Source organism: Triticum urartu, chromosome 6A (assembly GCF_056163025.1).
Source record: "Triticum urartu cultivar PI428250 chromosome 6A, HENAU_Tu73, whole genome shotgun sequence".
Taxonomy (NCBI): Eukaryota; Viridiplantae; Streptophyta; class Magnoliopsida; order Poales; family Poaceae; genus Triticum; species Triticum urartu.
The window spans coordinates 332257312-332329400 of NC_141878.1; the positions used below are offsets into that span (position 1 = coordinate 332257312).

General features: G+C 45.2%; 2 protein-coding genes across 7 annotated transcripts; both read left to right on the forward strand.

Annotated features, from left to right (window-relative positions):
* Positions 1-25261: 25261 nt before the first annotated feature.
* LOC125513460 (uncharacterized) lies at positions 25262-32349 on the forward strand. 6 transcript variants are annotated; one of them, XM_048678575.2, is made up of 5 exons: positions 25262-25515; positions 26544-26618; positions 29976-30565; positions 30800-31602; positions 31862-32349. In XM_048678575.2, the coding sequence occupies exons 3-5, from the start codon at positions 30005-30007 to the stop codon at positions 31968-31970; spliced, it is 1473 nt and encodes a 490-aa protein (XP_048534532.2). In that variant the 5' UTR covers positions 25262-25515; positions 26544-26618; positions 29976-30004; the 3' UTR covers positions 31971-32349. The 6 variants fall into 6 exon arrangements, with proteins under 6 accessions (XP_048534532.2, XP_048534535.2, XP_048534536.2 ...); XM_048678578.2 differs by having other exon boundaries at positions 29983-30565; XM_048678579.2 differs by having other exon boundaries at positions 25267-25515; positions 26524-26618; positions 29983-30565.
* Positions 26625-29969, forward strand: LOC147965160 (uncharacterized). Its single transcript, XM_087527950.1, has one exon. The coding sequence runs from the start codon at positions 27863-27865 to the stop codon at positions 29399-29401; it is 1539 nt and encodes a 512-aa protein (XP_087384076.1). The 5' UTR covers positions 26625-27862; the 3' UTR covers positions 29402-29969.
* Positions 32350-72089: the final 39740 nt, after the last annotated feature.

Genomic DNA, 72089 nt, shown 5'->3' on the forward strand with positions numbered 1-72089 from the left:
GGAGGAACTAGATGAGCGCTTCTTCCTATTTGGAGTCGACCGTCGTTGAGATGTGAGTCGGAGCAGCGTTTGGATCGGTCGGGTGAATGTGAACTGTCTTCGTTTCACCGGACGATTGAAAAGCTGATTCTGAAGCAGGCTTCTTAGCTCGTAGCAACTCACTTGGATCTGCAGTCTTCTGATACTCTTGCAGCTCGACCACCGCCATCTGAGCGTCAGCAATCTTTGAGCCTTTCTGAAAACACTCTTCTGCTTTCTTCCGATTGCCTGTAACAGTGATCACACCTTTGGGACCAGGCATCTTCAATTTGAGATACACATAACATGGTCGAGCCATGAAGCATGCATAGGCTGGCCTGCCCAAAATAGCGTGATAAGCACTTTGGAAATCCACAACTTCGAATGTCAACTTTTCCTTGCGGTAATTCTTGGAATCACCGAAAACCACATCAAGAGCAATTTGGCCGAGTGACTCGACTTTCTTCCCAGGAATGACTCCATGGAAACTCATGTTACTGGTGCTGAGCCTGGACATCGGAATGCCCATCCCTTTCAATGTTTCTGCATACAGTATGTTCAAACCGCTGCCTCCATCCATCAGGACTTTGGTCAGTTGAGTGCCTTCGACAACTGGGTCGACCACCAGAGCTTGCCTCCCAGGGGTGGCAATGTGCGTAGGGTGATCGGACTGGTCAAATGTGATGGCAGTCTGGGACCACTTCAGATAATTGGGTGTTGCCGAAGCAACCATATTTACCTCACGGTTAATAACCTTCAGTCGACTTTTGCTCTCAACATCAGCAAAAATCATCAGGGTGGAATTGACCTGGGGGTACCCATCGTCACTATCTTCCTTGTCCTCAACTTTGTCCAACTCCTTTTCCTTATCTTTGGACTGCTTGCCCTGAAACTGCTGGATCAGAAGCCGACACTGTCGAGTGGTATGCTCTGGGTAAATGAGTTTACCCTCTTCATCTTTCTTGGTGTGGATGTGACACGGTAGATCCAAAACATCATTTCCATCTTGGTCTTTAACTTTCTTGGGGTTCCAAGGTCCTTTAGGTTTTCCCTTAAATTTTCCCTGGGTTACGGCCAGGGCCTCCCCAGGAGCGGCTGGCTCGGCTTTCCGCTTCTGTTTCCGACTGGAATTTCCTCCGGTTTCCTGGGCGACTGCTTTATGTTTGCCACTCCGGAGTCGATCCTCATCTTCACCATTAGCATATTTGGTGGCAATCTCCATCATCTGATTCAGAGACATCTCTCCGGTTCGACCGAACTTCAGATTCAATTCTCTGTACTTAACGCCATCTTTAAAGGCACAAACTGCTTAATGATCCGGTACATTTTCAACTGTGTGATGCAATGTGATCCACCTCTGGATGTAATCCCTCAGTGTTTCATTAGGTTTCTGCACGCAAGACCGCAATTCCGTAAGGCCTGCAGGTGGCTTGCATGTTCCTTCAAATGTGGTGACAAACACTCGGGAGAGATCCTCCCAAGTGTAAATGCTGCTGGGTGCTAACTGATTCAGCCACGCTCTGGCCGAGCCTTCTAACATGAGAGGCAGGTGCTTCATGGCTACCTCATCGTTCCCACCGCCAATCTGGACAGCCACTCGGTAATCTTCGAGCCAAGTATCGGGCTTGGACTCACCGGTGAACTTACTAACTCCAGTTGCCAACCTGAAGTTGGGAGGAATTACAGCGGCTCTGATGGCTCGACTGAAACACTCCGGCCCTGAAACATGTACTCTGCTACTGGTAGGCGCATCTCTGTCGTGGCCTTCTTGGTGAGCTCTATTCCTGTCGACCAAACCTTGAACGAGAATGGATCTCGCATCAAAGCCTGGTTCCCTGGGGTCGACTGGAATTCTCCGCCCAACAATATGAGGGCGTCTGTCAACCTGCTGTCGCGGCACATATGATCCACTCCTCGGGGGAGGGGTTGGCACTCGACGTCGATCATCAAGATCGAATCGGTGATCATACTGCTCATTCCTTTTGTACTAATCACGCCGGTCTCCGCGTCCCTCACGCCTCGGAGGCGATCTTGGGCCGTGAGCCGACTGGACTGTATCCGCTGCAACGGATCGACTGTGGATCCTATTCCGCGACTGAGAAATAGTGGAATTCTGGTCTCCCGCTGCCCGGAGCAACGCTCTGATTTGCAACAAGCCTCTGCCAGCCTCTGACTGGGAGGGCTGAATCGACTCTGCTATACGGGCTGCAGCCGCCAAATTCTGAATCGGAGTATGATATACCTGTGGGGGCGGAAAGAGTTGACGTCGACTGGATTCTGGAGCCCGTTGACGCGCTCGCTCGTCGAGTATTCGCTGGAGATTCCCCAGTCGAGTGTGCTCGGCCAAGTTAACCAAGCGTGCGTCCTCCAAGGCTCGGGCCTTGGGGGTTTCTCCAATGATAGGAGTGTGGAGTGCATCCATGTTCCGGCGGCGAAGCTCCTCCCGCTGCGATGACGTGAGAGGCTCGGGGAGATACTCCTCGTGAGGACGTGACGGGTCGCCCCCATCCGTGCCTCCGTCAGCGCGGGGGAAACCGGGAGGACTACGTGGCCCATCGATCACCAGAACCTCTACAGCTGGGTCACTGCTGTCGCATTCGGATGCGGTCTCTGCGGAGCCAGTCGAACAGGTCGTAGAGGGATTCGTCGGGCTCGATTGTCGCGACTTGTGGGGTGGCCGACTGGTAGGCCACCGCATGCATCACCCACCTCTGAAGCCTCGACCGACCAGAGCGCTTGCGCCGGCGAGAAACAGGGCGGGGAGACGCCACGGGAGCCGACCGATACTGGGTCGACGGCTGCCGCAGGAGGACACCACGGACGCATGCACGAAAGTGCGTCGCCCCGCGGACGGGGAGCGCGTCGACGTCGAGTGGAGCCTCCTGAAGCCAAGCAGAGTCGTCGGCGATGAATGTGAGCGCGCCGAGACGGATCTCGCGGCCCTCCACCAAAGCTCCGCCTGAAACCATGATCAAGGAGATCGGAAAAAATCGCAACTTCTCAAACTAGGCGCTAAGACTCCTAGCCCCACGGTGGGCGCCAACTGTCGTGGTTCTAACTCTGACAGTGATGTAGGGGGGTATGTATGGAGAGGCTAGATCTTAGCTATGGAGGAGTTGTAAGCACACGAGGATTACGAGTTCAGGCCCTTCTAGGAGGAAGTAACAGCCCTACATCTCGGTCCCCGGAGGCGGTCGACTGAATTATGTGTGTATGAATAACAGGGGTGCCAACCCTTGATACTGAGGAGGGGGTGGCTTATATAGAGTTCTCCAGGCCCCTCCAGCCCTCAGTAATGCAAGGTTTAAAGTACATTAAGACTGGGGGTTACTGGTAACGCCCCTAATAAAGTGCTATGATGACCATAAAAGCTACTTAATGACTGACCGTTTGCGTGCAGGGTGACTTTAGATCTCCTGGCAGTCGAGTGGATGGAATTTGGTCGAGTGATTGCTTCGTGGTCGAGTGTCTTGAATCTGTCGAGTGGGATACCGCCAGGTCGATTGAAAGGTGACTTGTTCTAGGGATGTCCTTGGGTACGGTACTTAGGACAGGTCCATGCCCCTATCCTAGGTACATAGCTTCATCACACGCGCCGTCCACCTCCTCCCTGCATGGCTGCCCCTCCTCCCCTGGACGTCCCTGGGCGATGCCACGTATGCCCCCTCGACCTCTCCCTCGTCCTCGCGTCTCCTCTGTCTCTCTCCCTGCTTTCCTTGCTCGTGTCCGAGGCCGCCGACGAGCACCACTGCAGCAACCACGCACGCCTCGCCTCTCCACTGCGGCTAGTTGCTCCGCTGACATCCGTGTCCTCTTCACGCAGACGAAAGCAAGCCAAGGAGGACCAGGTCATTACCTTTGAGCTCGTCACCACCGCATCTGCTCGCCGGACTTCACCGATCGATTCGCCGTCTTTGATGCGTCCTCGAGCCCGCTGAGCCGCTCTCTGTCCTCCCTGTGAGCTGCCGCATCTCCCCCTTCTCTTTCTGCCGTTGTTTGTGCACTCTAGCTAGCCCCACCACCATGCTCGGGAACCCCTCGCCGCCGGCCATGGCCCTGCCATGGGCACAGCTGCTACCACTCGTGTCTGAGCCCATCACCGAGCTCCGCATGATCCCAGCAGACGAACACCACCACCAGTTACTCCTCCCGTGCTCTGTGGTGTCGTTTTCATCGATGCCCGAGCTATGGCCGCCACCTAGCTCGATGCCACCGCCGCTGCGGTCCACCTCGCTCCCTCCCATGGCCACCACTAGATGCACGCGTGTGCCAGCAATCCATAGCCGCAAACCGCACACCAAACCATCGCCCGTAGCTGAAATCCGATCCGCGCAGCCGTCGATTTGGTCGCCGCCGGCCAGGCTCCGGCGACTGCCGACGTGGATGTCATTAGCGGCTAATTGCGCCACAAATTAACCATCAAGTGAAACTGACAGCCTGGCCCCACTACCTAACTAATCATCTAACTAAATAAGATCAAGTTTAATCTAAGTACAGTGGGCCCACGTTTCACTTTTGACTATGCCGACGTGGCCGTTGACTAGACCCCACCTGTCTGTGACTCTAGGCAGCACTAGATCACTGACTAGTGGGCCCCACTGCTCAGGTTTGACCAAGACCGGCCCTATTGACTTACCGACGTCATGCTGACGCAGTAACTATTTCTGATATTTAAATAAATCTAAATGATTTATTTATATTTAGAAATTTGCCTAAACTTCTAAAAATCATAGAAATTCAACTATAACTCCAAATGAAATAATTTATATATGAAAAATGATCAGAAAAATCCAAATAATTTGTTTATGCTAGTTCCATGCATGTTTGAACAACTTTACCTACTGATCAGGTCAAATCAAATAAAGGGCATTTTAAATGCTTCTTTTGAAGTTTGAATTTGAATCTTTGATTCAAATGAACTTCAACTAAAATGGTAGCAATTTGCATTAGCTCAAATCACAGCATATTGCCATGTCACATTCATGCATCATATTGTTGCATTGCATTGATTGTGTTTCTTCTCTTTTGACGGTATTTGTCCTCTCTTAGTAGACGTGGTTCCGATGATGAGATCGATGACACCGATGAAGAACTATACTATCTTCAAAAGTGTCAGGCAAGCAAACCCCCCCCCCTTGTTCATTCCTATACAATCCCACTCTCTCGCTCCTAGTCACTTTTACTACATTAGGAAACCAACGATTCATCTGTTACATGTTGTTGTAGTTGAACCTCTTTCCTCTGCATGACCTGTCATTGCCACAGTAAATAGATGAAACCCACTAGCATGAGTAGGAGTTGTTTGAGCCCTGATGTGCCTACTCATTCATGCTTGTTTGTCATGCCTGCTAGTGCTTAGAGTTGAGTCAAGTCTGATTCATCAGGGATGAATTGGAGGTGTGTGAACATGTCCTACTATTGAGAGCTAAGTGTGTGAACATGTTTTGGTAAAGGTATCGATGAGAGGCCATGTAGGAGTACATGGTGGGTTGTTTCATTGGAACCGTCCTTAGGAACTGAGATCTGTATGTGTGATTTAAGATCAGCTACTACCACGCATTGGGCCCTAAAATATGACCCCGCTCGACTTATTAACCCCCCTTGTCCTCTGCCCAGGAGTTGCAAGTAGTTTCTGGTGTTTGTAGTATGCTGGAGGCCATGTGCAGCGGTAACCCGAGGGATCAACGCGGTAGGCACGTGGCCCGGTGTATTGAGTCGCCCGTTTGGTGACCCGGGAACCCTGCACACATCGTTCGGGGCCGTAGTGGAAACCTCGGCCGGACTCCCTGCGGATGGAACCTGAATAGGAGATAAACCTGGACTAGGGGCTTGTGTGGTTAGTCAGGTCGTGGTCTACACCCACGTCGGCTGTCGCTTGAAGTCTACCGAGCACATGTCGTGTGCAGACGCTAAGTGGTGGAAACATGTGTGAAGAAGTACATCCCTACATGGTTAACATCATCTATTCGAATAGCCGCATCCGCGATAATGGACTACTTGGTTGCTTATATAGTTCATAGACAAGTGAAAGTGGATACTCTAAAATGCGCAAGATAAGCGTGAGTGCTATGGATGGCCTTCTCGTAGGGAGACGGGAGCAAATCCATAGTGGTGTATTGATTTGGTGAATATGTGGACTCGTGTGCACCACCCCAAAAGAGTCACTTGCATACGTAGTTCAGGATAGCCACTGAGTCAAGCTGGCTTGCTGCAGTTAAACTCCACCACCCCTTTGTTGATACCGATGCATATGTAGCTAGTTCTGATGTAAGTCTTGCTGGGTACATTTGTACTCACGTTTGCTTAATTTATGTTTTTGCAGAGAGACTTCAGTCTCACTAATAGTTCCACGTGGACTTCGATGTTTAGCTTGTTACCTCAGCTACGATCATGTGCCCTCGGCAGGGTCTTGTAGATAGTCAGGCTTCTCAGCCTGTTTCATTTGTAGTTGTCTGTACTCAGACAAGTTAAGCTTCTGCATGTGCTTATTGCTTGTATGACTTGAATGCTGGGTCATCAGACCCATGTTTGTAATTGTTATTATGTATGACTCTCCGAAGCCTTCAAAATAAATTCTTTGATTCGTAGAGTTTTGTTGTGATGCCATGTTGTATTTGCACATATCGAGCATATTGTGTGTATGATTTGAAATGCTTGGTATGTGTGGGATCCTACAACCTAGTTGTTTATTCTTGGTAGCCTCTCTTATGGGGAAATGTTTCCTAGTGCTTCCACTGAGCCATGGTAGCTTGTTGCTCCAGAACACTCAGGCTAGCCGGCATGTGCCCTTCTTTGTTCCTGTGTCTGTCCCTTCAGGGAAATGTCACGCGTTGTTTCTTTAAGTCCTTGTAGCTTGCTACGACTTGGGTTCATACATTGATGACCGACACGTTCATTGTTGGGTCATGTATGCCTGTCCCTATAAGTTAGTGCGACCTTGGGTTTATGACTAGTCATGTCGGGTCGGGTTCTCTGTCATATGGATGCTAGCGACACTATCATATACGTGAGCCAAAAGGCACAAACGGTCCTGGGCCTGGTAAGGTGGCGCCCATGGGGATACCATGCGTGAGGCCGCAAAGTGATATGAGGTGTTACATGCTAGATCGGTGTGACTTTGGATCGGGGTCCTCAAAGCTTTGGTATCAGAGCCAAACTGCCTATAGGATTACCAAGCCAAATTGGTCGAAGTTGTGTCTAGAAATTCTTTAGTTATGTAAAGGAATTGATTGTGGAAGGGAGCGTAAGGCTCTTTTTACTCCTTTACCTTATGCCCTTCTGATCTGAGTCATCTTGTCTTTCCTACGGGGTTAAGGAACTAGGCTTTCTATTCTTTCTATCAGGATCAGCTGTTACTAATCGATAGACTTATAGGATTGATGGATTCAAGTCTCAGTTTAGTTTTTACTACTTCCGCATGTTCATAGTTGGACTCAGAACCTTGATATTGTGATGTTGAGTGGTCATGCCACTATTTTTCAAGATGTCTCAAATCTTTTTGAGCATTTACAACCCTTATGTTGTCCGAGTCATCCCAGGTTTTGAAATAATCTGATGCATTTGCAACTCCCTTCTTTTCATTCTTGATGTTTCTTTGGGCCAGTTTAACCACACTAATCGGTGATTGGAGGTACTCCGTTGCCTTGACATATATGTTGGAGCTATTATTATGACCCTAGTTGTCTTAGAGGATCACCTAGTAATCTAGCCATGTTTTGGGTTCCCAGTGTGACGATTCTAGCCATAATTCTTGAAAGCATCCCATGAGGCCACTTAGTTAGCAGGCATTCTATTCCTGGGTTCTTGAACCCGAGATTCACCCTACTTACTTCATGTTGATAGTGTTTGCTAGTTCCTTTAGGATATTAGTAACCTTTGCGATAGTCCTCGAGGTCCGTGGTATTTTCCTCTTCCAAATACCATGAACTACTTATGGCAGAAGTTCCTCGTTGAACCGAAATATCACAACCAGAGTGCTCTTGATGAGTTCTCGATTCTATGTTGTGACTCTGCCATTTCTACCTTTCTGCATGGGTTATCCAGAAGAAATATGTTGAACTCGTTGGACATGCTAATCTATGCATCCACAACTCAGAAAATCGTATGTTCCTTTGAGTTGTCCCTCTTTAGTTGTTTTCTGACCTTTGTCTATCAATTGATAGTCAAGAGTATGCGTGCATTCGTTCATCGATGCCTATTATTCTTGGGGTTCGTCAAGCCATTCTATTTCGGAATGACTAGGAGAAACAAACTCCAGTACCTTGTCCATCTCTAGGATTGGGTCAAAGCACTTGTATTCCGTGCATCAAAATGCCAATCCAGCTTTTGTCCTGTTCTACCTTGGAGTGTTGACTCTTTATGTCAGAAATGTCATGGGAATTGCACCACCTCCTATGAACTCTTGATATAATGATACTTATCGCCATCATTATTCATCCCTCGGTCTCCGTGCTGGTTCTAACTGGAATGCTGACAAGTGAATTGTGATGTGTGAAATCAATACTCCTAGCAACTCCGTTGCTTGGTAGTTAATGGACAATAATCTTATTCTTAGTGTGTTGGTTATTGAATCATCATCCTAAGATTTATCATGCGACCTAGTCCATTTTCCTTGGTGCACTCCTGGATCAATGAGATGGGATTTTGTCAATCCATCACTCTCTCGATCACATCATCTTGCCTTGAAAAGGAAGATTATTCTCGAGCTTAGTAACATATCGGTGGTTCATGATTTTCCGAATATCTTCTCGGAAGTGTTGCCAGGTTGTCACCTAACCGCTATGTTGAGTTCGTGATCAAGTTGGTTTCTTGTAAACCACCCCTTCTCCAGGAATCCATGTTGGATACACCTAAGCTAGTTGGTTAAGCCAAACAACAACTTGGAGAGTTGGAAGATAAAAGTTGGCCTAGCTTAGTTCATTTCCAATGATATATTTGTGTGTGTTGAAGAAAGATGATATCTTCATCAATTGGTCCCTGTGATCATATGTTGGACCTATTGTCTTATCAAAACTTTGATTTGAGTGTGGGCTATCCTCAAGTCAAATCAGAACCAATGATGTTTGTAATGTTGTCTTACTCGTGGTTTTTCCTCGAGCATACCCCGTTATATCTTTTGTTCTGACCAATGCTATCGCCTTGCTCACATAATTGTGGAATTCCATCTTCATGGGAATCTTGATGACTTGTTGAGCCCAGCAGCAACATTTTTATCTCCTCCATGATTCGTGTTGAACATCCAGCTAGTGTTGGAAACTTCTAAAAGCATTATCATCATGTCCCGTTCATGAAGCATATGTTGGATGAAAGAAGTTACTTTCTCTGATTCATGTGCATTTGGTTCAAGTTGCCGCCATGAGTTCGAGAAAGATTGTTTTTGTTTCCTCTGGTACCATCCCAAGTCAATCATGCATGTTCGAAGTATTCCATGGTTTGATAGGCTCACTACCTCCACTCCATGTGTAATTCCTAACACCTCAAGCCATTGATTGATTTGTTCAAGGAGATGAAGTTCCTCCTTAAGAGCTAATCATGACTTAAGTAATAACTTTGCCATCCTCGATGATGGTTCCCAACCTGAACTCGGTAGTGTTTTATCATAAGACTACTACGTGGTCATGCTTGTCTGGGACAGCGTCACTGGTGAGTGTCGGTCCTAAACAAACGGTTTTAACCCCTTTCCGCGATGGCCTTCGGAACTGTCGCCAAGTGAGTGTGTGCGATAGGGGGTCCTTCCCACACGACCCAGAAACCGTTGGGGATACAGAACAGTGATCCAGAGGCCTTCCAAAATGTAATCGTGTGCGATGCAACACACACTAAATTCTTTCACATGTGTGGTATCGGTGATTAAGCATTTCTAATGACGTAGTGAAACCATACGGTCTGTCGTAACAAACCGTTTGGGAAACATGATGTAAGGCACATGGGCCAACATATGAACTGTGTGCGATTTGTACCCTATCACACACGAGTTTTCTGCGTAACCCGTCTGCCATGCTAGACTCCATCACACACGTTTTCCAACAATTACCGTCTGTGATAATGTTCTATCACAAATGGTTAAGGAGCCCCTTCGCACACATACAAGTCCTGCAGACCATTTGTGATTTGTTAGGTATCACCGACGGTTGCCGTAAGAGTGACGTGTGCTTTTCGTTTGGGATCCCACATGTTTCCTGAAAGAAATACGACTGGGATTGTATTTTGCATTGGGCATGGTTTACTCCCAGTTCTCGTGTGCGATAACGCGATATCACAAACGGTTCCGGAGAACCTATGCACACGTAGTAGCCCTGCAAATTGTTTGTGATCTGCTGTGTATCACCGACGGTTCCGCTACGATTGACGTATGCTTTCCGATGTGGATCGCACACACCCATTTAGTTGAACCGTGTGCGGAGTAATTGCCAGGTTAAAACAAAATAATCCCATTTTGAATCGGCACGCAAAAAGCAAATTCTCCACAATATTCAATTGAACAAATAAAAAAAATATCCCATTTTGAATCGGCATGCAAAAAGAAAATTCGCCACAATATTCAATTGAACAAATGGTGTCCACAGGAAGAACATTCATCAGATTTCACAACAATTGCAATTGAACATATGGTAGCTAAATTCCAATGATTTGTCCACACATATACACATTACATAATTAATCATAGTGTACGAAATACGAAGACCTCATCAGATGGAAAACAATGGATCCATGCGTTATATGTTTAGAGGCTAACTCTTACTCAATGTTTCAGGAGAACGCATGCTGAAATCTTCATTATCACCGGTGGGATTGATGTAGTGATCCAGGAAGAAGTCGTTGATAAATGTCTGAACCATCAGCAATTCACCAGCCAGGAGCGGTTCAGGGGTCCTCGGTTTTAAGATGAGCTGTAGTATTTTTAAGATCAGAATGTGCCATATGAGTGGAGTAGAAGATATTAATTAAGATAGACTTACGGGTACTAATTCGCGAGGAACGTCACAACTATCAGCAGATTTGCAGATGGAGATCATGTGTCTGCAAACAAAGTATCCACAAAGGTTGGTCCCTGCTTCTTGCTGAGGACACTGAAATTTTTTGTTCAAAATTATTCATGTATTTGTCCTATTAGGAACAACCTAACCCGTGTTAGATGTATTATTTTTTCTTTGGACAAAATAGAAAGAGGTTTATTTAGAAGCTTGAACATTTGACTAGTGTAAGGAAAGGTATTTGTAGACTGTTGGATAAATTTTCCGAAAATAACAAATTTCGGTGTGTTACCGGAGAAACGATCTCGTGCTGCACGGGTTGTTCTGTCTTGAACAGGTTCCCTAGTTTAGTTTTGCACAATGCGATTACACTACAGATGATGATGAATTTTGACAACATCAATTATTGAACCAGATATGAATGCAAATTAATTTCGACATCATAGAATTCAATACCTATCCAAGAATTGTTGAACATGCGTCAGATCCTGAGCATTTGTTGACTCTTTGAGAGAATCGATGTAGTAAACTATGTTCTTGTTTCAAACAATGAATACGAATATCCAGTGATTGCTACATATTAAGAAAGACATGAACTTACGAATGATGTCAAAGTCTGAAAGACAATCAGTGTATGTGTGCTTGTTTACTTGACTTACCGTTCATGATATGGCCAAATAAATGATTGTGCATGGGACGTGTTTTCGAAGATACAAAGGACCGTGTTAACGGCCCAGTCCCGTCGGTACTTACCATATAATGTTGTGCCATTTGCTAATGCGGGATCTATGAAATACACACTCTCCCTTATTCTTCTCCGAGCGTTTAATCCCCTGAGAGGAATAAAATGCAGTTAGCTGTTTATCATTTACAGCATTATATGGAGAAGTTGATCAGAGTTTGTTAAGTACTTACAAAATCAGGCATCTAACAAGAGTGGCATCGAGCATGTTGAAGTTGAAGAAGAGATGTAAGTCCTTGAACTCACATTGATGGAACCAGCATCGTGTCGGAAATGATCTCTATTGTAGTGGACTAGCAAAGCATGATAACATGCTGACATTTGATCCATGCAATATTCATGTAACTCGCGGCAACTGGAGCTGCACTCATCAAAGTATTCGCTAACAAGAAATGCCTGGCCATGGACGTAATTGCATGCTTCAAGTACGTCACTTTACTTTTAGCAAGCAACAATTCTACTTCTTCATCATCCATGGCATCAGAAATAATATTACTCCCCGATTTGAACAAGTTGTTGTTAATTTGGTTCTGTGTGATGAGTGCTTTAAGTAAGAGGCAATCATTCCCTTTCCTCTTCACTCTCCCGCTGCGCTTTCTTGTGGTCGTGGTTGTAGCCTTTTTGGCCACTTCCTTCTTGGTACTTGAAGCATTTCTGGCAGAACGTCTGGTTTCCTGCAAGGTAGACTGACGAGCAGACGGTGAAGCTTGGACGGACTTCTTAGCAGACGGTTTATCTATGCCAGACCACTGAGTTGGCGGTGCTGCTATGACAGACTGCTGGCTGTAGGAGTAGATGCATCAGACTGCTGACCGTGCGTTGAAGCTATGTCGGGTTTCTGCGCAGGTGGTGCCAACTTGTCAGTGTGCTGAGGAGGCCGTGTCAACGCGTTGGTTTGCTGAGCAGGAAGTGCTGACGCATTGGTATGTTGATCACGCACCTGCGGAGTGATGGACTGATGAGTAGTCAGTTCTAGACCTACAGACTGCTTAGCAGGCAGTTCCAAAGCTTCAGATTGCTTAGCAGTCTATTCCACCAGGTTGGTCTGCTCAGCATGTGCTGCAGCTGGGTCTCCCCTGCTGCTTCAGCGGCCGGCATCTGAACAGGTGGTGCGTCATCAGCAGTTGTAGGCCTTGCCACTGGCTGCTTTGGGGCAGAGGATGACATGGCTTGTATGCCACAAAGTCGGGTCGGCTGATCATATATTGATGCGTGAGCCCGCGAGAGCTGCTGTGGCAAGGAGAGCGTCACCGGTTGAGGGGCGACAGTGGTTGCTCTTGGCGGGGCTTCAAGAATCTCATCGGTGAACTCTATTTCCTTTCGTGGCCACTGGATGTGATGTAGCAGTGTTTCTCCCAAGGTCCTTTTCTCATTGAAGTCTCCTAGGACATTCTTCAGGGCAAATTCATTGAATACAGGCTTTACTTCAGTCACGTAGCACTTCACACAGCCCGACTTCAATGGCACATTGTCCAAGAAGAGGCCATCTTCCAAGAAGGGTGGGCAAACCCAGGCTATTGCACATTTTAATGTACCTTCATAATATGTAAGCACGCCCAGTCTGTCTTCCATTCCAGATAGATTAGATATAGCATCATCACGAGCAGTTGCAGTCTCAGTGTTGCTGGGGTCAGCTGATGCACAGCTACTCTTATGCAGTGTTGTCGCGCAATAAGCAGCATCATCCATGCCCGCCTCCCCTCCCACCTGCTGGCTATCTGTCAGTGTTAGAGTCTTCTGCATCATCATTAACTCCTCAACATCCTTTCGAAGAGCCAGATAAATCTCCTTCTTCAACTTTTCAAACAATGCATTCTGCTTCATTTCAATCCTTGCTTTTTTCATGCTGAGCCTCTCTTCTTTGCTGAGTGTGAAAGCCCTCTTGTGCGGGACATTAACACCTATACCCCTTGCACGGCCAGGGGGCTCTTCTGTGTCCAGAGCAATGGACAGAATGTCACATGGCCCTGAGTTCCTGTAGAACCTTCCAGGTATCTTGGAAGCCTCGACCATCACTTCATACAGTTTGGCGTCACGTGCGTTTTCAAAGTAATAAGTTCTGTGATCACGCCTCTTTGCGCGTGCCCGCAATTAGTCTCTGGCGCGTTCGCCCTTGATTTCACTAAAGGTCAGATTCCCACCCGCCGCTACTACTTCTTTGTCCTCCTGTTCCTATATCAGTTTCATGCCGTAGTATCCTGCCACACACATATGGTGGGGGTGTATGTTCTTCTTCTAAAGTTCCGATTGCTTGAAACTCTTCGCAGCAAACTCTGGAGTTGCCCTGACCCTTTTGAATTCTGCCCAGTCTGCCTTTGTAATTTGGGGGTATGCGGGGATTGGGTCCTTGCCTTCACTCAAGTACTTCTTGTATAGCACATGCTTCCAGTTTCTCCAAGCATCCCTAGCCTTCTTCAGCGCAACGTGTTCCACCTGCATTCTCCACTGCTCTGGAACATTGAAGTGATCCATGATCTCCCAGACTATCCTTCCCCATGTTTCTGTGTCAACGTTCCGAAACCCCGGCAGATTAATGTTGAGCCTTGCCCTGCCAACAAATCCACACACACTCCTGAACCTCATGCGTGCTTTATCTGGTTTAGTTGGAGCCCAGGACTTTAAATCAATCTCAGTTACTTCATATACACCTTTAGGCTGGTGTGTGGGATTGCTTGGAGCGTTCCTCCGTGTCCTGACCAGAAGGGTAATTGTTGCAGCTCTATCCCATTCAAGACTACTTGATCCCTCACAATCTGCTGAAGACCTAGGGTTGTCCGAATCAGATGAAGATACATCGCCTGAAGGAGTGTTGTCGCTGCTACTTGGCATCTACAGAGAACACGTGCGAAACTCAGGAAAGGAGGATAAGCATAAAACTAACAACTTGGTATCAAGCTTTCTAAACATGCCATGCAATAATTTAGAAAATGTACGGCTAATTTGTTAAGTTTGTGCGACTCGGGCACCTGCGATCTATAAATAGGCAATAACTTATTGGAACAAATACAACTTATAGTAAGGAAGGTAGATAATGAACATATATACGCTCTCCGTTATTTATAGCCAATTTTGGAACATACGGAATGAAATTAGAAGAGGGATTGCGAGGAAATATACCTCATCGCGATGGAGAGTAGTAAATAACAGGCTTCTTAATGCAAACCCGGCTGGACCATACGAGAGGCGAGGGTCACTGCGTCGATATGCTCGAGGGTGGCTGGCGAGCAAACGAAGATGGCGAGGCGCGGGCCGCCGCATGTTGGGAACGGAAGTGGAGGTAGGCTTGACGCCGAAGAGTGGGCACACGGCCGTGGTGAGCACGGCGGCGCCGGACAGGGTTCTGCTGTGGATCTGGGGGAGGGGGAGCTGGCAAAGGAGATTGGGTGGACTAATTGAGTGAAACGCGAGCGGACGGTGGGGGTGTTGGGGGCCTAGGTGAAAAGGATGAAAAATATCCCAGGTCGCCGCGCGCGCAAAAAGGCCAATGCAAACGGTTGCCTCTAAGCGCTCGTGTGCACAAACAGAATAATTTCGTTTGAAATGAAGACGTACTAATTTTGAAAAGAAGACGTGAGTTCATCGTTTCACCTCTAAATTTTTCCCATGCAAACTAATCACAATTTTACCACGGGTTTTATTTGCTGGCGCATTTCAGGTCTCGTGTGCTATATGTAAGACATTTTTTGGCATTTACCATGCATGTTGGCATATAAATCAATTCCTAGCCGGACTGCATTTCCTGTCGAAAGGGATGAGGGTTGTCGTTTGATCTGGGAGCATCCAGCGGTGCAGACGTATGATCCGTGGGGTTTGGGTTCTGGCCAATCAGAATGCATGACTCAGATCGAGCGCGCGGCAAGGGGGGGGCGTCGGCCACGGTTTGGTAGGCACACGGCTTTCGTGTGTGAACCATGTGCTATTTGAAAACATTTTTTGGGATGGGCTATTTGAAAACATGTACATGTTTTTTCGAAAGGGATGAGGATCGTCGTTCGATCAAGGAGAATCCAACGGTGCAGACGTACGATCGTGGGGTTTGGGTTCTGTCCAATCAGAACGCACGACTCAGATCGCGCGCGTGGCAGAGGGGTGGGGGTGCATCGGCCATGGTTTAGTGGACACACGACTTTCATGAGTGAACCTCCATGGTTTTACATTACATTATCTAACATCATATTTTTGGTTGAATGAAAACATGAGTTCATCGTTTCGCCTCCAATTTTTTTCCACGGTAAGAAATCATGATATAGTGGAGAGTGTCATATACTAGTATCATGAATATACAGTACATATGATACTAGTGTATGATACCACCTTTAATTAATTATAGCGCATAGTATAATACATAGAGTATAGTATCATATATAGATCATATTTATTTCCATGCATGACACAAATTAGCATCACATTTAACCTGATACGGTATCTACCTACTATATGTTACTCTAACCCTCTTTGTATATATAATTCTTTGCCACATCAGCATACTTGCTATTTTCGAGTGCATGACATCGTCGGCCACTATGTCCAGCCTTATATAGTGGGGAGTATCATATACTATATATATAGTATCATGCATATGATACTAGTGTATGATACTATGTACGTACCTTCATAGTGCATATATAGTATCATAGAGTAGTACTAGCTCCCTCTGTAAACTAATATGAGAGTGTTTGATTACTAAATAGTGACCTAAACACTCTTATATTAGTATACGGAGGGAGTATATATCATAGATGACCTTATTTATGAATTGAGCCCTATAAGGCTGGTTGTAATGGGGAGTATTATATATATACTAGTAGTGTCATGCATGCATATATATGATAGTGTAGCTAGGATACTACTTTCGTAATGCATAGTATCATAAGTTAACATCTTAGGTTGCCTTACTAATTGTCATGCATCACACAAAGTAGTAGTACACCATTTCATATGACACGGTATCATGATATGATACCACATCCTCTATTGTGTGCCACATAATCCAGAAAGTCTAGTTGGCATGCATGATACCGCTTACGATAATACCATTACAACCAGCCTAAACCGGAAAGGAGGGAGTATGAGACTAGCCACAATGGAGAGTAGTACACTAGTAACATACACATATCCCTAGACTATATATGTTACTACCTTCATAGTGGGTAGTAACATAAGTGCAGTGTCATGCAAAGCTTCATTTATTAGGTTACAAACTCATATTGCATTGGGACATGTGATGCTACAGTAACAAGCTAAGTTACTGAAACTATCTCTCTCCTCATTAATTTATTGCCACATAAGCAAGTTTGCTAAGTTGGAGTCAGTGTTACTGCTGAAGTTACTCCCGCTGTGGCTAGTCTGATACTAGCTAGTCGTCTATGATATACTAGCTACCTCACTAAGAGCATGCATGGTTAATAATACAGCCAAGGGTTTTGCTACAAGAAGTCGCCATGTCATATACATCCAACCTCTTAGCGGGCATGTACAATAATAATTTTTATATACGTACTAGTATATCAATAGTTGGCACACTTTACATCCTCACAAAGTGTCTTAGGTCTCGTGTTGCAGCGGATCTACTAACCAAGAGCCCGCTTCTCTTCTCTTTCCTCCAACTAATAAGCACACACACACACATATATATATATATATATATATATTTATATTCCTTATAGCCAGACTACCCACAGTGGGAGTAACATAGGTAGTAACATCACACATATCTAGATAAAATAGATGATGTGTCAAGCAATAAATGAAGAAATGGAGGAAAGTGGATATGTTTGATGTTACTACCCATGTTACTCCCACTGTGAGTATAGTCTTACTATAGTATGAGACTACCCACAATGGGAGTAACATAGGTAGTAACATCACACATATCTAGATAAATTAAGTAGATGATGTGGCAAGAAATAAATGAAGAAAGAGAGGAAAGTAGTAACATAGCTAGTTACTAGTAGTATGAGTAACATCACATGTACATATCAAGGCAAGATGTGTCTATAGCCTAATAAATGAAGTGTTGCATGTTACCACACATATATGTTACTCCCCACTATAGAGGTACTAACATAGACTAGTAACACATGGGCATTTTACTAGTCTATGTTATTACCCATTGTGGCTAGTCTGAGTAACATCACACATCTCAAGGCAAGATGAGTCTATAGCCTAATAAATGAAGTATTGCATGTTACTACACATATGTTACTCCCACTATAGAGGTAGTAACATAGGCTAGTAACATTCTATGTTACTACCCATTGTCGCTAGTCTTATATCACTCTATTGTGTACTTACTTACTCTAATGCATAGTATCATAGAGTAGCTAGTATCATATGTAGTACTTTATTTATATTGTCATGCATGACACATAGTAGCATAACATTTATTATGATACGGTTTCATGATATGATACTTAACCCTCTCTTTCTTCATTTAATTAATTCTATGACAACTCATCAAAATTGCCTAGTTGGCATGCATGATACTAGCTATGATACCCCCTTACTATCAGCCTAGCAAAGGTGTACAGATCATTTGTGCGTCGCTTTGTGAGTTTTCATCCGTTTGTTCGAGAAGCGGGGAGAAGTTTCAAACATTTCGGCCGCAAGGTGCGGCCACTGGCGTAGGCCTAGTTGGTATTTTAATTACAGAAAATTCAGATGGAGTTTGGACATCATCAAAATCAATGTGTGCCTATGGCGTGCTCTCACGACCCTGTGGAAAAAAATTGGTAAAGTTTGGCACAAGTTTTGCTGACCGCTCCTTCCAAACCGGAGCATCTCACATGAAGGATCATGGTTTTCCAAAAGGAGACGTGTCAATTCAAACTCCTGTGGTCGGTGACTTCATCGTTTGGCCTCATAAAAATTTCCACGGTACGCTATCACCATTATACCACGGGTTTGATTTTCTGGCGCAGTTTAGGTATCGTTAGCTATATTTAAGACATTTTTTGAGATTAGCGTGCATTTTGTGCATAAAAATAAAATTACAATCGGAACTGCATGTGATGTCGAAAGGGATGAGGATCGCCGTTCGATCTGGGAGCACCCAACGGTGCAGACGTACGATCCGTGGGGTTTGGGTTTTGGCCAATCAGAAAGCACGACTCAGATCGTGGGCGGGGTGGCAGAGTTTGGTCGGCACACGGCATTCATCAACGAACCGTGTGCTATTCGCAAACCAGATTGCACATTTTTGTTCACACATACTGTAGTGAGATCGATTGAGTGTGCTACCTCTATGATATAATAATAATAATAATAATAATAATAATAATAACAAATAGTTCATATTCATTGCCTAAGCTGACAACATATCAATGTCAACATATTAACGGTGCTTACATCAACAGAAAACCGGGCGTAACTCACAAATTCATTACACGCGACAGTTCTAAGTTGAACGAATTAAATTGCAGGGTAGGCATAAAGACTAGTCTTATGGCTTAATTCCCATGTACATGGGGGAACTGGGATCATTAAGTTGACCTCGAATGAACTTGGGGTTTTTGATGATTTTACGCTTCTCTGTTGCACTGGTGCGTGATCCCTTGGCTGGCAACTCATTAAATTCATCGTACTCGTCCTGATCGGCAACATCGTCGACACCCAGTACCCGAAGTCGTCAAATTTATCGTACCTCGATTACATCCGGTTCATGGAAGGGACGCCGCCTCCGGAGTCTTCAGACGACAACCAGACGGACGAGGAGCCGTCGGAGGACGAAGAAGAGGAGGACGATGATGATGAGGGGAATGGTCGAATGAGGAGGAGGACGACGACGACAGCAACAACGATGGCGACGGCAGCGGCGATGAAAAGCCAACGGTCAGCGGCAAGAAGCGTCCTCGCCAAGATGGTGTCGCGGGGCTATCCAACAAGAACAACAAGAAGAAGGACTAAATTAAGCAGACTGTATATATCTCTGTTTATCTTGTCAATCTCATCGCAGACGGTTAGTAATATGTATTCGATAGAGATCTTCTACATTATCGCCAACGGGTTGGTTTGTTGAACTGTGTGGCTTGACGAGCACACAATTCACAAAAAAAGACCGTATGGGCTGTCTATAATGATCACACACAATTCTGATTACCGACCTGTTTGCCGGGTATCACACACATCTTGTTCCGTCGAATCGTTTGTGTTCACCTCACTCATCGCAAACGGTTCATCGGAGTGAACTGTATGTCGTATATCGCACACACCTTGATTTGGCTGCCCATTTCTGTTGTTCTGTTTCACCGCAAACAGTTAGTATAGATCAACTGTATGCCCCTCATCGCACACGCAACTATAATCTGAATCGTGTTTGGTGTATTATTCATCGCAAACATTTTGCATCATTTCTGACGGTTTTCATACATCACTATTTGCGCTTATTGCATCGCACACAGTTTCTCGAAGGGTCTCTAATCATAGTGTCGCGTTAGCAGCATCCTGCAGTAGTGCGTCTTCCCATGTGTGTAGCAGAATTCACTCATGTTTTGGAGCTTACTACCATAGTCCATTTTCCGAGAATCTCGCAACATCATCTCGTCGATTTGTGTTGCAACCTTTCCTTTTCAGACATGTTGTCTGAAATATCTTGTTACCAACCAGATCTGAATCTCATGCAGATATAATGGTTGGAACATTCCAACATTTGCATTTTGTCCCCAGCTTGCAACCCCATTATGCCAATTCCCCATGGGCTGCCCTTCGTAGCAATTGTTTTTCAGGATCATCTTCAGAAGTGGTCCTACCATGGGTCCCATCCATTTCTGATGATAAGCAAAAAATCATCCATTGCGTTGTCTTCAACAAGGTAGTCCACATCATCCATTCTAGTCTGAGTATGTCATTTATTCAAACTCTTTGAAACAATCAATTGTGATTTTTCCTTAGGCTGGTATAGAGAGTTTCAATGATCTCTATATCAAAAGTAATTCTTTTTGCCACTTAAGGGAATAATTCTACGAGTCACCTCCCCCGAGGTGTCCCATTATGGAAGCATGGCAATTATCTCCTCGCTACTTTGACCCCGTAGACCATCCTTTTAAACGTAGAATTTTTTCCTACCAGATCAAACTTTCGTCATCTGTTACTATCCATCCCTCTTGATGTATATTTTGTGTCCCAGCTCAAGAGATGTTTCCATGTCTCATTTCACGAGTTGTTTTTTAGTTGCTCAATCTTCAAGAAGATCGATTCCTGTAGAGTTTCCTTCTGTCGTCACTGTGTTGGACAAAGATCTTGAAAGCAAGGATGTCAAGATCAACATGATGCAAGCAATCAACGTTCTTATGTCCCCTCTGTCTTCTTACCTCACGTCTTGAATCTCGGGACGAGATTCTTGTTTAGTGGGGGTGAGTTGTCACAGCCCTAGAATTTGTTTGCAGATAGTTGCATCAGTGATCATCACGCATCCTGTTAATTAAAAGAAAATTGAAATGAGGATTATTCAAGCCTCAGAAATTATTTTAAAAGAAGGGCAAGAACCCTTTAAATTGCATTCAGTGAATCCAAAATGACCTAAGAATAGTTTTCAGAATTTTGGCAAGGGTTATACACCAAACCAAAAAAATTGAACATTTTAAAGGAATTATTTGGTCTCTGAATTTAAAACAATATCTTATTTGAATTTGAGAATATATTCAAATAGATATGGATATGTTTTCAAATGCTCTGAGATAATTTATGTGCAATTGGAAATGTCCAATGAGCAACATAAATTATACTTAGAGGTGTTTGGCACTTATTTGAATTTTGTTTAAATTCAAAACAGTGGCCAAAGGAATAAATAAAAATGAAACAGAAACAAAATAGAAAACAGAAAATAAAAAGAGAGAAGCCCACCCACCTAGCCCAGGAGAGAAGCCGACCCAGCCCACCTCCTCCTTCATGTCGTCTTCCTCCTATGCTAGGAGGACGGGCGCATGCTTGCCGCACGCGACTGCATGTGTCGTCCACCTCCTCCCTACCTAGCTGCCCCTCCTCCCCTGGACGTCTCTGGGCGACGACACGTACCCCCCTCAACCCCCCTCGTCCTCATGTCTCCTCTGTCTCTCTCCCCCGCTTTCCTCGCTCACGTCCGAGGCCGCCGACGAGCACCACCATAGCCACCGCGCACGCCTCGCCTCTCCGATGCGTCCAGTTGCTCCCGCTAACGTCAGTGTCCTCTCCACGCTGACGAAAGCAAGCCGAGGAGCACCAGGTCATCTCCTTCGAGCTCGTCACCACCGCATCTGCTCGCCGGACTTCACCGATCGATTCGCCATCTCCGACGCGTCCCTGAGCCCGCTGAGCCGCTCTCCGTCCTCCCTATGAGCTGCTGCATCTCCCCCTTCTCTTTCTGCTGTTGTTTGCGCACTCTAGCTAGCCCTACCACCGTGCCCAGGAACCCCTCGCCACCGGCCATGGCGCTGCCGCGGACACAGCTGTTGCCAGTCGTGTCCGCGCCCATCAACGAGCTCCGCACGATCCCAGGAGACGAACACCACCACCAGTTTCTCCTCTCGTGCTCTGTGGTGTCATTTTCATCGACACCCGAGCTCTGGCCGCCACCTGGCTCTACGCCATCGCCGCTGCGGTCCACCTCGCTCCCTCCCGTGGCCACCACTAGATGCGTGTGTGTGCCAGCAATCCATAGCCGCAAACCACGTTCCAAACCATCGCACGTAGCTCAAATCCGACCCGCACAACCATCGATTTGGTCGCCGCCGGCCAGGCTCTAGCGACTGCCGATGTGGCCGTCATTAGCGGCTAATTGCGCCACTAATTAACCATCTAGTGAAACTGACAGCCTGGCCCCACCGCCTAACTAACCGGCTAACTAAATAAGATTAAGTTTAATCTAACTATAGTGGGCCCACGTGTCAGTTTTGACTATGCTGACGTGGTCGTTGACCAGACCCCACCTGTCTGTGACTCTAGACAGCACTGGGTCACAGACCAGTGGGTCCCACTGGTCAGGTTTGACCAGGACCGGCCCTGTTGACTTACCGACGTCATGCTGACGCAGTAACTATTCTGAGATTTAAATATTTATATTCAGAAATTTGCCTAAACTTCTAAAAATTATAGAAATTCAATCGTAACTCCAAATGAAATAATTTATATATGAAAAATGATCAGAAAAATCCAAATAATCTATTTACGCCATTTCCATGCATGTTTGAACAACTTTACCTACTCATCAGGTCAAATCAAAAAAGGGCATTTTAAATGCTTCTTTTGAAGTTTGAATTTGAATCTTTGATTCAAATGAACTTCAACTAACATGGTAGCAATTTGCATTAGCTCAAATCACAGCATATTGCCATGTCATATTCATGCATCATATTGTTGCATTGCATTGATTGTGTTTCTTCTTTGTTGCCGGTATTTGTCCTCTCTCAGTAGACGTGGTTCCGACGATGAGATCGATGACACTGATCAAAAACTATGCTATCTTCAAAAGTGCCAAGCAAGCAACCCCCCTCCTTGTTCATTCTGATACAATCCCACTCTCTCGCTCCTGCTCTCTTTTACTGCATTAGGGCAACAACGATTCATCTGTTACATGCTGCGGTAGTTGAACCCCTTTCCTCTGCATGACCTGTCATTGCCACAGTAAATAGATGAAATCCAATAGCATGAGTAGTAAGTGTTTGAGCCCTGATGTGCCTACTCATTCATGCTTGTTTGTTATGCCTGCTACTGCTTAGAGTTGAGTCAGGTCTGATTCATCGGGGGATGAATTGGAGGTGTGTGAACATGTCCTATTGTTGAGAGCTAAGTGTGTGAACACGATTTGATAAAGGTATCAATGAGAGGCCATGTAGGAGTACATGGTGGGTTGTTTCATTGAAATCGACCTTAGGAACTGAGATCTGTATGTGTGATTTAAAATCAGCTACTACCACGCATTGGGCCCTGAAATATGACCCCTCTCAACTTATTAACCCCTCTTGTCCTCTGTCCAGGAGTTGTAAGTAGTTTCTGGTGTTTGTAGTATGCTGGAGGCCATGCGCAGCGCTGACCCGAGGGGTGGGCTGTGATGCGGTAGGCACGTGGCCCGGTGTACCGAGTCGCCCATTTTGTGGCCCAGGAACCCTGCACACATCGTTCGAGGCCGTAGTGGTAACCTCGGCCGGACTCCCTGCGAATAGAACCTGAATAGGCGATAAACCTAGACTAGGGACTTGTGTGGTTAGTCAGGTCGTGGTCTACACCCATGACGGCTTTCGCTTGAAGTCTACCGAGCACATGTCGTGTGCAGATGCTAAGTGGTGGAAACATGTGTGAAGAAGTACATCCCTGCAGGGTTAACATCATCTATTCGAATAGTCGCGTCCGCGGTAATGGACTACTTGATTGCTTATATAGTTCATAAACAAGTGAAAGTGGATACTCTGAAATGCGCAAGATAAGCGTGAGTGCTATGGATGGCCTTCTCGTAGGGAGAAGGGAGCGGATCCATATCGGTGTATTGATTTGGTGAATCTGTGGACTCGTGTGCGCTATCCCAAAAGAGTTACTTGCAGACGTAGTTCAAGACAGCCACTGAGTCAAGCTGGCTTGCTGCAGTTAAACTCTACCACCCCCTTTATTGATACTGATGCATATGTAGCTAGTTCTGATGTAAGTCTTGTTGGATACATTTGTACTCACATTTGCTTAATTTATATTTTTGTAGAGAGACTTCAGTCTCACTAGTAGTTCCGCGTGGACTTCGACGTTTAGCTTGTTACCTCAGATACGATCTTGTGCTCTCGATAGGGTCTTGTAGATAGTCAGACTTCTCAACCTTTTTCATTTGAAGTTGTCTGTACTCAGACAAGTTAAGCTTACGCATGTGCTTATTGCTTGTATGACTTGAATGCTGGGTTATCAGACCCATGTTTGTAATTGTTATTATGTATGACTCTCCGAAGCCTTCAAAATAAATTCTTTGATTCGTAGAGTTTTGTTGTGATGCCATGTTGTATTTGCACATATCGAGCATATTGTGTGTATGATTTGAAATGCTTGGTATGTGTGGTAGTAGAAGTTGGGCCTTACATGCATTCTACTAATTGTGTCATTGTGTTCTCTTTAGTGGTTGGGCTACAAAGCAGCTATAGGTCTATAGTAAAAACAGAAATTCCATATTCACGGAAACGGAAAGTTCCATTTCCATGCATATTCCACCGGAAAACACCGTTCCATTTTTGTTTCCGTTTCCGCATAAAAATTTCCATTTCCACTTCCGTTTTGCAAATTTCCATTTCCGTTTTCATATTTCCTCTCTGTTTCCATTTTTCCTCCGGAAAAACGGAAAGTTTCCACTCCATTTTTATCCCTAATGAGAAGTAGTAACATAATATGTTACTGTAACATAGCGCTTCTCAATATAAAATGAGTATACAAACTAATAAATGAAGCCATCTATGACACTGTTATTATGTTATTTTACACTAAGAAGGTAGTAAGTTAGACTAGTGCCATATGCATGACACTAGTATAAGTTACTCCCCATTATGACCAGCCTAGGAGGCTGGATATGTAGAGAGATAGAGAGAGAGCATCAGAATTTAATGCACAGCTCCGCGGACTCGTCACACCTCTTCATCCTTCCGTCTGGATTTTTCTTTTCAAGCAATTCCAAAATTCTCTTGTTAACCTCAAAAGGAAAAGAAAAGAAAACTCTTGTTCGTTGGCCTCCCCATCCTCGCCGTGTTCTCGCAAGCCTGGCCGCCTCTCGCGCGGCGATCCTTTCGCTCTTGAAAAAAAAAGGGGAACGCCCAGCAGATTTCCGGAGTTGAACCCCAACAGAAGGTGAGTCCCCTCCCCTCATTTCTTCTCCCTTCGCGTGATTGTTTCGCCTGGTTTCCTATGTGGGAGTTCTTGGTTTTTGTTGATTTTTAGATGAATTTCCCTTCCTCGCCATGCCCCGGCGGTTTGCTCCTTGTGCCGACCTCAACTCAGCAGAGAAAAACCCTACTGATCTGACCTAGCTAGGACAGAGAAGAACTAGGAAGCACGACTTCGCTACAGGATGGCAAACACATGGCAATTAGACAAACTCTTCTTCTTCTTCTTCTTCTTCTTCTTCTTCTTCTTCTTCTTCTTTCTTGTGGTTTTCTAGTATTTGCGGGTGAGTTCTTGTTCTCTGCCTGCTTGCCTGTACCGTAGTTACTGCTGTTGGGGGCACGCTTACCTATCGACAGTAGTACAACAACTTCTGCTGCATGCAGTTAAGTCCATTAAACGCACTACAGCTTCTCCCTGCTTCTTCAACTTTTGTACCCGTTACGGCGGAATCGGCGCACGGCTCTCCAACTCCAATCCCAATCCCCGGTACGCTATCCGGACGCGTCTCGCGTTCTTGCCGGACGCCGGTTCTTCTTTCTCTTCTCTTCTGAGAGAGTGTTCTTGCCGTTCTTGGACAACAGCTTCCCGTTGATTCGGTACTACGCGTATATCTCCTCTCTGCTTCTCATGTGAGAACAAGTTCGATTCTTTTATCGCCTGAAAAAAAGATTGCAATTCTTTTAGGTCTTAGTAGCAGTAGGTTGTACCAGATTGTACGGTTGTGGTACCGTGTCTAGGCCAGTAGCATATCGAGACCATCTCTGGCGTTTGGTGAGATTGGGTCTGAGTTTTGACTTTTGGATGCTTATGGTGCACGCTTCTTCAGTTTGCTTGCGGTTTGTACTACTGCTGGTTCATGCAAATAATGTGGCGCCTGTGCTGTTTGAATATACACCAAGTGCAGTTTTGCCCTTTTGGCTAGTATAAACAGTGGCAGGAATAAGCCATGCTCATATTAACTCATATATATAGTTCTGTGCCACAATTTCCAGGAGACACACAACTCTGCTCTCTCTGAATCGGCGGCTCGGTGTGGCTTTGCCGAGGGCTGCGGACCATGAAGCTAGGTAAACTTCTATTTCGATGAACGATTTGGGTTTGGATCAAGTATACGAGGAGTTTTGCTCTCCAATTATATCTCGTTGCTTAATTTATGATGGGGAGAATACTCTTTCTTCTTGTTAGACTCAGTGCGTGTACCTGGACTAGCCAACTACCATTTGAAAGTTCAGGTGGATGTCCGCTTAGTGCTTAGAATATGTACATAGCCAGCAACTAATTTAGATACAAACCAATATCGACAATTAACCTGGTTTTATGAACTCTGATAACTTTAACATAATATTTGTCAAATGAGACTCTGAGTAAGCATGAGAGATATTTGGGATGCACATCCCTACCAGAAATAAATGAATATATGTTCCTTCAGCAACTTGTGGGAACTGAAGTTGACATGTTCCCCTTGATAGTCAGAAAAGGTGCCATGATGTATTCAGGTCAGGTCGCAATCAGTCTCAGTTGCAGCCTTGCAGCTCTACCTGTCCAAATGGACCTTGAACTTGGGACCTTTGCTTCCAATAATCTGGCATGCCCGATGCGTCTTGGTCATGCTAATGTACCACCAGCCACTTTTTCCATAATGTAGAAAGAAGCGCCTCTATCGGAGTCATCGAGCATTTAGGACGATGGTAGTTCAGAGTCACAACAAGAATATTCAATGCTTGCGCCTGATTAAAGGGATGCAGCAACCAAAGTGAAAAAGAAGCAAAACTGCAAAAGATCCCCATCAGTTTCAGTTTACACTTTGTTGTTAGGGTTGGCCGAAAAGATCATTTTATAATGGAAATCATTGCTTAATTCTGTATTATAATACTCCCTCCGTAAACTAATATAAGAGTGTTTAGATCATTATTTTAGTGATCTAAATGCTCTTATATTAGTTTACAGAGGGAGTACTGTTATGTCCGGCCTGTCATATGGAAGGCCCATCGGGCAATCTTAGCCCACAAGTTATCTTAGGTTAATTCGTGTGCAAGTTATCTAGGTTATAAATATAAGTTGTAAGACTCTTTTCAGATCAGGCAATAAGAAGAATATTATCTCCTATTGCCCGGCTCCCTGAGGAGCCGGAAACCCTAGCCGCCAACAGCCCTAACCGCCGCCACCCTTCTCCTAGCTCGCGACGGCGCCCTGCCGCCGCCGCGCCCGTTCCTCGCCACGTCCCCCTCCATCCTTCCCTTACCACCTATGCCCTAGACCTGGTAGAGTACTTGATTCTACCAATTTGGTATCCAGAGACACCAGGCCGATCATGTCACAATCTCCATCACCGCCGCTACCATCCACCTCCACCCCGCTCTCGCTGCCGCCGGCCACTGCCACCGCGATGGCGGAGATCGCATCCGGCACCACCATCACCACCGCGCCCATCACCATCACGGCGGACCCGCCTCCGCTCCTCTCGCCCGAGGAGATGTCGGGCACCCTGCGGGAGCTTGTCCAGGCGGTCAGGGGTATTACCCTCTACCTCGCCGGGAACCAGCCCCCGCCACCGAGCACCACCGCCTACGGGCCGCGGCCGCTACAGTGGCCCGCCCCGGCCTTCCAGGCGCCCTACGGAGGGGCGTCCCAGCCGCCGCTGCTGTTGCCGCACTACTCGGCTGCGGGACAGCCGTGGCCAGCATGGCCGGCCTCCACCACGCCGCTGGGGGGCCAGACCCAGCAGCTTCTTCCGGCGTCACCGCCGGCCCCCACGCCGCAGGCGCCGGTGCAGCAGATCCACCAGGCGCCGCCGCCATCGACATTACCACCACCCGCGCCTAGGGCTACGGGTCGGCCCCTGCACCAGGTGCAGTTTCTATCGTCACCATCGCCGATCCCCGCTTGGGCGACCGGCTCGTCTCCGGGCCCGGTCTACTCCACGGCGCCGGAACACCCGACGCCCTCTCTGCGGTTTGATCACCCCTCCAGCTCGGCGAACTACGCCCCAGCGCTTCCCGACCCAGCATACGCGCTGGCGGCGACTGCGGCCGCCCCCGGGCACGGCGGGCCAACACTCCCTCGATTCGCCAAACTGGACTTCGCCACTTACGAGGGCACGGAGGACCCCCTCAACTGGCTCAACCAGTGCGAGCAGTTCTTTCGAGGGCAGCGGACGCTCGCTTCGGATCGTACCTGGCTCACGTCCTATCATCTCCGAGGCGCGGCGCAGACCTGGTACTATGCCCTCGAGCAGGACGAGGGCGGCATGCCACCATGGGAGCGCTTCCGGGAGCTCTGTCTCCTCCGGTTCGGGCCTCCTATCCGCGGGAGCCGACTGGCGGCCCTCGGCCGCTTACCTTTCACATCCACGGTGCAGGACTACGCCGACCGCTTCCAGGCCCTGGCGTGCCACGCGCCGGGCGTCTCCGCAACTCAGCGCGCCGAGTTATTTGTGGGCGGTCTGCCGGACCATATCCGCGTGGACGTGGAACTTCGGGGACCCCAGGATCTCCAGTCGGCCATGTATTACGCCCGCGTGTTCGAGCGCCGCGCGGTGGCCATCCAGCAGGAATCACCGTCTCAGACTGCTGGGTCGCTACCCGGACCGGATTCCACGCAGGGTCGGCCTGTGCAGGCTTCTGCGGCACCCCTCGCCGCGACCGCGGGGCGCCCGTTCCGCCGGCTCACCCCAGCTGAGATACTCGAGCGTCGCCGCCAAGGGTTGTGCTTCAACTGCGACGAACCCTACAAGCCCGGCCACGCCTGCCCGCGACTCTTCTACCTGGAGGTGGCAGACTACATTCCGGAGGACGCCGTCGCCGCCGACCTGGCTGCCCCAGATGTCGAGAAGGTGTTTGACGCTGGTTGATTACCTCGAGGAGTTCAAGCAAGCGCTTCCCCACCTTACAGCTCGAGGACGAGCTGTTTGTGCAGGCGGGGAGAAGTGTTATGTCCGGCCTGTCATATGGAAGGCCCATCGGGCAATCTTAGCCCACAAGTTATCTTAGGTTAATTCGTGTGCAAGTTATCTAGGTTATAAATATAAGTTGTAAGACTCTTTTCAGATCAGGTAATAAGAAGAATATTATCTCCTATTGCCCGGCTCCCTGAGGAGCCGGAAACCCTAGCCGCCAACAGCCCTAACCGCCGCCACCCTTCTCCTAGCTCGCGACGGCGCCCTGCCGCCGGCGCGCCCGTTCCTCGCCACGTCCCCCTCCATCCTTCCCTTACCACCTACGCCCTAGACCTGGTAGAGTACTTGATTCTACCAAGTACATCATATGATAACTTGGTTAAAGATGGAGACCGGCGTCATGATAATACTACAACACTAGCTTGACATTTGTTGACAACATGTTGATTTGTTACCTTGTGACTGTCTTGGTGAATTTGTGATGCTAGATGACATCAACCACATGGTTATAGTATTTCTTGTGAAATAGTTTGCAGGACTGAGCATTTCACAGAATAAATGGTTGAGGACAAAAATCCATCACAAGATATGGTAGACATAGCTGGACATGTAGAGCACGAGGATCCTTCTTATGAAAAGGACATCGTGGAGATCAAATTGCCAGACAGTGTTGCTTCTTTTGATTATGGTGGTAATTTTGTCAAAGATGTCTGCATTGATGACGGACAACCTCTTCCTCGGAAGATTTCAGAAGATAAAGTAGTAGATGAAAAGTCATCTCCAAATTTTGATTGTCAAATGATACACGCAAATGGTGCTCCGACGTACATAGAAAAAGATTGTGCTGCGAAATCTTTCCACAAACCGAGACCAGAAGCAGTTCAACCTGTTCATTTTGCTCCTGATAGTAACAATGAGAAACGATATTCTTCTTGTGAAAAACATGATCCTGAAGGCAGGAGTAAAGCCACTAATTTTGGTGATCTCAGTGAGAAGAAAATAAGTCTGGAAGAATTACTTAGACTCGAAAGTGCAGAAGAGTCCCTGCATAAAGGTGCAATAAGCTCTGAAACCAGTAAAAATCATATGCCATCTTTCCATGGAGAAGCAGTCAGGCAGGTACACCACTGGTCCAGAGTTACAGCTCACAAGTACTTAGAATTGTTTTTTTCTTGTCATCACTATGATCATGGCATAGATGCATTGTAAAAAAAACCATCATACAAAATATAGTGGTGTTCTTGAGGAAAGAATAATCAGCTATAAATGCATCAACACACTTTAGGGTGGTAATTTTTTTCCCCAAAACTTCACGATGTTAAACTGAGAAACACGGTTTTGTTATAATTTCAGGTTTCCGCAAATGTGGGTCATGGAGTCGAAGCTATTGCATCCATAACCTGTAGTATTGTTAATGATATTGTATCAAGTAAGAACAACATTGATGATTGCTCAGTAACAACCTCTGAAGAATGTGATGCAGCGGCATCATTTGATGCGAGAGGACAGAACCTAATTGATCACTATAATCCTTTTGTTGGTCATGGGTTCCTAGAGGATACATGTAAACCAGAATGCTCTACATCAGCAATCGCAGATGCTGCTTCGACTGGACCTATCTGCAGTTCCGAGAAGACTGATACTATTAGTGCTGAAGTCAAAATAACTGAACCTAGGGTTGATGCTCTGAGTTCTCTAGGTTCAGAGATCCGATCGTTTGCGAAGATCAATGATCAGAATGGAAGTATTACGGGTGAAACAATAACCAACAAGATGCATGAAACAGAAGCAGCTACAACTTCATCAGCTGAAAATGTAGAGCCCAATGGAGCAAATGGGGAGAATAGTGAAAAACATGAGACTGGCGGTACCGCCGATATACATGGTTCCAGCCAGATAGATGAAGGAACTAATGATGACGCGGTTAGTAGGAGTCCTGTGCTGGCACAACATGATAATGTGTGCGAACAGAATGCACCTGATAGTGCAAAAGCGCCATCTCGAACTGGAAACGGTTACCCCCTCTTTGAACCGGGTTTTGGTCCTAGTATTATGTCTGCTCCAGTGTCAAACTCTGGCCATCTTGCTTATTCTGGCAATATCTCCATCCGGTCAGATAGTAGCACGACCAGCACCCGGTCCTTTGCATTTCCAGTGTAAGTTTCTGGTCAGATCACAGCAAGTACTTTCTGAAAATATAACGGTCATTTTATCTGGGAGAAATATTATAGTACTTACTGGTTATGTTTCATTTTTGTTCGAAAAGAATCTTGAAAACTTTTACTAGCTGATCTTCATTTGTGTTTCAAAATAAATCTTGAAGGCATGAACCATGCAACATTTATCATTTTTCTTTTGTTTGATAGAAATGCAACATTTATCTCATGCCTCTGTTGTGTTGCACTTGTGGAACAGACTGCAGAAGGACTGGATCAGCAGCCCGGTTAGGATGGCGAAAGGAGAGCGGAGGCGCACCAGGCGGCGCCGAGGCTGGAGGAAGGGGCTTCTCTGCTGTAAATTCTGAGCGCGTTTTCCCTCAAGAGCTTTTATATCTGTTCTATTGCAGGTTAAGTTCATGGCTTGTGCTCCCTCTGTTCAGAATTAACTGTCGCTGAAGTGAGTAAATCTACACACTGAAACGCGTCTTAGATACACTCATTTCAGCGACAGGTAATTCCGAAGGGAGGTAGTAATAATTTGTATCATAAGAGTGAGGTGAGGAGTGAAAGAGGTATATATAGTTGTAGTGTAGCGATCGTGCTTGGCCCTAGGTCCTGCATGAATTAGTTTTATTGTTCTTGTTAGTTTGAGCTCATGGTTGGTTGATTACCCGTGCTTGATTCATATTTCAGAGTGTTACAAACAGCGAGTGCTTTGAACGGTGTCTCGGGGGTGTTTTGTTACTTCTGTCTGAGGAATCCAACTGGGCCGGCCTGCACCTGCAGGGACGCTCATGCCTAAGCGCGAACTCTTTTAAAAATAGACGAACATATTTCCTGTTAACTTTCTTTTATTTTTTTCTGTTTGAAATCCACAAACATTTCTAAGAAATGTGCGAACACTTCTCCAAAATAAACCAAGATTTATGAAAAGTGCGTGAACAGTTATTTAGATGCTTGAGCGCTATTTTAGTAACATGAACATTTTTTAAGTAAACAATGAATAAATGCACCATAAACATTTTTCATGAACATTTTTTTCATATGCGATACACAGTTTTTATTATAGAATGAACTGTGTTTAATATTGAATTCAAACACTTTTTTTTCTTTTTTTTCAGTGGCTCGGTCTTTTTCCTTTCTCCCTTTTCCCCATTTTTGCTTCTTTTTTCTTTTGTTTTCTATTATTTTCTTATTTAAAAACACACAAAGATCTTCAAAGCTCACGAGAACTTTTTCAAAATACATGAACATATATGGATTTGTTTAATACATGATGATTTTTTTTAAATAAGTATATTTTTGGTTCCTCCACTAGTGCACTCAAGCCCTATGTAAATGGTTTAAACCCCCTTTTGCTGACAAACCCTCGCCTTAATTATGAGTGCGAAAGGGGTGGCCCATTGCACATGATAAGGGTTAACCTCAACCATATATATGGAAAAAGCATGCATACGTTTCACTAAGACTAGCCACAATGGAGAGTAACATATACTAGTAACATATACATATTCCTAGACTATGTTACTACCTTCATAGTGGGTAGTAACATAAGTATAGTGTCATGCAAAGGTTCATTTATTAGGTTATAGACTTATATTGCATTGGGACATGTGATGTTACAGTAACTAGCTAAGTTACTATAACTACCTCTCTCCTCATTAACTCATTACCACATAAGCAAATTTGTTGAGTTGGACTCGATGTTACTGCTCAAGTTACTCCCATTGTGCCTAGTCTAAAGAAAATCATATGCGATGCCCCAGCCCATCTCTTTCAATTACATGTGGGATAGGGGAAAACCACATTTGTGATCACTCTTACGGTGCACACGGTTTGAGAAAGTGAAACATTCGCGACCAACATCAAGAGATAGGGGAATTTCTTTATGATTTTCTTTATGGGGCACAAATGAGATAGGGGAAAACCACATTTGCAATAACTCTTGAGTTGGTCGCAAATGTTTCACTTTCTCAAACCGTGTGCACCGTAATGACCCGCGGAGCAGATTTTTCTTCCTAATCTAATCCTCGCAATTTAAAATTCTCCTAAATTTAAATTTGAAAGTAGGCAATCGCTTATTTGATATCCATTATATATATTTGATGGAAGTAGGCAATCCATTTTACAAAGTTTCAACAACCAATTCTCATATATTCACGAATTACGGAAGCACCAAATAATCAATGATGAACCACAATAGTATTAATGATGGTAAAGAGATAGGGGAAAGACATTTTGGTTGTTGGAGAAGGTGAGGCGGAATGCCATATTGTGCCCTCCGCCATGCTGAAAGCACCCACAACTCTAGTCCAACCCCTTGTGCCATCCTTCATTGTCTTCATGAAGACTTCTAAATAGTCATTATAGTTTGGGTGAAATACTTTAACTTACATTGCATTGCCACCAATCATGTAGTTTGCAAAGTAATCTTGAGTAAAATGCTTTGCAAACGAAATAAACACAACATAATTAAACATCACATGAGACAAGTTACTAGAACAATAGGTACCAGTTGGATAGCTAGAAAAAGTAAAATTTGGTAAAACAAGCTACTACTCGCCATCCAAGATGATCATAGGCTATTTCCCTCTTGGAAGAACCATGGGAAAACAAATCATAGACTCCCTCACTTGTCACGGATGGGCTCCTTCCCCTTGGAAGAGCACAAATTCTGAGTGCTGATACGTCTTTGTCGTATCTACTTTTCCAAACACTTTTGACCTTGTTTTGGACCCTAATTTGCATGATTTCAATGGAACTAACTCGGACTGACGCTGTTTTCAGCAGAATTACCATGGTGTTATTTATGTGCAGAAACAAAAGTTCTCGGAATGACCTGAAACTTCACGGAACAACTTTTCGGAAATAATAAAAAATCTTTGCAAAAGATGAAGACCAGGGGGCCCACCACCTGTCCACGAGGGTGGGGGCGCGCCCCCCTACATCGTGGGCCCCCCTGTAGCTCCTCCGACCTCAACTCCAACTCTATATATTTGGTTTCGGGGAGAAAAAATCAAAGAGAAGAAATCGTCGCATTTTATGATACGGAGCCGCCGCCAAGCCCTAAAACCTCTCGGGAGGGCTGATCTGGAGTCCGTTCGGGGCTCCGGAGAGGGGAACCCGTTGCCATCGTCATCATCAACCATCCTCCATCACCAATTTCATGATGCTCACCGCCGTGCGTGAGTAATTCTATCATAGGCTTGCTGGACGGTGATGGGTTGGATGAGATTTATCATGTAATCGAGTTAGTTTTGTTAGGGTTTGATCCCTAGTATCCACTATGTTCTGAGATCGATGTTGCTATGACTTTGCTATGCTTAATGCTTGTCACTAGGGACCGAGTGCCATGATTTCAGATCTGAACCTATTATGTTTTCATCAATATTTGTGAGTTCTTGATCCTATCTTGCAAGTCTATAGTCACCTATTATGTGTTATGATCTGTTAACCCCGAAGTGACAATAATTGGGATAGTTACCAGTGATGACCATAGTTTGAGGAGTTCATCTATTCACTATGTGCTAATGCTTTGTTCCGGTACTCTATTAAAAGGAGGCCTTAATATCCCTTAGTTTCCATTAGGACCCCGCTGCCACGGGAGGGTAGGACAAAAGATGTCATGCAAGTTCTTTTCCATAAGCATGTATGACTATATTCGGAATACATGCCTACATTATATTGACGAATTGGAGCTAGTTCTATGTCACCCTAGGTTATGACTGTTACATGATGAACCGCATCCGGCATAATTCTCCATCACCGATCCATTGCCTACGAGCTTTCCATATATTGTTCTTCACTTTTTTACTTTTCCGTTGCTATTGCTATCATCACTACAAAATACCAAAAACATTACTTTTGCTATCATTACCTTTTGCTACCGCTACCACTACTATCATATTACTTTGCTACTAAACTGTAACTGCATCTAGTGCCCCTTAGTGATTTTGGTGTATTGAAGACTTATAGGTTAAGGGACTAATGCATTTGTGAGTGTACACGGGTCTATAAGTCAAAGAGGAGTTTGATATTTACAGAGAAAGTCGACCCCTAGAAATGAAGTTCTTTGACTGAAGACTTTGGCTTTTTGAAGACTTTCTGAAGACTTTGAAAGTGAAGAAATTGGTGTGACCTTGAAGACTTGGTGTTCATTCGAGGAACATGAAGCGTGAAGACTTTTGTTTTCGTAGTTTCATTTTCTCTTTCTTGAGTCATAAGAAACATCGTACTGTTAAAGGGGGTCGAGGAAATACTAAGGAAAAATTTCCATGTGATGCTCAACTCAAAATCCTACACCTACCAATCCCTTCGAGTGAAGCCATTGGAAATCTCATACAGTCCAGTCATATTCTTCAGTGACAGAGACGAAGTTCTTCTGGTCTCTGAGGAATTTGTTCTGACTGAGGAGTTAGGAATTCGCCAGTGCGGATTGCCTACACAGTGAGGAACATGATAGCCCTGAGGGTTTTGCTACTCAAAATTCCGACTGTTGCTGTGCTATGCGCCAGCTATCCCAAAATATCTATCCACCTAACGGTCATATCATTGAAGGGCATTTATGTCTTATCATGTCGGGCTGCTCCCTAGGCTATAAATAGCCGCCCCCTACAACCACTAGCTAGTTGGCTGCTCCGAGAGAAACTGACACTTGTCATTTGAGAGCAACCCATCCTCCGAGGACTTTGAGCGAAAATCATCAAGTGAGGAAAAACCCAAACCCAAACACCTACAAATCCCAAGTGATTGAGCATCACTGAAGAGATTGATCCAACGTGGATCCGACGCTTGTTACCTTTGAAGACCGTGCTTCTTCCAGACGATTAGGAGTCATGGTCTAGAGCATCCAAGAGGAATTGTGGATTGCCGAGTGACCAAGTTCGTGAAGGTTCGGAAGTCACTTGAAGACTTACCACGAGTGATTGGACGAGGTCTGTGTGACCTTAGTTAAAGGAGAATACGGTGATGACTTGGTGTCCTAAGCTGCTTGTTCAGGACTGGGTGTCCGGGACTGTGTGTCCTAGAGTTTAAATACTCAGCTGCTCCAACCAGACGTACAACTGAGACAACAGTTGGAACTGGTCTACCAGATCATTGTCTTCACCAAGCTTACTGGTTCTATTTCCTCAACTCGTTCATTTATTCATAACTGTGCTATGTGTTTGTTCATATCTGTGTTCGAAGACTTTGACTGAAGACTTTCTCAATTTCCTCAGTTTAATTTCTTCAGTCTGTTTGTCTTCATCTTGTGTTATCCTGTACTTACGCTTCCTGTACTCTGTGCCTGTCTTTATTTCATCATGATGACTATGCTTGTATTCTGTTATGTTTACTTTTGAGTACTTATTCCGCTGCTAGTAGTTCTTCGCTAAGGAATTTCCTCACCGGCAAATTCCTCAGTGAAGAATTTCATAAAAATCGCCTATTCACCCCCCTCTAGTCGATATAACGCACTTTCAATTGGTATCAGAGCAAGGTACTCCCTTGTTCTGTGTGATTTTGGTTTAACCGCCTGGAGTTTAGTTATGTCGACCACAGGTATGATCAAGGTCTCTGCTGGGTGTGCTACCTTCGATGGGATGGACTACCCCTACTAGAAGAATAAGATGTGAATGCATCTTGAGGCAATTGATAATGATCTCTGGTATGTTGTGGAAAATGGTGTTCCCTCAGTCACACCTTCTCTGAATGCTGTTGATGTGAAGAGATTCAAGCAACTCGACTCTCAAGCGAAGAATATCATATGTGGCCATCTAAGCAAATGACAGTATGGCAGAGTGAGTGCTTTGGAGACAGCGAAGCTTATCTGGGACAGGTTGTCCAAAGTGAATGAAGGAGTCTCAACACAGCGTGACTCTCGAGTTGATGTTCTTTGCAATCTCTTCAACCGCTTCGAAAGACTCGACAATGAAAATGTTTAACAAACCTTCGATCAGCTCACTGACATCTCAAATGAGCTTCAAGCACTTGGTGCCACTGACATCACCGACCATGAGGTGGTGAAGAAATTGCTGAGATCGCTTGATTCCTCATTTGACACTCTGGCATTGATGATACAAGAACGTGCTGATTACAAGTCACTTGATCCCGCTGATATACTCGAGAGGCTAAATACTCGTGAGTTCCAACTTGCTGAAAAAGAGATCTCTATGGTTCGAGCTATGGCAGATCACGCGCACTGAAGGCCAATGCACTATCTGAGTCTGAAGATGAAGACTCTCGTAGCAGCCTTGGTGATCCTGAAGAACTAAACCATGATGTGGCTCTGCTCGTGAAGAAGTTCCAAAAGTTCTCAAGACGTGGTCGCCTTGGAAGACCCTCAAGGAGCAATGATTCCTTATCTAGTGACTACAAGAGGAGGCTCTGTCACAAATGCAAGAAACCTGGAAATTACATTCAAGATTGTCCTCAGTGGGAAAAGGAATCAAAGAAGAAGAAATACAAGGATTACAGTTCTGATGATGCGAAGAAAAAGAAGAAATCCACAAAATCTTCATCATCAAAATCCTCAAAGCCTTCATATCACAAGAAGAGAAGCTCCAAGAAGGCTAGGGCATTCATTGGCAAGGAAATGGACTCTGAGGCTGAATCTGAAGAAAATGAGGAAGAGGAGACATCTGAGGAGTCCGAATCCGGAGTGGCGAGCCTAGCTCTCGCTACTGCATTCGTCAGCAAGTCTATCTTCAACACTGAAGAAAATGACCTCACCAACAAGGCTGATGAAGGCGATGATGACTATGCTCCCACCTATTGCTTCATGGCAAAGGGTGCCAAGGTACTCAAATATACCTCCTCTCAATTTAGTGAGAATGAATCTGATGAAAACCTTAAGCCCAGCTATTCTAAACTTGCTAAGATTGCTGTAAAACAACAAAGGGCTTTAGAAAAGGTTCAAAACATGCTAGACAAAAGTGATGATATGCTGGGTGAAGAAATGGTCGCACTAAAGCCTTGACTGAAAATCTTTAGAGACTTCAGACTAGGTTTGACAATCTTCAAGGTCATCATAAAACTCTCTTATCCGATCATGAGAAGCTTTCTTATGAATTTCTTCAAAGAAAGCAAGATCTTGAGAAGCTAAGAGTGAGTTATGAAGACCTTCAGAAGGAACGCGATTCATTACTTGCTCAACAAATCAGCGCTTCTCAGGAAGAATTTGTTCCTCCATGCTTGAAGTGCATTGAACGTGAATCTGCTAATTCTTCACCTGAATGTTCAAATGCTGCTAATGTTTCAAATTCTTCACATGCCTCTGCTATCACTAATTCCTCATCTGAGGACATTGCTAGTATCACTGATGATGCAGGGCTGAAGGAATTGTACATGACAGGCATGTACAAAAGCCTCAAAGGGCATCAGACTCTTTGTGATGTGCTTAAAAAGCAGATCCTCAACAGGAACCCTAGGAAAGAGGGTATTGCCTTTGAGAGGAAACTTAATGCTGATGGTACATATTGGAAGCCTGAGCAGTACCCCAAAACTACATGGGTTGCTGCAAAGGGACCTCCAGTTGATCCATCTAACTTATCTGGATTTGCATGTGAATCTACTCGTTCTGATGATGAGTCATTTGACTCCAACTATAAACTGTTCAAAAATCAGAATGGTGAAGTATTTGCTAGATATGTTGGCACTAACTGCAGGAACGGTTCCCCTATGAAGAAAATCTGGGTTCCCAAAAGATGCCTTGAAAATCTTCAGGTGAATATCATCATGACACCACCTGTGAAGAATAGGAACCCCAGATCAAATTCTTCATATGGACCAAATTCTTCATATGGACCAAACTCTTCACATGGATCATATTCCTCAAAAGGATCAAAGTCCTCATATGAACATCATCGTGCTAACCCTTCTGTTTCGCAGGGAAGATCTAAGGATTATGGATATGTGCATTATTCTTCAAATCATTATGTCCATAAGTCCTCGAAGAATTTCTCTGCCTACTCTTATGCTTACTCTAACCCCTCTTATGTGAAACGAAATGGACTGGCTTCTATGTCATCCTTCTCGTATGGAGCTCGCAGAGTGATGAACTCTTTGCCACCCCTTCAGATGTGGGTGGTGAAGAAAAAGAACTAATCTCTTCTGCAGGGTCAGGTCTCCAGACGTACGTAATCGTCTGAAGAATTTGCTGGAGACCTGAGTATGCCTGATAGGACGCAGGCTAATCATGAAGAAATAAACTTTCATTTCTCACGTCCTCATACTGCTTTATCTGTTCTTCTGCTTGATGAAGTTGATCTGATGAATTGATGTCATATTCCTCACTGATGAAGTATATGAGTTCGTAAGTTGCACTAATTCATCTATATGATGATCAACCAAAAGCCACTGAGTGGGTCCTCGATAGTGGATGTACAAATCACATGACTGGTGACAAGAATCTATTGATGGATGCTCCATTATCTCCGTCGTATCTGAAGCATATCATCTTTGCCGACAAAGGCAAAAGTCGGGTATTGGGTCTAGGTAAGGTTGCAATCACAAAGGATCGACACATGGACAAAGTCATGCTTGTCGAGTCCTTAGGATACAACCTTATGTCTGTCTCAATGCTTTGTGATCTTGATATGGTTGTTGTCTTTGGCAAGTATCGTTGTGTTGTGGTTATGGAAGCTGACAATTCTAAAGTCTTCGAAGGCTTTAGGAGAGGAGACCTGTATATTGTTGATTTTCTACAGGACCACAACCATCCGTGTGCCTACATGCAAAAGCTTCAGAAGGCTGGCTCTAGCATCGACGACTTGGTCATGCAGGTATGAGGAATTTGCACACGCTTGCGAAGAAGAAGCATGTCATTGGCATCGAGAATGTCAAATTCCTCAAGGATCACCTATGCGGAGCCTGTGAAGCTGGGAAGATGACAAAGGCCAAGCATCCAGCGAAGACTATCATGACCACTACTCGCCCATTTTAATTGCTTCACATGGATCTCTTCGGTCCTAATCATTATTCTGCTGTTTCAAATGAAGCATCTCAATATGGCTTTGTTATTGTTGATTACTCTCGATAAACATGGGTACACATTGTTACTTACAAACATGAAGTGCAGGAAGTCTTCAAACGATTTTCCTCGAGGGCTTCAACCAACTTTGGTGTGAAGATCAAGCACATCAGAAGTGACAATGGCACTGAGTTCAAGAATTCTGGTCTCAATGACTATCTTGATGAACTTGGTATTACTCATGAGTTATCCGCTCCTTATACTCCTCAGCAGAACGGTGTCGTGGAGCGCAAGAACAGGACTCTTGCTGAGATGGCTCGCACAATGCTTGATGAATACAAAACGCCTCGTCGTTTCTGGACTGAGACAATTGATACTGTGTGCCACATCATCAACAGAGTATATCTTCACAAATTCTTCAAGAAGGCTGCCTATGAACTCCTCACTGATAAGAAACCCAATGTAAGTTATTTTGAAGTCTTTGGTGCTAAATGTTGGATTAGATATGCTCATCACAACTCTAAATTTGCACCGAAAGGACATGAAGGTTTTATGCTTGGTTACGGAAAGGACTCGCACGCCTACAGAGTCTTCAACAACGTTCTTCACAAGGTTGTTGAAACTGTAGATATGCGGTTCGATGAAACTACCGCTGGCCCACCTAGCCCTGACACCCTGGGCCCAGATAGTGTCAATGCCCCAATCGACGTATCTGATGATGATTCTATTGATGTTGGACCTCAGGCTGCTCATATTCCATCCCCACAGGATATTGTTTCCGATCTGCAGAGTTTTGATGAGATGATTGAAGACCTCACTGCCAAGTTTTGGGACTGTCAGCATTGTTTGGGCATGGCCCACACTTCAGCGACCTGCACAAATTTGGTCTGGTGCCGCAAGTGCTTTAGGTCTGGTCACATTAAAAAAAATTGCGTCCGCCAGCCGCCCGAGTCGTCCATCTGGGTGCCCAAAGTCCCATCGCCAGGTTTCGTTTCTCGCGCCCGAACAGAGCAGCTGGCCTCTCCGCCTTCCAACCCACCGCCGCCCCCCAAAAAACCCCAATTTGCTACTTCTTCATCGACGTCGCCGCCTCCATTGCAACCCCCTGGGGTCTCTCTGCCTGATCTCTCAATGGCGGTCTATGCTCTCGACCCACGGCGTTTTCTTTCGGTCGGCTACGACATCATCGACGGTGGTGGAGACAGACTGCCGCGCACCTACTTCACCTCTCAGCAGCCGCTCCCGCGCATGCATGAGCAGTTCATGGTGGCCATCGTTGAGCCAGTGCCACCCGCTCATCTGGTGGCCATCAGGCGGGAACAGGTGCTGCACTTCATCACCCAGACCCTGCAAGGTCCGGTACGTTCCGCTCAGCCATGGGTTCATGGAGTTGGCGTGTTTGAGATGGATGACCCAGTCGTCCGTGGATCCTTTACCTTGCATCTGCCTTTTCCTTTGGGCCTAGATGAGGAGGGAGAAGAGTTCTTTGTCAGATTTATTCCGCATGATCATGGAGAGGGGTTTCGTGCACTGCATGGATATCGTACGGGCTGGCTTATGTTCATTGGAATCCCTTTGGATTATCGGAACACGCAGGGACTTGCTGATGTGGTCAGGACTTTTGGTCAGTTTCATTATTGGAACCACACCGACCGTCGACGCGCCTGTTCCCTTTTCCGCGCTTCTTTTCCGACTAATGCTCTGGTTCCTCGTGATGTGGTTTTCCGCGAGTTAGCCAATTGGGGTGGTACAATTGTGTCTTGGACGTCTGCATGCTATATACTGTCTGCTGAGTTTGCTGAAGCCATGATTGGGGCGGATGAGGATCCGATGCCGTTGGATGGCAATCCACATCCGATGCCTGGAGAAAACCCCCCGCAACCTTTTTGGGCTATGCCACCTTACCCAGCTTTAGGGTGGAATGCCGTCCCGCCACATCATCACCCAGTTCAGCAAGGATTCAATGGTTGGGAACCGAATGTTCAGCAGGATGAGGGCTGGGGTGTTTGGGAAGATCAAGCTCAGAATCAGCCTGTGGATGATAATCAGGATGTCGCGCAGAATGAGGAAGAGGTGCATGGTAATGGACGCGCCTTCTTTTGGTTCCTCTGGCTCTGTGGAAATGAATGACCATCAGGGTCTCAATTTGGAGGTCCAGCAGCAATTGCACCAGCCTGTGGTTGACCCAATTCAATTGGGCATTGTGCGTGTAGTTTACGGGCCGGTTTTGCCACCACAGATGATCTGGGAACAAACTTTCCGTATGATGCTACCTGAGATTGTTACTGCACGGATCCCCTGCTCTCTTTCTTTGTCAGTGCTCCCACCTTTTGTCTTGCCCACACACTTTTGGCCGTGGGCGATTGAGCTGGAATTTATCAACCAGATGGCAACTGTTGGTTTCTTCTCGTCGGTCCGGTGCGCTCCCAGGAACAGGTCTTCAGTTATAATTGCGCCGCTACATCCGCAGCCACTTACCATGACAGAACCAGAGCAGCCTACTCAGGAGGTACAGCACGTGGAGGAGCAGCCGCCCAGAGAGGATATTTCTTCGGGGGATTTTCAGTTCCAGGCTCAGACTCCTCCTATCCTTGGGAAGAGAACATCCAGCAGATCACGCAAGACTGCCCAGTTGGTTGCTGTAGAGCCAGACTTCTCCACCATACGGGTAACTCGGAGCTGCGCCAAAGCGACAGGTTTCAAGCCCATCTCTGCCATCCCAATGAGGACTTCAAGCCTACGTCGACCACGGGCCAAGAAGCCACGCCTCCCTGTGCCGGAGCCGAACGAAGATGGAGTTGTGCTTCCACCTCCGACGCCTATCCCTACTCTGCAGTTGCTGGGTGAGGCGCTGCAAATCCCTCCTGAAGATCTTACGGTGGCCAAGCTTATGGCGGGCCCGGAGTTTGATGAATCGACCAAGCCTCCCAATGATGATTGATCTTGTTTATTTCGGATGGGGATGGGTTCAGAGACCTCGTTTCTTTTGGGTCGTTATTATTCTGGACTTATGTGTGTTGGGTCTATCTGTCGTTTGGGTGAACTTCGTTATGCTCTGCTACTCATTCTGTTATGCAGTTATGAGTCTTCTATGCTTCTTCTATTGCGTTTATGGATCATACATATTATCGTAATTGGCGAGTGTTGTGCTGGAATGTGCGTGGCCTGAACTCTGAGGACAGGCAACGGGATGTCAGGGCTAAAATTGAAGAGAGCAAATGTTCTATCATATGTCTACAAGAAACTAAGGTCGAGCATTTTGATCTGAGATCGATACGTGCTTTCTGTCCACGTAGGTTCGATCGCTTTGCGTTTTCCCCTTCTGTGGGAGCCTCAGGTGGTATACTGGTTATTTGGAATTCAGCAGTTTTTAGTGGCACTCTGGTTGAGGTACAACGCTTTGGCCTAGTTATATCTTTCAAGTCTGTGCATAATTCTGAAACTTGGACTTTGGTGTCTGTCTATGGCCCATGCCAGGGGCCACAACGGGATGATTTTGTTCAATGGTTGTATAACCTTCCTATACCTCTGGATCAAAACTGGCTCTTACTTGGAGATTTCAATTTTATCCGTTCATTGGATAATAGGAATAGGCCTGGGGGAGATGTTAATGATATTTTTTTGTTCAATGAGATCATCGGCCATCTAGGTTTGCTTGAGTTATCACTGAAAGGCAGAGCCTACACCTGGTCTAATATGCAGGAACAACCTCTTTTGGAGTAGCTGGATTGGTTTTTTACTACTGCTGACTGGATATCTGCTTATCCGAATACAATAGTATTTCCTTTGGCTAAAACCTCCTCCGATCATGTGCCTTGTGTTGTGTTAATCGATACCACTATTCCAAAGTCGAAGATCTTCCGCTTTGAGAATTTTTGGGTGGAAATGCCAGGTTTTCTTGACTGTGTTAAGACCTCTTGGGAGGAGCCCGTTGCTATGGGCTTATCTACACCTGCCACTTTGTCTGTTAAATTCAAGAGGTTGAGACTTGCACTCAAGAAGTGGAGCACTAATCTTTCCTCCTTAAAAAGGTTGGCCACTAAATGTTCAGAGGTGGTTTTGTATTTTGATAACCTTGAGGAACTCAGACCCCTGACCAGACCTGAGTTCAACTTCAGGAAAAGGGTCAAGCTTCAGTATGAACGCGTACTGAAACTGCATCATATATATTGGAAGCAGAGGTGCACCATCAGATATATCATGGTGGGGGACGAAAACTCAAAGTTCTTTCATGCTATGGCCTCGGAGAGGCTTAGACGAAACACGATCTCCTCGTTGCAGAGAGAGGATGGCTCTGTTGTCAGTGATCATGACCAAATGGCAGGAATTTTATGGAACTCCTTTAAGTCCAGAATGGGCCAAGTGCAGGGTATCTCCATGGGTTTTGATCTCTCCTCTCTGATTGCCCCTGTCTTGGGCCTTGAGGAATTGGACGCTCCCTTTTCTGATGACGAGATTTATGCGGTACTTAAAGATCTGCCTACTGATCGGGCACCTGGACCTGATGGGTTTACCGGTATGTTTGTCAAGAAATGTTGGACTATTATTGAGATAGATTTCAGAAAGTTAGTTAAGGACTTTTTTGAGGGGAGGATCAGCTTGTAGAATATCAATTCTTCCTTCATCACCCTCATCCCCAAAATTTTGGCGCGAATGCGCCCTAATGATTTCCGGCCTATTTCCTTAACTAATACCTGCCTCAAATTCCTCACCAAACTGTTGGCCAATCGACTGCAAAAGGTAATCCTCAAGTGCATACACAAGAACCAATATGGTTTTTTGAAACATCGGTCTATTCAGGATTGTTTGGCATGGGCGTTTCAGTACATCTATCAGTGTAAGCAATCAAAGAAACCAATCATTCTCCTAAAGTTGGATTTTGCTAAGGCTTTTGATACTGTTGAGCATGAGGCCATTCTGGCTCTGCTTATGGCAAAAGGGTTTCCCCCCAAATGGATTGGTTGGGTCAAGGAAATTTTGTCCTCTGGTGACTCTCAGGTACTTCTTAATGGCATCCCCGGCAATCACTTTAAGTGTAAGCGTGGGGTTAGGCAAGGGGACCCTTTTTCTCCATTGCTTTTTGTTTTGGCAGCAGACCTGTTGCAGTCGGTTGTTAACAAGATGTTGCTGGAGGGTACTCTCTCTCTGCCGATTGATTGCAATGACAAGGATTTTCCAATAATCTAGTATGCTGATGATACTATCATGCTACTCCCTGCGGATGAAGCCCAGCTCGTAGCCCTCAGAGCTATGTTGGAGGTTTTTGCTGAATCTACTGGTCTCAGAGTAAACTTTGCTAAATCCATGATGGTACCTATTAATGTCCCTGAAGCTGAGGATCTTCGGCTTTCTCACGTCTTTCAATGTACTCTAGGATCACTGCCATTCACCTATCTTGGCCTCCCCTTGGGAACGACCAAGCCCACGATCCTTGATCTGATGCCTTTGGTGGATTCACTTGAGAGGCGTTTGACTGCAAGTTCAGCTATGTTGAACCAAGGTTGCAGACTCCAGTTGCTGAGATCGGTTCTTTCGTCCATGCCTATATACTTCCTCTGCTCCCTATCCATTCCACCTGGCATCATCAAGCAATTAGAGCGGATTATGCGCCAATGTCTTTGGAGAGGAAACTCCGACACACCGAGGCAATCCCTTGCAGCGTGGGATATGGTTTGTAGACCCAAGGAAAAAGGAGGATTGGGGGTCATCAACTTGCAGCTTCAGAACCAAGGGCTCCTCACTAAACACTTGCATAAATTCTACAATAAAGCGGATATACCCTGGGTATCCTTGTTGTGGGATTCATACTATGATGGAGTTGTCCCTCATGCCACTGTTCTTTGTGGCTCCTTTTGGTGGAAGGATATTTTTAAGTTAGCTGATAATTACAGAGTTGTTGCCTCTGTTTCAGTTAACAAAGGGGACTCGGTTTTGTTCTGGTCTGATGCTTGGAATTTGGGTGGTTCAACCATGCCTTTGAGACATAGACTGCCTCGGTTGTTCTCTTATGCTTTGGATGATAAGATTTCTGTGGCAGATTTCATTGACAGTCACGATAGGGCCTCTTTCTTTCAGTTGCCTATTTCCCAGCAGGCTACTATTGAACTTGATTCTCTCACTGTCTGGGTTAACAATTTGGATAGGGACCCGTTGGCTAATGATGTTTGGTCTTGGGTAGGACCCACGGGAGCTTACACATCAAAGAGCTACTACACCATCATGCACTCCCATATGGTCACCATTCAGCCTTGCAAATGGTTATGGAGTAGTCGATGTACGCTGAAAATCAAGGTTTTTGCTTGGCTCCTATTCTTTGACAGACTGAACACCAAGGACCTGCTGGTGAGGAGGCACTGGCGGGCTGGGGATGCTGATAATCTTTGTGTGTTGTGCCACCAGCATATTTATGAGGATCGTCAGCACCTGTTTTTTTCCTGTAACTTCAGTATGAGGATCTGGACTTATTTGCAGATTGACTGGTCTGGTGGTTCTAATGTCCATCAATGCATTTCTTTGGCCAGACAAAGATTTGCTAAATGCTTTTTCTTTGAGGTGGTGTTCACAGCATCTTGGAACATTTGGATTCTTCGGAATGGAAGGACTTTCAGAGGGGAACGACCTACGTTTAGTGCTTGGCGTTGTAAATTTGTACATGACCTAACTTTGCTTTCTCATAGAGTTAAGGCTCATGTTAGACCCCTCCTCCTAGCCTAGTTGGAAGGGTTACCTTGAGTTCTCCTTTGTATAGGTAGGTTTAGGTAAGTTTGCCTCCCTTGGCTCTCTTTTGTTTCTTTCTGTATATAGTTAACTTGTACTGGACTATTGCTCCATTTGGAATAAAAGACTGCGAGGTTGTGCCTTGCAGTAGTTAGTCAAAAAAAACTAATGGCTCACAAAGATAGCACCTACCTACTATGATAGATGAACCATCACCCAAGGAAACTATCAAGTTCAAGGCTACTGAGGATGTCATCCCTACTGAAGAATCTGCTGAAGAATTCATTCCATAACAAGAAGAACGTCGAGCTAATGCACCTGAAGAAAATACTGAAGAAAATGGTGCTGAAGAGAATGCTGATCAAATTCCCCAACGACAACAGGCTCATCCTCGCATTGCCAAAGAAGTGCAAGTTGAAAAGATCATCAATGACATTAAAGCGCCAGGTCCTCTCACACGCTCAAAAGCTTCACATTTATCTAACTTTTGTGGGCACTATGCCTTTGTCTCTATCATAGAGCCCACTAAGGTAGATGAAGCATTTCTGGAGCCTGAGTGGATTCAGGCCATGCAAGAAGAATTACATCAGTTCAAGCTCAACAATGTCTGGGAACTGGTCAAACGTCCAGATCCTCACAAGCACAACATCATTGGCACAAAGTGGATCTACTGCAACAAGCAAGATGAAAATGGCCTTATGGTGAGGAATAAGGCCAGGCTCGTAGCTCAAGGCTACACACAGGTTGAAGGAATTGACTTCGATGAAACTTCTGCACATGTTGCTAGACTTGAGGCTATTCACATATTACTTGCTTATGCTAACCATCATGATATCACTTTATATCAAATGGATGTGAAAAGTGCATTCCTCAATGGTAAGCTTGAGGAAGAATATATGTTGTTCAACCCCCAGGTTTTGAAGATCCAAAGAATCCTGACAAGGTCTTCAGACTCAACAAGGCCCTCTATGGCCTCAAGCAGGCCCCACGGGCGTGGTATGACACCTTGAAGGAATTCTTCATGAAAAAAGGTTTCGAACCCGGTTCACTCGACCCTACTCTTTTCACTAAATCTTATGATGGTGAATTGTTTGTGTGCCAAATATATGTTGATGATATTATCTTTGGCTGTACTGACCAACGTTATAGTGATGAATTTGCCTATATGATGAGTGAAGAATATCAAATGTCTATGATGGGAGAGTTGAAATTCTTCTTAGGTCTTCAAATTCGTCAACAACGCAATGGCATATTCATATCTCAGGAGAAATACCTCAAGGATGTACTGAGGAAATTCAGCATGCAAGATTGCAAAGGCGTCAAAATTCCTATGCCCACAAATGGCCATCTGTGCACTGATGAAAATGGTATCGACTTCGATCATAAGGTATACCGCTCCATGATTGGCTCTTTATTATAGTTATGTGCATCTAGGCCAAACATAATGCTTAGTGTTTGCATGTGTGCCCGATTTCAAAATACACCGAAGGAATCACACCATAAGGCTGTGAAGCATATTCTTCGATATCTAGCTCACACACCAACACTTGGATTATGGTACCCCAAGGGCTCGGCTTTTGATCTCATTGGATATTCTGACTCTGACTGTGCTGGTGATCGTGTGGACCGCAAGTCAACATCTGCTGGTTCTTGCTGTGCTCAATTGCTATGGATGAAGCAAACTCTCAAGGACTACGGCGTCAACATGAAGAATGTGCCTCTCTTCTGTGACAATGAGAGTGCCATCAAGATTGCTCACAACCCAGTTCAGCACTCGAAGACTAAGCACATTTAGATTCGTCATCATTTTCTTCGGGATCATGTGTTTAAGGGTGACATTTCTATTGAGCATGTGAAGACTGAAGAACAGCTAGCCGATATCTTCACAAAGCCCTTGGATGAGAAGAGATTTAGCAAGTTGCAGTGTGAGCTAAATATCCTAGAATCTTCGAATGTTCTTTGAAAAGGACACTCATCCTAACACTTATGCAAAATTGATGACTTAGATGTGCAACACATGAAGAAACGTTTTTCTTCAATCAATGAAGAATAACACTCTTACTGTGAAGAAGTTAACGAAGAATTTGATTCTCAGAACCCTACGATAATTGTACGCGGTGTCTGAAATCATCATTGTTATACGGTGGGTCACGCCACCACCAAAAGTTGAATTTCCTCAATTGTTCATATTCTTCATCTTTGCATTGTCTTCTCTGTTTCCGTCGTTTTTCTTCATTGGCTATATATATATATATGAGTTTATGTCCTCTAAAGCATTCACTTATTACTAATTCTTCAAGTTGTTTTCTTGCTAAGTGAATGTGATTGGACCCTTCCCTCTCTATTCTAAACTCAACCCAATCTATTCACAAATTCTTCATGTGCGTTCTATTTGAAACTCGTTCAAAATCTTCACTGTGTCCTTGTCAGCTGAAGAAATTGCGAACGGAACTTTAAAACCTATCTTATCTAAAATTTTCGGCTTTGCCGCTCAAACCGTTCCGCATCCCATGATACACTTATCCATTCACCCACGATCGTACACGATCTCCACCTCTCAGTACGTGGGTGACACATGTCATGCGAATGAGAAGGGTCAGGGGCACGTTCATCCAATTTCTTCAGGCGAACAGTTTTTCACCGTGGCTATAAATACCCCTCTTCCCCTTCCTCACTTCTTTTACTCCGCTCGACCTCTCTCCACCTCGAGCTTCTCAACCTAGCACCGCCGCTACTTCATCATCGCCGGTGAGGAAGAGCTTCACTGCCTCGACCTCGTCGCCGCCGTACTCGGGCCGGCCGTGGAAATCTTCACTCCACCGCCTCCGTAGCCGTCTTCCTCCGCCGAGTTAGGCCGTGGAAGATCTACACAGACGAACTTCACCTCTCCACCTCACTGTTCGTCGTGTTCTTCATCCTGGGTAATTAAAAGTTACTTTTACTGCCCTCGTTGATTCGAATGAATATATACAAAATCTTCAAAGGTGTTTTTCTTCATATCTTCACACACTAAATCATCTCTCATATCATCTGTTCTTGATTCGTTTCTCTAAGCTATGTTTTTCTTCATGATTCCTCAAATGTGTGGATTTTTTGATCTATACATCTCTGGAACCTAAGACAAAGAACGCTTAGTGAAATTCTTCAAGACTCATCTGGTCAAATTCCTCAAACTTGTTCTTTATAAAACCTTCTGAGAACGCATATGACCTCTCCAAATTCCTCGCAACTATACTCTGTTCACAGGAACTCATGTCAGCTGCTGAATCACTAGGTTCTCATCAACTTAACTCATTTGCAGTGTTCCTCGAAGAAAAGTTGCATACTTCTTCAGAGAATTCAATTGTTCAAATTCCTCAACTGAAGAAAATGGCTGATGGTAAGAAGCCACAAAAAGGAGGAAAGAGGGCTGAGGTCAACACAGCGTTTGAGATCCTTGATGATATATATGTTGGGTACTTCACACCTCTTGAGGAAGACAAAAATCAGCGCAAGGTGTGCATTCAGAAGATAGACAGGAGATGGGCTAGAGAGTGGAGGGAGTACAGATATGTCACTCCCAAATACATGAAGAAATTCACACTCAATCCTCCATGCCCAATACCTCCATTGGCACCTGGCCAAATAGCTGATCCCACCAGCCTCAAGCGCGGTGAGGACTATCCTGATGAATGGGCCAAGCGCCAAGCCAAGTTGGCTATGAAAGCCAGAGAAGCAGTGAGGAAATTCAATGAAGACTCTACTGCTGCTGCTGCCTCTGCTGAGGCCTCTGTTGTCAAGCCGAAGAAGGCTATGTCAAAGAAGCCTGCGCGCAAGCCAAGTGCTTCACCAATAGTGACCTCAAGGCCAAGTTCCTCAGCAATACCCTCACGGCCAGAATCTTCAAAGCCCTCACGGCAAATTCCTCATGCTACTCCTGTTCCTCAAAAGTCCTCAGCTCCTCCGCCAAAGTCTTCAGTCGCTCCGACAAAGTCCTCTGCACCTGTGCATCTTGCCACGTGCCAAAGGACTACTGGCATCTCAATTGCCTCAGGAGCTTCAGCTAGTTCCTTAGCTGCACCAAATTCCTCAACGGGACCCTCTCTACTGAAGACAAAGGCCACTGCTGGACGAGGTCCTCGCCCTAGTCCTCAGAAGAAGCAAGTCGCCTTCCAAGTGCCGTCTGAAGAAGACGAAGCTGATGATGATGAACTTGCTGAAATCATCAGAGATAGGCAAGTCAGGGCCGCTAGAGCCAAGGGAACAAATGTGCCACTGCTTTTGGATCCCAAGTTGACCCTCGAATACATTAACGTTTAGCACAAGGACCCCAACACTCCCATGCCTGACTTCAAGCTGACTCCTGGCCAAAGTCACATGCTGACCCACTTTATACAAGAAGAAAAATGGAAATTTGAGAAGGCCAGGCAGATCAAGAAAGCTCAGTACAAGAAGGAGCGCTATTTGAAGAAAAACATTGTCTCTATGACAACTGAAGAACTTGTCACTACTCAATCTGAGATCAAGAAACTCAGTGATGAATTTGACGCATACCATGATGATTGGCTTGGAGCCAAAGTTTGTTTTGTGAGACTCGCTGATAACTTCACCTCAAATGTTGCAGCCCCAACGCAACAGGAAGTTCCTAAGGCTGAAGCATCTGCTCAGCCGACTGAAGAACATGCCAGCACCACTGATGAAAATCAGGCTGCTGAAGAAAATGGGAGTTCCAAGGCTGATGACTGCATTCCAGCCGCTGAAGAAATTGCCAGGGCATCCACTAGTGGTGCGCCTTAAGAAACTGAAGAAATCAGGGCAACTGCATTAGTTGTGCCTGAAGAAAATCAACCGGATTCCTCTGCTCCTCCTGCGCCAACACCAATTCCGATACTTCCATCCGCATCAGATGTGAAGAAAACCAAGGCTGCAGAGCGTGCAGCAGTGAAGAAAAGGAAAGCATCAGCTACTTCAGATTCTTCAGCTCTGAAGAAGATGAAGCCTTTGACCAGTTCATTTGCCAATCCCATTGATGTTGTTCCAATCTCAACCATGCCATCGAAGGACCTTGTTCCTTTTGATGAAGAATATGTGATCCCCAGCGGATCTGATGAAGAAACTCTTTCTGCTGCTTCGTCTGAGCAGTTGGATGAAGAAATTGAAGTGGATACGATCCCTTCAACACTTGTCATCTCCTCGCCCATGCCTCAGTTCACAGCTGAAGAGGCTGGCATTGAAGAAATGGAAGATGAAGATGTGGACGTTGGCTGCTCCACACCAGTAATAAGTGATGAATTCTGGGAAAGTCAGCATCCAAACTCTCCAATGTTCACACCATTGCAGCAAATACCCCAGTCGCCTGCACAAACGGTTCAAATGGGCTCTGAAGAAACTTACCCCACTTCATCTGTGCATGAAGAAATTCCATCCACCAGCGCTGAAGAAATTGCTGCTGCTGAACATCTGAAGACGCAGACTGCCACTAAAGAGGAACTAGAAATTCCTCAACCTGAAGAACCTGAGATTGCGATTCCTGAGGTCGAGATGCAACTCACTAACACTCCTCTGCCCAAGCCAAAGGATCCATTCTCACGCAAGCAAAAGTTCAAGGCTGCTGATTTCTTCGGCAAACATGTATTCTTCGAAGACTACAACCCTTATAACTCTGCTCGCATTAGGAAGAGGCGTTTCTGGACTGCTAGTCAAGCCATTTTCTATTCCTCAGTGTTGTTCAACAAAGAGAGAATCTTCTACCATGAGCACATTCCTCATGTGGATATGGAATCTCTTCCGCGTTTCGTGCCAGTCCTCAGTGTTCTTCACGATGCTGGACTGTTAAATTTTTGCTCTGACATCTGTGATTGGAATGAAGAACTGATTCTTCAATTTTATGCAACGCTGCACATCACAGGAGATTCTGAAGATGTGAATTCATGGGTGCTGGACTGGATGTCTGAAAACACTCACTACACAGCACCAGCGTCTGAATTGCTTCATGCCTTACCACTCAGTCCTCCCCTTGAAGAAGCTCGTTGCATCTACAGTGAACCTGAGCTTACAAAGCACTACACGCAGGTTCCGATGAAACCTTTGAAGCTAGGTCAGGCCCCACGAACCAAATTCCTCATGAAGAAATTACTTTATGTGCCCAGAACTGTCTATCGTATTCTTACGAGGAAAATGAGTCCTATCAAAGGCCACGACTCATCTAATGAGGAAATTGTTGGCATCATGCAGAATCTGGTATTCAACATCGTTCATGGAATTCCTGTCAATTATCATGATTTCTTCATGAGGACTCTGGCAAATGTTGCACTGTCTCCATTTGAGCTGAAGCATTATGCACCTTGGATTATGAGATTCCTCAGGACAAGGTCTTCACTCAACTACAAAGCTGATTTTCAGAATCACCTCAGCTACTTGCCCCCGATTGAAGTCCTCAAGCAGACCTATTCCTCAGTTGATGAAAAGGGCAAGGCACCAGCTGTTATAGATGAAGGGATTCATCCATTGGATGGACAGTTTCGCAAAGCCGCCTCTTATTCCACCAATGATGACTCTGCCACACATGACTCTTGCCAATGCACCCAAGTCTACTTCTCAAGCCACTGCTCCTCGTGTGATGACTGTTAGAAATATGCCCTAGAGGCAATGATAAAATGGTTATTATTGTATTTCCTTGTTCATGATAATTGTCTATTGTTCATGCTATAATTGTATTAACCGGAAACCGTAATACATGTGTGAATACATAGACCACAACATGTCCCTAGTAAGCCTCTAGTTGACTAGCTCGTTGATCAATAGATGGCCATGGTTTCCTGACCATGGACATTGGATGTCATTGATAACGGGATCACATCATTAGGAGAATGATGTGATGGACAAGACCCAATCCTAAGCCTAGCACAAGATCGTATAGTTCGTATGCTAAAGCTTTTCTAATGTCAAGTATCATTTCCTTAGGCCATGAGATTGTGCAACTCCCAGATATCGTAGGAATGCTTTGGGTGTACCAAACGTCACAACGTAACTGGGTGGCTATAAAGGTGCACTGCGGGTATCTCCGAAAGTGTCTGTTGGGTTGGCACGAATCGAGACTGGGATTTGTCACTCCGTGTAACGGAGAGGTATCTTTGGGCCCACTCGGTAGGACATCATCATAATGTGCACAATGTGACCAAGGAGTTCATCACGGGATGATGTATTATGGAACGAGTAAAGAGACTTGCCGGTAACGAGATTGAACGAAGTATCGGGATACCGACGATCGAATCTCGGGCAAGTATCATACCGATAGACAAAGGGAATTGTATACGGGATTGATTGAATCCTTGACATCGTGGTTCATCCGATGAGATCATCGTGGAAAAAGTGGGAGCAAATATGGGTATCCAGATCCCGCTGTTGGTTATTGGCGGGAGAGTTGTCTCGGTCATGTCTACATGGTTCCTGAACCCGTAGGGTCTACACACTTAAGGTTCAATCATGCTAGGGTTATATGGAAAGTATGTACGTGGTTACGGAATGTTGTTCGGAGTCTCGGATGAGATCCCGGATGTCACGAGGAGTTCCGGAATGGTCCGGAGGTAAAGATTTATATATGGGAATTCCCGTTTTGGTCACCGGAAAAGTTTCGGGTGCTATCGGTAACGTACCGGGACCACCAGGAGGGTCCCGGGGGTCCACCAGGTGGGGCCACCAGCCCCAGAAGGCTGCATGGGCCAAGTGTGGGAGGGGACCAGCCCCAGGTAGGCTGGTGCGCCCCTCCACCAAGGCCCAAGGCGCAGGGAGAGTGGGAGGGGGAAAACCCTAGGTCCATATGGGCCTTAAGGCCCACCCTAGGGCGCCCCCCTCTCTCCCTCTCCCCTGTGGCCGCCACCCTAGTTGGGATCTAGTGCTGCCGCCCCCCCTGGGGAGGGAACCCTAGAGGGGGCGCAGCCCCTCCCCTTGCCCTATATATACTTGAGGTATGGGGCTGCCCAACACATGTGATTTGCTCTGTCTCTTGGCGCAGCCCTACCCCTCTCCCTCCTTATCTCTCGTAGTGCTTGGCAAAGCCCCGCTGGAGTACCACGCTCCTCCACCATCACCACGCTGTTGTGCTGCTGCTAGACGGAGTCTTCCCCAACCTCTCCCTCTCTACTTGCTGGATCAAGGCGTGGGAGACGTCACCGGGCTGTACGTGTGTTGAACGCAGAGGCGCCGTTGTTCGGCGCTTAGATCGGAATCGACCGCGATCTGCTCCACCAACCGCGTTCTTGTAACGCTTCTGCATTGAGATCTTCAAGGGTATGAAGATGCACTCCTTTCTCTCATTGCTAGTCTCTCCATACATTGATCTTGGTGACACGTAGGAAATTTTTTGAATTTCTGCTACGTTCCCCAAAAGTGGCATCATGAGCTAGGTGTATGCGTAGATTCTATGCACGAGTAGAACACAAAGTAGTTGTGGGCGATGATTTGTTCAATTTGCTTACCGTTTCTAGTCTTATCTTGATTCGGCGGCATCGTGGGATGAAGCGGCCCGGACCGACCTTGCACGTACACTTACGTGAGACTGGTTCCACCGACTGACATGCACTTGATGCATAAGGTGGCTCGCGGGTATCTGTCTCTCCCACTTTAGTCGGATCAGATTCAATGAAAAGGGTCCTTATGAAGGGTAAATAGCAATTGGCATATCACCGTTGTGGTTTTGCATAGGTAAGAAACGTTCTTGCTAGAAACCCATAGCAGCCACGTAAAACATGCAACAACAATTAGAGGACGTCTAACTTGTTTTTGCAGGGTATGCTATGTGATGTGATATGGCCAAAAGGATGTGATGAATGATATATGTGATGTATGAGATTGATCATGTTCTTGTAATAGGAATCACGACTTGCATGTCAATGAGTATGACAACCGGCAAGAGCCATAGGAGTTGTCTTAATTTATTTATGACCTGCGTGTCAATGAAAACGCCATGTAATTACTTTACTTTATTGCTAACCGTTAGCCATAGTAGTAGAAGTAATAGTTGGCGAGGCAACTTCATGAAGACACGATGATGGAGATCATGGTGTCATGCCAGTGACGAAGGTGATCATGTCGCGCCTCGAAGATGGAGATCAAAAGGCGCAAGATGATATTGGCCATATGATGTCACTTTATGATTTGCATGTGATGTTTGTCATGTTTACATCTTATTTGCTTAGAACGACGGTAGCATAAATAAGATGATCCCTCGCTGAAATTTCAAGAAAAGTGTTCCCCCTAACTATGCACCAAGGTTGTCAGAATCGCGATTTTGAATCGGATCGGAGCTCCGATGGTAAGATCGCAAATCGTAGAATCTTCACTATCAGGATCGTAGAAACATAGATTCTATGAACTAAAATCGTAGAATCATAGGGGTTAGTTTGGATCGTAAAGTCATAGAATCGTATAACAGAATCGCGATTCTGACAACCTTGCTGTGCACTGTGGCGAAGGTTCGTTGTTTCGAAGCACCATGTGATGATCGGGTGTGATAGATTCTAACGTTCGCATACAACGGGTGTAAGCCAGATTTACACATGTGAAACACTTAGGTTGACTTGACGAGCCTAGCATGTACAGACATGGCCTCGGAACATGGAAGACCGAAAGGTCGAACATGAGTCGTATAGTGGATACGATCAACATGAAGATGTTCACCGATGATGACTAGTCCGTCTCACGTGATGATCGGACACGGCCTAGTTGACTCGGATCATGTATCACTTAGATGACTAGAGGGATGTCTATCTAAGTGGGAGTTCATTGCATAATTTGATTAGATGAACTTAATTATCATGAACATAGTCAAAAGGTCTTTGCAAATTATGTCGTAGCTCACGCTTTGGTTCTACTGTTTTAGATATGTTCCTAGAGAAAATTTAGTTGAGAGTTGACAGTAGAAATTATGTGGACTGGGTCCGTGAACTGAGGATTGTCCTCGTTGCTGCACAGAAGGGCTATGTCCTTAATGCACCGCTCAGTGCGTTGAACCTCGAGCGTCATCTGTAGATGTTGGGAAACATCTGACATGCACGTTTTGATGACTACGTGATAGTTCAGTGCGAAATACTAACGGTTTAGAATTGTGGCACCAAAGACGCTTTTGAAACATCGCAGAACATATGAGATGTTCCAAAGACTGAAATTGGGATTTCAGACTAGTGCCCACGTCAAGAGGTATGAGACCTCTGACAAGTTTCTTAAGCCTGCAAACTAAGGGAGAAAAGCTCAATTGTTGAGCATGTTCTCAGATTGTCTGAGTACTACAATCGCTTGAATCAAGTGGGAGTTAGTCTTCCATATGAGATAGTGATGGTTCTCCATAGTCACTGCAACCAAGCTATTAGAGCTTAGTGATGAACTATAACATATCAGGGATAGACATGATGATCCTTGAGCAATTCACGATGTTTGACACCGTGAAAGTAGAAATCAAGTAGGAGCATCAATTGTTGATGGTTAGTAAAACCACTAGTTTCGAGAAGGGCAAGGGAAAGAAGGGATACTTCATGAGACGGCAAATCAGTTGCTGCTCTAGTGAAGAAACCCAAGGTTGAACCAAACCCGAGACTAAGTGCTTCTATAATGAGGGGAATGGTCACTGAAGCAGAACTACCCTAGATACTTGGTAAATGAGAAGGCTGGCAAGTTCGACAGAAGTATTTTGAATATACATTATATTATTGTGTACTTTACTAGTACTCCTAGTAGCACCAGGGTAATAAATACCGGTTCGGTTGCCAAGTGTTAGTAACTCGAAATAAAAGGCTACGGAGACTAGCTAAAGGTGAGATGACGATATGTTGGAAGTGTTTCCAAGGTTGATGTGATCAAACATCGCACGCTCCCTCTACCATCGGGATTGATGTTAAACCGAAATAATTGTTATTTGGTGTTTGCGTGGAGCATAGACATGATTGGATTATGTTTATCGCCACACGGTTATTCATTTAAGGAGAATAATGGTTACTCTGTTTATTTGAATAATACCTTCAATGGTCTTGCACCTAAAATGAATGGTTTATTGAATCTCGATCGTAGTGATACACATGTTCATGCCAAAAGATATAAGATAGTAATGATAGTACCACGTACTTGTGGCACTGCCATTTGCGTCATGTTGGTGTAAAATGCATGAAGAAGCTCCATGCTGATGGATCTTTGGACTCACTCATTTTTGAAAAGATTGAGACATGTGAACCATGTCTATTGGTAGATATGCATGAAGAAACTCCATACAGATGGATCGTTTGGACTCACTTGATTTTGAATCACTTGAGACATGCAAATCATACCACATGGGTAAGATGACTGAAAGACCTCGTTTTCAAAAAGATGGATTTTAAAAGGAAGACGGACAATGATGGTAAGTGTCACCATTAAGAAAGCTCGACTTGTCGTTAAGATGTTTTCCGACAAGTTCAAAGGAGTTGACTATGATGAGACTTTCTCACTCGTAGCGATGCTAAGAGTCTGTTGGAATTATGTTAGCAGTTACTGCATTATTTATGAAATCTTGCAGATAGGATGTCAAAACATTGTTTCCTCGATGTTTTTCTTGAGGAAAGGTTGTATGTAATACAACCAGAGGGTTTTGTCAATCCTGAAAGATGCTGACAAAGTATGCAAAGCTCCAGCAATCCTTCTAAGGACTGGAGTAAGCATCTCAGAGTTGGAATGTACGCTTTGATGAGATGATCAAAGATTTTGGGTTTATACAAAGTTTATGAGAAACTTGTATTTCCAAAGAAGTGAGTGGGAGCACTATAGAATTTTTGATGAGTATATGTTGTTAACATATTGTTGATCAGAAATGATGTAGAATTTCTGGAAAGCATGCAGGGTTGTTTGAAAAGTGTTTTTCAATGGAAAATCTGGATTAAGCTACTTGAACATTGAGCATCAAGATCTATAAGGATAGATCAAAAATGCTTAATAGTACTTTCAAATGAATACATACCGTGACAAGATTTTGAAGGAGTTCAAATAGATCAGCAAAGAAGGAGTTCTTGGCTGTGTTACAAGGTGTGAGCATTGAGTAAGACTCAAGACCTGACCACGGCAGAAGAGAGAAAGGACGAAGGTCGTCCCCTATGCTTTAGACGTAGGCTCTACAATATGCTATGTTGTGTACCGCACCTCAAGTGTGCCTTGCCATGAGTAAGTCAAGGGGTATAGGAGTAATCCAGGAATGGATCACATGACAGTGGTCGAACTTATCCTTAGTAACTAGTGGACTAAGGAATTTTCTCGATTATGGAGGTGGTAAAAGAGTTTGTCGTAAAGGGTTACGTCAATGCAAACTTTGACACTAATCCGGATGACTCTGAGGAGTAAATCGGATTCTTATAGTAGAGCAGTTATTTGGAATAGCCCCAAGTAGCACGTGGTAGCTGCATATACAAGATGACATAGAGATTTGTAAAGCACACATGGATCTGAAAGGTTCAGACCCATTGATTGATAAACCTCTCTCACAAGCAAGATATGAACACACCCCATGGGTGTTGGATTCACTACAATCACATAGTGATGTGAACTAGATTATTGACTCTAGTGCAAGTGGGAGACTGTTAGAAATATGCCCTAGACGCAATAATAAAATGGTTATTATTGTATTTCCTTGTTCATGATAATTGTCTATTATTCATGCTGTAATTGTATTAACCGGAAACCGTAATACATGTGTGAATACATAGACCACAACATGTCCCTAGTAAGCCTCTAGTTGACTAGCTCGTTGATCAATAGATGGTCATGGTTTCCTGACCATGGACATTGGATGTCATTGATAACGGGATCACATCATTAGGAGAATGATGTGATAGACAAGACCCAATCCTAAGCCTAGCACAAGATCATATAGTTCGTATGCTAAAGCTTTTCTAATGTCAAGTATCATTTCCTTAGACCATGAGATTGTGCAACTCCCGGATACCGTAGGAATGCTTTGGGTGTACCAAACGTCACAACGTAACTGGGTGGCTATAAAGGTGCACTGCGGGTATCTCCGAAAGTGTCTGTTGGGTTGGCACGAATCGAGACTGGGATTTGTCACTCCGTGTAACGAAGAGGTATCTCTGGGCCCACTCGGTAGGACATCATCATAATGTGCACAATGTGACCAAGGAGTTGATCACTGGATGATGTATTACGGAACGAGTAAAGAGACTTGCCGGTAACGAGATTGAACAAAGTATCGGGATACCGACGATCGAATCTTGAGCAAGTATCATACCGATAGACAAAGGGAATTGTATACGGGATTGATTGAATCCTTGACATCGTGGTTCATCCGATGAGATCATCGTGGAACAAGTGGGAGCCAACATGGGTATCCAGATCCCGCTGTTGGTTATTGGCCGGAGAGTTGTCTCGGTGATGTCTACATGGTTCCTGAACCTGTAGGGTCTACACACTTAAGGTTCGATGATGCTAGGGTTATAGGGAAAGTATGTACATGGTTACCAAATGTTGTTCAGAGTTCCGGATGAGATCCCAGACGTCACGAGGAGTTCCGGAATGGTACGGAGGTAAAGATTTATATATGGGAAGTCCTGTTTTGGTCACCGGAAAAGTTTCGGGTGCTATCGGTAACGTACCGGGACCACCAGGAGGGTCTCGGGGGTCCACCAGGTGGGGCCACCAGCCCTAGAAGGCTGCGTGGGCCAAGTGTGGGAGGGTACCAGCCCCAGGTAGGCTGGTGCGCCCCCCCACCAAGGCCCAAGGCGCAGGGAGAGTGGGAGGGGGCAAACCCTAGGTCCAGATGGGCCTTAAGGCCCACCCTAGGGCGCCCCCTCTCTCCCTCTTCCCTCTGGCCGCCACCCTAGATGGGATCTAGGACTGCCGCCCCCTTGGGGAGGGAACCCTAGAGGGGGCGCAGCCCCTCCCCTCCCCCTATATATACTTGAGGTATGGGGCTACCCAACACATGTGATTTGCTCTCTCTCTTGGCGCAGCCCTACCCCTCTCCCTCCTCATCTCTCGTAGTGCTTGGCGAAGCCCTACTGGAGTACCACGCTCCTCCACCATCACCACGCTATTGTGCTGCTGCTGGACGGAGTCTTCCCCAACCTATCCCTCTCTCCTTGCTAGATCAAGGCATGGGAGACGTTACCGGGCTGTACGTGTGTTGAACGCGCAGGCGCCGTTGTTCGGCGCTTAGATCGGAATCGACCGCGATCTGAATCGCTGTGTGTACGACTCCACCAACTGCGTTCTTGTAACGCTTCCGCATTGCGGTCTTCAAGGGTATGAAGATGCACTCCTCTCTCTCGTTGCTAGTCTCTCCATAGATTGATCTTGGTGACACATAGGAATATTTTTGAATTTCTGCTACGTTCGTGAGCTTCTGCTTAGTCTTCACCAGAAGGTGGATCGAAGTCATAAGTGGGTTAAGCGTTAGTTTGGTTCATTTCTTCACAACATGACTGCTACACACAATGCAGTGAAGAAAAATCATTACTACCTCCATGAAGTCTTCGGTCGCACCTGGGCAATACTGTCACATCTGTATGGTGAAGAAGATCTGAAGAAAATGGGTCTCAAGGAAGATTTTGACTGGTCTGCATCTCCACCGAAGAAATTCAAGAAGGTCAAGGTTCCTTCCTTGGTGGCCAACACATATTCTTCATCGCGCGACACTGATGAGAATGAAGACTTGAACGACAATGCGGCATGCCCTACTACGACAAACGACCCCAAAAACGCTGGCGCTCCTTCATCAACTTGATATTCTTCAGGGGCGTTAGTCCTCATATTCGATCCTTTTGGTCATTTGATGACAAAGGGGGAGAATTTTGAGTTAGTCTTCAAGTGAGTCTTTCTATATGGGCATTTGTTTTCAAGTTACAAGTCTCGTTCTTCTGAGACTTTATTGGATCGAGTTGTTAACTTAAACCCGATGGTGCTCTGATACTTTTGAGACGTTTTTCTGCATGCTTATTCCTCGTTAATATTATTGCACGCATGCTAAATTACATCAGTCACCATATTTCATCATGCATTTCAAATTCTTCGCTGTTATATGTCAAATGCGTGTATGCATTACAAGATATAGGGGGAGATCTCCATGATTCAACTCTTCAAGTGTGCATTGCTTCAAAAGCAAATTCCTCACTATGCACATATTCAGGGGGAGTTCTTCTATATCTTGCAATCAAATTCCTCAATATCAGTATTTACACTTCATATGTTTATCCCCGTTGAAAACTTAACCTATATTGTCATCAATCACCAAAAAGGGGGAGATTGTAAGTGCATCTAGTGCCCCTTAGTGATTTTGGTGTATTGAAGGTTATAGGTTAAGGGACTAATGCATTTGTGAGTGTACACACGTCTATAAGTCTATGCGGAGTTTGATATTTACAGAGAAAGTCGACCCCTAAAAATGAAGTTCTTCGACTGAAGACTTTGGCTTCCTGAAGACTTTCTGAAGACTTTGAAAGTGAAGAAATTGGTGTGACCTTGAAGACTTGGTGTTCATTCGAGGAACATGAAGCGTGAAGACTTTTGTTTTTGTAGTTTCATTTTCTCTTTCTTAAGTCATAGGAAACACCATACTGTTAAAGGGGGTCGAGGAAATACTAAGGAAAAATTTCCATGTGATGCTCAACTCAAAATCCTACACCTACCAATCCCTTCGAGTGAAGCCATTGGAAATCTCATACAATCCAGTCATATTCTTCAGTGACAGAGACGAAGTTCTTCTGGTCTTTGAGGAATTTGTTCTGACTGAGGAGTTAGGAATTCGCCAGTGCGAATTGCCTACACAGTGAGGAACATGATAGTCCTGAGGATTTTGCTACTCAAAATTCCGACCGTTGCTGTGCTATGCGCCAGCTGTCCCAAAATATCTATCCACCTAACGGTCATATCATTGAAGGGCATTTATGTCTTATCATGTCGGGCTGCTCCCTAAGCTATAAATAGCCGCCCCCTACAACCACTAGCTGGTTGGCTGCTCCGAGAGAAACTGACACTTGTCATTTGAGAGCAACCCATCATCCGAGGACTTTGAGCGAAAATCATCAAGTGAGGAAAAACCCAGACCCAAACACCTACAAACCCCAAGTGATTGAGCATCACTGAAGAGATTGATCCTGCGTGGATCCAATGCTTGTTACCTTTGAAGACTGTGCTTCTTCCAGACGGTTAGGCGTCATGGTCTAGAGCATCCAAGAGGAATTGTGGATCGCCGAGTGACCAAGTTTGTGAAGGTTCGGAAGTCACCTGAAGACTTACCATGACTGATTGGACGAGGTCTATGTGACCTTAGTTCAAGGAGAATACAGTGAGGACTTGGTGTCCTGAGCTGCGTGTTCAGGACTGGGTGTCCGGGACTATGTGTAACATCCCAAATTTTCAACTTGGAATGTTATACATTAGATCATCATGCATATCATATTTTCTTGCATTTTGGTCGATCCTAGAAATTTCACGCAACTCAAGGACCCACGGAGAGAGTTGGAGATTTCGTTATTTTCATATTCGAGAGTTTTCTCGAATTTGAAAAGAGGATCATTTGATTTATTTATTTCATCTTCAATTATTTCTCCAATATATTCAAATATGAGAGAGGGGAATAATATGACTTTCCCAAAATTTAGGAGAAATGAAGATTTAATGAATAAATCAAAATTTTGTTTTCCGGTGTTTTGTTTGCTTTTTTTTTGGATAGGGAAAAATGCGCGTTTGCAAAAATTGCATTTTAGGCCCGGAGAAAAGTTCATTTTGTTCGGCTCATTTTTAGGAGTCGGAAAAAATTTACTTTAGGAATTTTGGAGTTCGTTTAGATTTTATTTCCTTTTTTTCTGCGCGCATAACCGATTTAAAAAAAAAGAAGGGACGCAGGCCCAGCCGCCTGGGCCAAGGCCGGCCCAGCTGCGCGCGCCAGCCGCCAGCCCCGCCGCCACGCCGAGTCCCAGCGGGACTCCAGCCGCCGCCGCCGCCGCCTCCCCTTGCCCCCTTCCCCAAGTCTCTAGCCCCTCCCCTCCTATATAAATACCAACACCCCCCCTCTCCTCCCAAGCCGCCGCCGCCTCCCGCCCCGAGCCGCGCGCCAGCCCCGCCGCCGCTGCCTAGCGCCGCCACCTAGCCGCCCTAGCCGCCGCCCTAGCGCCGCCGCCGCCCTTGTACCTCGCCGCCACCGGAGCCCCTCGCCGGAGCCTCGCCGGAGGTAGCCCCGCGCTGCGCCTCTCTCTTTTTCCTCGCCTCGGTTCGGTTTTTCTTAAAAGAACCGTTCCGTTTCTTTTCCGTTTTCTTTCCAGTTTTTCTTTTCGGTTTCTTTTCCGAAAACCCTAGATCGGTTTTCGTTCTTCTTTCGGACCGTTCGTCTCAACGAACGTGATCACCGATTTTTCCCGGTTAACGAACGTCCGTTCGTTTAATCGTTCGTCTCTTTTCTTTTCGTCTGATTTATTCCGTGATCGCGATCTCAGATCCGATCTTCGTTCTAGTCTTTCTTTCCGCTCGTTTATCGGAATCAGGTGATTCAAGCGCCTGGAGTTTCGTTTCGAAACCGCCGTTCCGTCTAATCAACTTGAACAAGCCTTTGCTACAGTAAAATTTGACCTAGTTTCAACTTGCTAGAACCGAGTTGTTTTCTTCCGCCGTTTGTTTTCCGTGCTTTGTTCGGTTCGTTCTTTCTTTGCAACCGGAGTTCTTAAGTTGAACTTTCTGGTTCGTTCTCTTGTTCGAGTTTTACCTGTGCATTAGATGAGTACTTATTGTGTGCTTGTTGTTTGACTGCGATAGATCACCCGGATTGCGCCGCTTGTTACTTCGAAACCCTAGGACTCGCGGATCATCAGCAAGGCAAGTAACACTTTGATCATACCTTTTCTACAACCCATGTTTTATTGCATTAGATCAATCCTCACACATTGCATGATTAGGATCTAATCAAATTGTGGGATGGGAAGTAGATGAGGTAGTACCTATTACCTGTTTATTATGAAACCTTTGGGAGTTACTTCTACGTTTGCTTATTATGCCATGCTATGCTAGTAGACGTGGATTGGGTGAGTGATATCCATGACAGATGTGAGTTTGTTAATTTTAATGGTTTACTTAAGGTGGCAACTTAAATACACATCTGGGTGGATTGAGGCACCTGATGTCTATCGGGACTTGCCTGTTTTTATTTCGGACCGCCACCCAGGCTCAAAGGGATCATAAGATCATTCATGCTAGTAACTTCCGTGTGCAGCCACAAGCCATTATGGGCTCTGGCATAGTTGACTAAGTCGTGCGAACTCTTACAGTGGTAGACTAGCAGATGTAGGGGATATAGGTGGTACGGTCTACCCGATCGTAAGGTGCTAGCGCTTCTGAAAGACTATGTCTCGGTCATCCGTTTCTCAAACACCCTGTAGTGCGAGAAACAAAACAGAGGCGATCGAGTCTTGTGGGGAAAAGTGTGCAAACCTCTGCAGAGTGTACAAACTAATCATGATTAGCCGTGTCCCCGGTTATGGACAACTTGAGTATCTAGTACTTGAATATCATGTGAATCTCATCACGTTACTTCTAATTAATGTTGTTGGGTTTTAATTGTTCACTTAATTGGGATCGGAATGCTGTCAACCATTCTCGATGTTTAACAACTACCATGATAGTTAAATAAATTTATTCCTTTGCAGTAGGGAAAAACTGGCTTTATGCAAAACTGTAACCATAGAGATTTCCACCAGCCATATATGCATGTAGTATAGCTGTTTCATTCCATTACTCTCTATGTGTTACATTGCCAGCATATTCCATGTGCTGACCCGTTTTCGGGCTGCAACTTCTCATGTTGCAGACTTTTTAGACGACGAGTAAGGTGCTTTTAGGTCGTGGTTCTATACTCAGTGATGCCGTTGGAGTTGATGGACCCATTTATCTTCCAAGTCTTCCGCTGTTATCGACATTAGATGGCCTTAAGCCATATTATTTGTAATAAGTTCTCTTTGAGACAACGATGTAATAAGTGTGTGATTGCCACTCTGCTATAAATCATTCGAAGTACTGTGTGGTGTCAGCATTACTGATCCAGGGATGACACCGGAGCACAGTAGACTTGATCCATTTGGGTCGGGTCGCTACAGAGATGGTATCAGAGCACACGCTGACTGTAGGACACGACCACTAAGTTAAAGCCATAGATCACCATTCTCTTCTCATTTTCTAACTCCTCATCTTTTCTACTCTTTTAGGATGACGAACGCGAAGATTAAGTACGCTCAACGGGATGAAGGCACACCATTTGGATTTCACCTGAAGGAAGTCACCAAGTACCTGAACATTGGATTACCAAGCTTCACGGGAACCTTCAACGCCACTCTGCCTGAAGAGGAGCGCTGGAAGTTTCAAGCTCACATTCCGGGAAGGACATTCGTGCCAATCATGAAGCCTATAGATAGTGTTTTCAATGCACCAACCTGGAGTCTGGGAAGGAGCATGGCAGCTCATATCACCATGGGACGCATTGGATAAGTTTATCAAGAAGACCTTAAGGACACTATCTACCAGATTTGCGGACGCCGAGATGAACAATGGGAGTTAGTCAGCACCAAGAAGGATTGATCCATCGCATCTTTCATCCAGGAGTTAAACCAGCACATTCGACGCCACGAGAACCAGATGTGCAATGATATGATAGAGTTGAAGAATGCGAAGGCAAGGATCATCGAGCTAGAAGGAGAGCTGAAGTCTACACGCAAGGACTACATGGACGAGATCGTAACTCTAGCAAGACACAATGGCGATCTTAAGCAGGAGATTGAAGAACTCAAGAGGAAGTTAGCATCCAAGGAGGAAGACGAGTACGTCGCATGTCCAGACAACTACATCATCATCGACGACACCGATTCGGATCCAAGTGAACCCGACTTTGAAGACGAAGCTGGAGCAGATATCATGGAGTCTTCCACCGGTTCAAATTTCTAGATGACCACCAGACAGTAGTAGTATTCCCCCATGTAAACACAATAGTTCGAACACTTTTGCGATAGTTAGACCGTTGTAAGCCCTTGTTTGATTGAATGAAGTGATTTTGTGTGCATTTTCTCATGTGCATTGGGGTAGTGTTTTCCCTTTAGACCTCACTCTATTCTTAATTCTCGTCTTTTCTAAACCCTCAGATGCCTCCGAGACGTGACAATGGATTCCCACCGGAGCTCACTCAGTTGATCCAGCAGCAGAATCAATTGATGCAGATGTTAGTTCAGAACCAGCAGAACCAGCAGAACAACAACAACAACCCACCACCACCGCCGCCACCTGTTGACCACTTAGCCCGTTTCCTTAGGCTGAATCCGCCGGTGTTTTCCAGTAGCACCGAGCCAATAGTAGCAGACGATTGGCTCCACAAGATAGGAAGGGAGTTGACCACTGCAGGATGCACGGAAGGTGAGAAAGTGAAGTTTGCCGCTCACCAGCTTGACGGACCCGCGGCAGCATGGTGGGAGAATTTCACAGCCACTTACCCAGTTGACACTGTCACATGGGATCAGTTTCAGCAAGCTTTCTGCACTGCCCATGTTTCAGCAGGAGCTATGGCCATGAAGAAGCGTGAGTTTCGCAACTTATGCCAAGGAGGAGGGGCAGTTGGCTAGTACGTTGACGACTTCAGCAAGTTAGCATGTTATGCCCCAGATGACGTTGCTACGGATGCAGCTAAGCAGGAGAAGTTTCTGGAAGGACTGAATGATGAACTAAGCATGCAATTGATGGTAGCAAGTTTCAACAACTACCAGGAGTTGGTAGATCGTGCCATCATGATTGAAGGAAAGCAACAGCAGATTGAGAAGCGTAAGAGGAAGTATGGACAGGGGAAGTATAACTCTGGAGCCCAGCAGAAGCCCCGTTTTACCCCTAAACCGGAATTTTAGTTTCAGCATACCCATGGAGGAGGTAGCTCGCACAACCATAATGGCCACAAGAATGGTAATGGGAATGGAGGAAGCAACGGCCAGAACCGTACCATCCCATCGACCCCAACCAAGAGAGATCTGAGTCAAGTCACCTGTTTCAAGTGTTCGAAGACCGGACATTATGCCAATGAATGTCCTGAAGGCCAGAATGGAAATGGCAATGGAAGCTCTGGGAAAAAGCCGAACCCTTTCAATAGGGGACAGGTGAACCACGTTAATGTGGAGGAGGTTGAAGATCAGCCTGATGCAGTAATCGGTAAGTTTCTGGTTAAGTCATTTACCGCACTCGTTCTTTTTGATACTGGTGCATCGCATTCATACATATCAAGGGGATTTGTGGATAAATATAACCTGCCAACCCAAGCCCTTAGGTCACCCATGTTAGTAAGCTCACCAGGAGCGGAGTTTATGGCTAGACGATGGTGTGATCGATTACCATTAAGGATTGGTAACTATGTGTTTCCCTCAGACCTAATAGTATTGGAATCTCAAGGATTGGATGTGATATTAGGCATGGATTGGTTATCAAAGTATGAAGGGAATATTGAGTGTGCTAGTAAGTCAATTTTGCTTACCACACCAGAAGGAAGAAGGATCAAGTATGTATCCCGGCATGTGCCAAACAGGACACAAGTAAACTGCCTAACAGGAGTCATGCAAGAGGAAGTACCAGTGGTGAAGGATTTTCCTGATGTATTTCCTGAGGAATTGCCAGGCATGCCACCGGATAGAGACATTGAGTTTTTGATTGAGTTATTGCCAGGTACAGGCCCAATATCGAAGCGACCGTACCGGATGCCAGCAAAGGATTTGGTGGAAATTAAGAATCAGATTAAGGAGTGATTGGATAAAGGTTACATTCGCCCAAGTTCTTCGCCTTGGGGATCACCCGTACTTCTAGTGGAAAAGAAGGATGGATCATTAAGGATGGTTGTAGATTATCGGGGATTGAATGAAGTAACCATCAAGAACAAGTACCCACTGCCAATGATCAACGATCTGTTTGATCGGTTGCAAGGAGCTAAAGTGTTTTCCAAGATCAATTTGCGATTAGGGTACCATCAGTTGAAGATTCGAGAGCAGGACATACATAAGACAGCATTCACCACAAGATATGGACTGTATGAGTATACCGTTATGTCATTTGGACTGACTAACGCACTTGCCTATTTTATGAACCTGATGAACAAGGTATTTATGGAGTTTTTGGATAAGTTCGTCGTAGTGTTCATTGATGACATTTTGATTTATTCAAAGAATGAAGAGGAGCATAAGGAACATTTGCGTTTGGTTTTGGAGAAACTAAGGGAACATCAGTTATACGCCAAATTCAGCAAATGTGAGTTTTGGTTGAAGGAAGTTGGATTCCTCGGACACGTTATATCCGGAGAAGGTATAGCAGTTGACCCCACTAAGGTTGAGACCGTAACCGAATGGGAATCACCAACGACAGTTGGAGAGATCCGGAGTTTTCTTGGACTCGCAGGATACTACCGGAGGTTCATTGAGAACTTTCCAAAGATTGCAAAGCCTATGACTGAATTGTTGAAGAAGGATACTAAGTTCAATTGGACTGAGGAATGTGAGGCTAGTTTCCAGGAATTGAAGAAACGCTTGGTTACCTCACCAGTATTGATTTTGCCAGATTAGACCAAGGATCATGAGGTGTATTGCGACGCTTCACGTCGAGGACTTGGAGCAGTGCTTATGCAGGAAGGAAGAGTTGTTTCGTATGCTTCGCGGCAACTGAAGCCTCATGAGTTGAATTATGCCACGCATGATTTGGAGTTAGCAGCCGTAGTGCATGCATTGAAAACGTGGAGACATTTCCTCATTGGAAATCATTGTGAGGTGTACACGGATCACAAGAGTTTGAAGTACATTTTCACTCAGAAGGAGTTGAACCTCAGACAAAGGAGATGGTTGGAGCTCATCAAGGATTATGACATGAGATTGCATTACCATCCCGGAAAAGCTAATGTGGTAGCTGACGCATTGAGCCGTAAGAGCCATGTCAACACCCTAGTGATGGGAGAAGTACCAAAGGAGTTAGCAGAAAACCTTCGTGAGCTATGTTTGGAAATAGTTCCGAGAGGCTATGTAGCAACATTGGAGATTCAGTCAACATTGATGGATAAGATCAGAGAAGCTCAGAAATCTGACAAGGAGATTGCTGCTATAAAAGAGAAATTGAGCGAAGGAAAAGCAAAGGGATTTCGTGAGGATGAGCACGATACCTTATGGTTTGAGGACCGTGTTTATGTGCCCAATGACCCGGAGATCAGGAAGTTTTTTTTGCACGAGGCACATGATTCACCGTATTCGATTCACCCAGGGAATACCAAGATGTATTTGGATTTGAAGGAAACATTCTGGTGGACCGGAATGAAGAAGGATATTGCAGCATATGTAGCAGTTTGTGACGTATGTCAGAGAGTAAAGGCAGAGCATCAGAAGCCAGCAGGATTGTTACAACCATTGCCGATACCCGACTGGAAGTGGGATAAGATAGGCATGGATTTTATCACAGGACTACCCAGGACGAAAGCATGCTATAACTCGATATGGGTAGTAGTTGATCGTTTGACGAAGGTAGCACATTTTATTCCAGTTAAGACCACTTACACCAGTGCTAAGTTGGCGAAGATATACATGACTAGGATCATTTGTTTGCATGGAGTTCCGAGGAGTATCGTATCAGATAGAGGAACCCAATATACCTCAAAGTTTTGGAATCAGTTGCATGCAACTTTAGGAACCAGACTGGAGTTTAGCACAACTTTTCACCCACAGACAGATGGACAGACCGAGAGAGTCAATCAGATTTTGGAAGATATGCTGAGAGCTTGTGCACTAGATTATGGATCTAGCTGGGACGATAACTTGCCATATGTGGAGTTTTCTTATAACAACAGTTACCAAACCAGTTTGAAGATGGCACCTTTCGAAGCTTTATACGGAAGGAGGTGCAGGACACCGTTGTCATGGGACGAAGTTGGAGACTGTCAATTCTTTGGACCAGATTTGATTAAGGAGTCTGAACGGAAAGTTAAGTTGATTCGCGATAGGCTCAAGGTATCCCAGTCCAGGCAGAAGAGCTACGCAGATTCAAAACGCAAGGACACAGTTTACGAAACTGGAAACAGAGTTTACCTTCGAGTATCCCCACTTCGAGGAGTTAAGCGCTTTGGAGTTAAGGGAAAATTAGCACCGCGTTTCGTTGGACCATACAAGATCTTGCAACGTATGGGAGAAGTCGCTTATAAGTTGGAATTACCAGAGGAGCTGTCAGGAGTTCATGATGTATTCCATGTTTCTCAGCTGAAGAAATGTCATGCCGAGATGGCGGAGGTACCGCTAAGAGATACCGTGCCACTCGAAGCGATTCAGTTGAAGGACGACTTAACGTATGAGGAGAAGCCAGTCAAGATTCTCGATTATGCCAGCAGAGTTACCCGCAGCAAGGTTATCAAGTTTTGCAAAGTTCAGTGGAACCACCACTCAGAGGATGAAGCCACCTGGGAAAGAGAAGAAGATTTGCTCAAGGACCACCCTCACCTATTTTCTAGCCAACCCAAATCTCGAGGGCGAGATTTATCTTAAGGGGGGTAGGTTTGTAACATCCCAAATTTTCAATTTGGAATGTTATACATTAGATCATCATGCATATCATATTTTCTTGCATTTTGGTCGATCGTAGAAATTTCACGCAACTCAAGGACCCACGGAGAGAGTTGGAGATTTCGTTATTTTCATATTCGAGAGTTTTCTCGAATTTGAAAAGAGGATCATTTGATTTATTTATTTCATCTTCAATTATTTCTCCAATATATCAAATATGAGAGAGGGGAATAATATGACTTTCCAAAAATTTAGGAGAAATGAAGATTTAATGAATAAAT

Bases quoted from the DNA above. Each gene is read 5' to 3' on its own strand.
- LOC147965160 (XM_087527950.1), top strand. From the start codon at position 27,863: ATGTCACAATCTCCATCACCGCCGCTACCATCCACCTCCACCCCGCTC.
- LOC125513460 (XM_048678575.2), top strand. From the start codon at position 30,005: ATGGTTGAGGACAAAAATCCATCACAAGATATGGTAGACATAGCTGGA. The intron at 30,566-30,799 runs GTACACCACTGG...TTATAATTTCAG, and splicing joins ATGGAGAAGCAGTCAGGCAG to GTTTCCGCAAATGTGGGTCA. The intron at 31,603-31,861 runs GTAAGTTTCTGG...CTTGTGGAACAG, and splicing joins CGGTCCTTTGCATTTCCAGT to ACTGCAGAAGGACTGGATCA.